Below are 56,831 nucleotides of genomic sequence, written 5' to 3'. Positions count from 1 at the left end.
CCTGTTTGGAAAAGTAACGAGCAGTGTAACGACGTTATATGTTACTTGAAATAAGTGACGTAAGTATGCTATCAATTACTGTTTTGAAAAAGTGACGAGTAACGTAGCCACGTCACCCGTTGCTTGAAATAAGTATGTTACTCGTTACTGTTTTGAAAAAGTCATTAGCAACGTAACTGCTTATATATTGTCAGCATTACCAAACAATATACATTACTAGATCTTTGATAAAATTCTAGAAAAACAAAGTGATATAGAAACACAAGGAGCAACTGGCAGAAGAACGAAAGCATTAATAAGAAATCTAAAGTCATAAAGTAAGAAGAGTAAATCTCGTCTGTAGAAAGAAAATTCCAGTCACTAATTGTCCTTGGAAAAAAATGAAAACAATTAAAATGTAAAGAGGTTTCTGCGAGCAAAGTAGGAAGTCAGTGAATGTGGCTAACGAGGTCTGGTTTGTGCAGTGGTGATAGGGTTTAGATATGCGTTACGAATAATAGAAAGATTATAAAGGGGGTTCGGTGGCGGAGTGGGCTAGCGCACACCAGCTCGGAGCACGTGGAGCGAAAGCTCACGCTGCAGAACCCAGGGGTACTGGGTTCAATCCCCACCCCTGCCCGTTTCGATCTGGATGAGCATCGTACCGGCGTGCGGTCGTGTACCACTACTGCGTGGTGCACGTTAAGGACCCCAGGCTAGCGGTTGTACTGCACTGGCTAAATTGCTCATCTACAGCTGGGAGACTTGTCGCCCCGTGAGGCAGACCAAGTTCTAGGCTGTAGAAGCATACACACAACCCAATATTTTTTTTTAAGATTCTTGCTATTTTCCTTTGTTCCTGTAGCAATGTAATCTTGATTATTTGCATCAGGGAGGAAGGAGAGTTCGGGCGCTTGAATTCACTGTTAATAAATCTTTGAATTTTTTCTAGCATATTTATGTTTTTTTTTGTTTTTTTTTTAGCAACCAAATTCCAAACTATGCTTCCATACTGAAGTTTAGGTCTCACAACCATATTGTAGCCTAATAAATTTATTTTAGTGGGTGTATTCTTTAGCTTTCGCCCATTATAACCAAGTATTCTTACAGCTGCAGATGCAATGTTATCTACGTGTCTGGACCATTTCAAACGCGTATGGTTTTTCAGCCCGAGATAATTGTACCGATCTACCTCAACTACTTTATAATCCTTAAAATGATACTGAAGAAAAAGACGCTTCTTTTTATTCGTGATTCTAAGAGAGGCGGGTTTTTTGACATTCAAAAACATCTTTCAATGGTCGCACCGATCCTGTATGTGGTTTAAACTCGTATATAGTGCAATTTGATTATCTGTACATGTTATATCCTTAAATATTACGCAATCGTCCGCAAAGAGTCGCATGCTTACGCTCGGGAAAACAGTAGAAGTAATATCATTGACGTAGAAAAAAAAACAAAAAAACAATAGCGGCCCAAGGTTAGTCTCTCGATGTACTCAACAAGTCACATCTAGCATCTCTGAACAGCTAGTGCCAACCTCGATATATTGTGTACGGCCATGCAAACATCAGTCGATCTATTTTACTATGGCATTGTAATTTACATAGCAGGCTGCCGATTGGTACTCTATCGAAACCCTTGCTTGAGTCGAGGAATACATCAACCTGGCAGGATTTACTAAGAGGGGTGGCGATTTCATGTGCTGTGGTAACTAGCTCAGTCACTCTCAGTTACCCTTCTCGAAGTCCATGATTAACGCAAACAAGCAATTTAAATACATAATGACAATCATACGCGATGCAAATAAAGTTTGTGGGCACGACACAACAATTAGCGTCTTACTATATTGCTTGGAGTTATGGAGGTTTTTTTTCACCAACCTATATAAAAAGAGTGCAGTCTTAGTTGACATCATGGTCTTGGCGGTTTCGCATAGCACACTCACGAAGAAGTCCTGGACCAGTTCTTTTGTAGTCGTTGCAGCACTTGGCATCATGAATGCAGAGGGCCGCGCCACCGCAACCATAGCCCGAAGAAATGACTGGTCATTCTTACCTGTCGACGTGTCGCTTCCACACATGTTGCAATCGATCGGTGTTCCGAGATACGAAGAAAACCGGGCCGTAAGAAAACAGGAAATTATTAGTTGGCATCATGGTATTGGTGCTTTTGCCTAGCCCACTGACGATGAATTCCTGGATCCGTCCTTTTGTAGTCGTTGCCGCAGTTGACGTCACGAATTTAGAGGGCGTTGCAGCACTTGACGTCACGAATGCAAGGGCTGAGCCTCCGCGACCACAGCCTGAAGAAGTGGCTGGTGATTCTTAGCTGTTCTCGTGTCGCTTCCACACGTGTTGCAGTCGATCAGTGCTCTGAGATAGGAACTAAACGGGGCCGTATAAAACAGACCGTAGCCTTAGCTGAAATCATGGACCTTGCGCTTTCGCCTAGTCCACAGACGATGAATCCCTGGATCAGTCCTTTTGTAGTCGTGGCAGCACTCGACGTCACGAAATCAGAGGGCGTTGCAGCCCTTCTCGTCAAGAATGCAGAGGGCAGTGCCACCGCAACCATAGCCTGAAGAAGTGCCTGGTCATTGTTAGCCGTTGGCATGTCACTTCCACACGTGTTGCAGTCGATCGGTGCTCCGAGATAGGAACAGAAGAAGACCTGTATAAGAAAAAAGAGCGTAGTCTTAGTTAACATCATGGTCTTGTCGCTTACAAAGTTTCACGTAGCTTCGTAAGTCGCCTTCTATTTATTTTAGTCTAACGCTTGTCCGTGTGTTACTCACGTGCTAGTTTTGTAGCATTCTTTTTTAAATGAGTTTCCAGAAATTGTTGATAGCAGAGTTTTGGCACTGTTAGGCATAAAACATTTTTGTAACTCTATTCCTGCGCTGGCTGCCTCGACCACGAATGCACTTTGAATGGGGTATGTCCCAATGTTTCCCAACTAGCTCACCTGTGTTCTTCTTTCATAAGTTTGATCTTTGTCACATGGTACTTTCCATATGATGGGCTGCTTCACCTATCAAATTTGGTGAGACGTCCATATAGGGTAATCTTTCATGTGGGCAGACAGTTTAGTTTTCTGCACCTATCTATAAAATATACATCTTTACTGCAGTTTCCGGGATCGGTAAAGGGGTATGTTTTGGAGATAGCGAAAAACCTGGAAGTAGCATCACATATAAGATTGCCATGTATGTGCCTTATGCATACTTATCTGTAAGGTCCAGATATGGTACTGTAAAACCCTTAATGTTCGCGAGCACTTGGTTTTCGCGAATGTCGCGAATGGAAAAATTCGCGAAATTTAAGGCCACACGAAATTTGGGATCTTTTAGATTACAAATGCAAGCGTCTTAAATTCGAGAAACTTAGTGGTCGCGCTAATGTCCTTTGTGACCGGTTCGCGAAAAATGGGGGCCGCGAAAATGAAGGATTTTACAGTATTATGTATAGAAGTCCAAATAGGGCATGTAAGGAAATGGGTAGATATGGCGAGATATACATGTAACGACCAGATATGTTCCTTATACGTGTATCTGGTCAGATATGCCCCATTCTTTATACATTTATACCTCCACGTTTCAATAGAAATCTATATATAACACTTCTGTAAAGAAAAAATGCAGGAAAATGAGCTTTAACTACGTTTAGAAGAGAAAAAAGCGAAAGTCGTTTTCAACTCTCTGTAACGCCGAACTAGAGCGCAGCTATTGAGGAGGAGGAGGGAAGGGTACTGGGGTGGGGGGGTCAACTGACTGGGGGGGGGGGGGGTCACGTGACGATGACAATGCCGATGTCAACAGTGACGTCACTGATGACGTCATCAGTGACGATGACGAAGTGAATACCGATGACGTCATTAGTGGCGTCACTGATGACGCCACCAGTGATGATGAAGATGACGATGCGAATGCCGGTGACGACATCAGTGACCTCACTGATGACGTCATCAGTGATGTTGACGACGGCGATGCGAATGCCGGTGATGACATCAGTGACGTCACTGATGACGTCATCAGTGATGATGATGATGTCGATGCGGATGCCGGTGACGTCATCAGTACCGTCACTCATGACGAAGACAATGCGGATGCCGGTAACGTCATCAGTGATGATGACGTCATTGGGGAGGGGGTCACGTGACCTCAGGGGAGTCACGTGACCTCACGGGAGTCACGTGACTTCGGGGGGTCACGTGACCTCGGGGGGAAGGGGCTCGCGCGGTGCATTATGGAACATTTAATATAATACACCACGCGGTTACGCCAACAGCGACGCCGACGCTAACGCCGCTGAAGCCGGAAACGGGCGCCTAAGAGCTGCGCTCTAAAACAGAAAATAAGGAAGCATAATGGTATGATAATTCACAAAGTGAGCCCGCTGCTATTCGACAAAGTATGACGGAATGAATACGCGGTGTGCCATATGCCAAAGTAAAGACGAGACACTAAAGCATGGGTACTGACGTGCACAGGGCTTGCCCCACCTTCCCGTTGGGGGCGACGGAATCAGCCGGAGCGCTGGGGTTTGCAGACGAGAATGGAAGAATGATTATTGAGTGCATTTCAATAACAAATAGGAGATTGAAAGACTGGTGGAATTACCTATGGTGATTTTAATGACGTTATACTAACTGATTCAGCTGGAAACAGTTGGGACAGAGGAAAAGCGGAACTCTCTCCCTCATTTCTCCGGCCCAAGATCCCTACCTGTCTCTTAGTGGTCCCGGTGCCGGCGTAACGCTGACAAGGTACGACCACAGGAAAATAGGCGATACCCTCGTCGAGAGAAAGAGACAGGAGTGATGTTTTCGTTTTTTTGCCCGATCCCCCAAAGGTCATCCTGGTGGTATCTTACACCGCCTGGTGATCGTCGCGTAATGGCAGATGGTAAGAAAATTTTCTAAGGGGGGAAAACATACTTTTGGTTCTTAATTTTTAGGCTAAGTGAAGCAAGCTACCACTCATTATAAAGGGTACAGCCATTATCATCTTTCCATTTATGATGTCAAATGTTGTACCGAGTGCAGATGGGAATTTCACCTCTAAGGTGTTGCGTGTTGTAGTAACAGTGAGCATACGTGGTATTGCGGATTGTTTCTAGGTTAGGCTATTTGCGGCATCCATTGGAGGGTGGGGAGTTCATGCTGTGCTGTGAGGTGCAATTACAATGCGAAGAAATACAGCAGACCGGTTTCCGAACGTCTTTTTGACGGAATTAGGTCTGAGCAGTAAAACGCTAAAGGTTGTTCTGTAGCATACCTGACGCGCTGGAAAATAGTTCGCACCGTGCTAGAAAACAAAACCTTTCATACCATACTGCTTCTGAAGTGGCGTCTGTTCCAACGTGTCAGCGGATCGCGAATGCAGCCTCCACGGGTGGTCACCTCGGAGGCGACGCCGGCGGATCAAATATGAACGGCATATCGTCTGAAATAAAGTGCTGGGAATCTTAAAACTTTTTAAGGTCATTGGTTTACTCAGACAAGCTTGATGAATCACCCCACGGACGACCACGGCGTCCTTCTGACTGCTTCAGATACTGGGTGAAACAGGCTCAAACTGCCCATGTGCTGATGTTTTTACGTCTGACGCAAAAACAGAATGGTGGGCCAGTAAATGTGGAGGCTTGTTTCGGCTTCGGTTATATTATTATTCTATGGTTACAAATTAGTTTACAAGTTTTTGCAAAATTCATTTGCTGCTCTAGGCTCACTCTCTTGTGCTTTCGCAGAAAATATGTTTAGTTAAAAACGTTCAAATCGACGCTGGAGCTCCCCTTCAAGTGGCCCAGCTTCACTTGTTCCCCTGTCCACAGACCTGCTAGCGTTTCTCCTCCGTCCGCCTTGGATTGGCACCTGTTTCAGATGCGGCTTACAGTGACAATGGTGTCAACCCAAGTTTCATTGGTGACAACAAACTTAATGAGGAGAAACCTTGTCATGTCAAGCGATGTTTGTCTCATTCTTTTGCTCCAGTCTGAAATTCCGCTCAGGCGTGCCCGGGATGGGCAGCCTTTAAAATGATGGTTTCAGAAGTAAATTTGTCTCTCACACGACTATTCATAGGAAAAACTATTCAGACTCGGTTCGGTGGAACTATAGGTGAACGAGCATGAAGACCATTTAACAATTCACAAATTAAAAAGCTCAGGCGTTAAACATATCCTTCGATACTTTTGAATTTGAAGCCTTCTTTGTATTTACTTTGTCAACAAAAAGTTCTCTTCCTTCCAAATTGACTTGGCGCATTGAAAACGATGCTTACCCCAGAAGATTTATGTCCATCCATTCTCCCATTATGTAAAATGAATATTTTGCAGCTTTTTTTTAAACCGACTGTAAAAAGGAATATATAAATTAACCAAATTTTTCCTATCTTCCTGCATGCCCATAGATAAGACATTCTTGTATTTCAGAATAAAGTATTACTTCATCTGACGTGCACATTTTTTTTTATTACGTGAAACTTCTAATGCACAGCTGCTTCAAGCAGCGTGTGTGCCCATGCATTGTACATATCGTTGCATCGTTTTATTTTGGCGTAGGTGTTACGCACCTCTACTCAATGGTTTTCTGGTTGCCATACCTGATACTTCATAACCCATTTTGAAGGTTGCGGAGCATACAGGGTGACTTATTTTGATCGAACGATTTTTAGAGAACCAAGCAAGTTAGTTCAACGTGAGCGCGTTGGTGAAGTTAAATAAAAACAGAAAGAATAAACATAGGGACAGACAGAACAGCACCTCTTTTGACTTTCAACACGAATAGCTTTATTAGGCACCGGCACCTGGGGCCCAAGAGACCCAGAGACGGAAAGGGGAGCGCGAAAGCGGGAACATGCAAAGGTGAGGGGTGGTAGGGAGGATAAAAGCGACACAGACACGAAAATTACTCGCGGGGAAGAAGAAAGGCCAGAAGAGAAGCCGCAAAGAAGCGAAGCCGCTTGAAATGAAATCACCGGACGGACGGCCTAGGCCTGCGGGGTACTTGTCAAAGCCATTAACTGCGGGCGAAGGTAGGCCGCGTCCTTCGTGGGAAGAGAAAGAGAGGGCGCCGAGATGTTTCGGGATGCGTGCATTATCGCGTAGGACTCGATTATCTCTCGGCCGTAGCGACCTCGGTTAGAACCTAGGATTCTTGCCGAAGAGAATCCGGGGTGACATGAAGAGCAGGCCCTATTGTGGACGGCAATCGGGTGTTGTGAGTCCCCCCCCCATCGACCTCTCTATCATGTTCTCGTAACCTGTCGTTGATGCCGCGCCCTGTCTGGCCGATATACTCCGCGCCGCAAGACAAAGGTATACTGTAAACGCGCCCCGACTCACAGGAAACGAAGCTAGTTCTGTGCTTCTTGGAACATCCGGACTGGGAGGGTGGGGGTTCATTTACGAGACGACACATAGAACCCAGCTTAAACTGGCACGAAAATACGACATCGACTTCGTACCTTCTGGCGACTGCCCTCAGACGGTGTGAGGTGTTGTGGTAATACGGCGTGTCCGAAAACTTTTTTGTGCGGGGTGGCTTTTTGCGGTCGAGTGAAGATTTGGAGATTAAGGCCTTTAAGGTGGTTGCAATGAGGTCACGGGGATAACCGGCTTTTTTGATGCGATGTATTTGGTTAGTTAGGCTTGCTTGGGAAAGGTGGGGGCAAAAGTTTGTGCAGGAAGAGGAGAGAAGGCTATTTACAATGCCCGACTTTACAGTTTTTGAGTGGTGGCTCGCGACGGGGAGTCCCGGCTTCTGGGATCGCTGCTGGAAGCTCCAGCAGAGGCCGCTTGGTGTTAGTTGTAGGGGCAAATCAAGAAACCGCAGGCTATCCGCGGCAGGCTCCTCCTTCGTGAAGATAAGGCCCCGGGAGTGGCGTGAGAACACTTGCTCGATGGAAGCAGGAGAAACGTTCCGGTCGTGAAGCAGGAGGTAATCGTCGACGCATCGGAAGATTTTGGTTCCCGGAGTCACGATACTGAGCTCCCTCTTCCCCCCCACATCCACAGCTGACAAGTATGTCTCTTTGAGAACTGGAGCCAGGCAGGATCCTATGCAGACGCCTGATTTTTGGGTGAAAATCGTCCCTTTGTGTTCAACCAGGGTCGACCTCAGGTATAATCTGATGAGCTGAAGGAACGCGTCGAAGGGGATGCCGGTAGAGTTCTGAAATTTGACAAGTCCGAATTGTGTGACAGCCTGCTCGACGCAGGTTCTAACCGAGGTCGCTACGGCCGAGAGATAATCGAGTCCTACGCGATAATGCACGCATCCCGAAACATCTCGGCGCCCTCTCTTTCTCTTTCCACGAAGGACGCTGCCTACCTTCGCCCGCAGTTGATGGCTTTGACAAGTACCCCGCGGGCCTAGGTCGTCCGTCCGGTGATTTCATTTCAAGCGGCTTCGCTTCTTTGCGGCTTCTCTTCTGGCCTTTCGTCTTCCCCGCGAGTAATTTTCCTGTCTGTGTCGCCTTTATTCTCTCCCTACCACCCCTCACCTTTCCACGTTCCCGCTTTCGCCCTCCCCTTTCCGTCTCTGGGTCTCTTGGGCCCCAGGCGCCGGTGCCTAATGAAGCTATTCGTGTTGAAAGTCAGAAGAGGTGCTGTTCTGTCCGTCCCTATGTTTATTCGTTCTGTTTTTATTTAAAGCAAGTTACTTATAAAACTTATATCATTATCGCTGAGTTGGAAACAAGTAAAATATAAATGTACGAAATGTCCCCAGCCGAGTATCTCAACTGTAAACTGAACTATTTTCATAAATCACATGGCCTCTTTTATTAAAACCTGTTTTGACAAAAAAAAAATATCACACTATATACCCAACACCTCTCAAAATGAACTTCAACATCTTTAGTTTACGGTGCATATGTACCGTGCACCCGATACTGTTTTGAAATCTGTGCACCTCTACTTGGAAGGGCTTGTATGCACCCTTTTGACGGAATGGGTACCCGCATCCCGAAGGTATTCTCGTCCTGGGGCAGGTGCTCAAAACGCCTAAAAGGTGTAAAAAAGTTCAGTGTGAGCTCAAGAAAACAAGTTTTTGTTACTCGTGTCTGATACCCTATTCTGCCGATAGTGCGCAGACTAAATATGCATGAAAGTTTACATTTTACGCGGTGCGGACTCTCTACAGGTCCAGAGGAATTTTGCTTTCAAGCATGAAATGCTTTTCAAAACTGCCATCCAATCCCAAAATTGTTTCCGTCCCTCCGTCCGTCCGTCCTCTCGTGAATTTCAGGCTAAACTTAGCGGGGAAGCTGAAAAGGTGTTTAGGTCACTTAATGTAAACTGGTGCACATGACCTGACGTCACGTGGCCTATGCACCAATCCAGATTTTCCGCTAAATTTAAAGGGAAAAATAAGAGCAGTGGCCTGTCGTCACGTGACTTGTGAACCAATTCACTTTACCCGCTAAATATAGCAGAAACTTCATGTCACGTGACCTGACGACATCTGATATATAAATGATCCCAATTTCCCCGCTAAATCAAAAGGGAAAAATAGACGTCACATGAACTCTACACCAATTTAGTTTCCCCGTTAAATTTAACTGGCAAATTAAAGCGAGGTGCCGCATGCATCCACTTTCCGCGCTCAATGTAATGAGGAAATTTATAACAAGAAAGCTTCCTCACGCCCAAAAAACACTGTTTAATTTCTTCTAAACCATTTCAAACTATCTCACCTTAAATAGCGTATTTCAAGCATTATTAAGCTGCAGGGATGAATAAAGCTTTTAATATTTTTTTTTCGATATCGGTGATTATGACGAAACGTAACGGATTTAGTGATTCAAATAACATGTTAATGATTATCATAATGTGATATAAGCTTCTTTTGAGCTTATGAACCAGGTATTTGTCAAGATGTACAGAGTGGAGGAACATTTTATGTTCGGATTAAGAACTAAGTGTGAACTATGCACACTGTGAGGACTATGCACCGGGCGTGGACTGTTTAAGCGAACTCGTTTCTTTGTTATTCTACATTTGCCCCTGCGGACATATTATAGTGCGAAATATGATATATTCATCAAAGAGTTCAGCGTTAATCTCGCCGCATAATTTTTAATCCCCTTAAATATTTTGACTTTGTTTCGGCGGTCCATCTTGACAGCGTAAGATGAAATCGGGTAGCATTCTATTTTTTCAATGAAGGCTATTTTTCTCTGCTTATATTGCGATGAATCATACATCGAGTAGCTAAGTACGAAATTTTGTCGGCTTCTAGTTTGTTTTCATTTTTCCACGACCTTTCGCCGTACCGGGACGAGCCCGCCTTGCTTCTATTTATCCTAACCAAACGTCGCTTTCTCTTCTCCATAGTTTCTTTGGAGCGTCAAGCACGGTCACACTTTGCCCGTCGCCGCTTCAGCTCAGCTAGATTCCCTTCTGTCCGTTCCTTTCTTTTGCGAGGCATTAAAGAGTTTCAATATTTGTGTAGGAGCAGACGCTGTGCGTTTGCGTAAGCGTTGCGTGCTCCTCGCTGCGCATGCGCGACATCGCCATGCGCCAATCTAAGACCTTAGTTCGGGCTTGCACACGCGCAGTGTGGAACATGCAGTGTTAACACAGACGCACAGTGATTGTGGTCGTTCGTATACGCCATACTAAAACCCAGTATTGTGAAGGTTGCGCCACGTCTCGGCTTCCCTCTCATGCGCGCGATAAGGAGAGGCAAACGACTCATGTGCCTCTCCCCGGCGACCCGCGCATGTGCGCGTAAAGGAGAGGAGGTGGACGGCACGTATATTTCACTCTCCGGCGCATGTGCACGCCTTTCGATGCGACGACCACATTTCTTCAGGGTGGAGACAGAGTGACAAAACAAAAAACGCTTCCGCGTTTAATAATGCAAAGCAAACAGCTTCCTTGATATTTGTGGGTTCTTGGTTCAAGGTCCATAGCATTACGGGAGGATATCTAGTGTCATTGGTGGTAGCTGCCCATGGCCGCTGGTTACTTGCCTAATTCTGTATACATTTCTGAATGAGTGGTTTTATTTGAAAGTAATAAAACCATCTTTCATCTGGTATAACCTACGTGTTATGCTGTTTGCAGAGAATTGTAGAGTCACCAATTGCACAGCGCGAACCCTTTCCGCCTCCGCTAGTTCCCATTTTGCGAAAAGACCATTATCGATTACATTATATTCATATTTTTATTTTGTTCGGAAAATATGAAAGAAGATGTGGAAGAGGGCGTTTTTATTACCCAATATTTCTACAGCTCCCCAAATATGCTCCTAAATCACAAATGTTTAGCACGAATATATACTTGATTACGTCTACCTGAGTTTTAAAATTTACATCACTCTTAGCATTGTCTGTATTTGCGAAAATGTTCATACGCAGGTAGGTATTGATGAATTATTTTATTTCAAACATAGCAATCGTTTTCTAGGTAGCACGCTAGAAAAACTATTAACTTGGCAATAGAGTAGCAAACTTGGGTTTACGTTTTGCTTCAAGGCGCGTGTTAGTGTCGAAGTAGTAGTTTGCCTAACAATAGCCCTCGTTGGGCGATCCTTATGCATGCCAACGTTCGGTTTTTCTCCGTTTCTCCACAGGAGTGCGAAAGTAAGTGCCATAGTCTAGCCATAACTGCCAAAGTCTAATCTAATTTAGGGATTCGGGGGCATGCGAAAATTTGGCGTTTCTATGGTTAGCCACTGGAGTGCCAATTAGGTGCTACAAATTCCAAAGAAACCCAAGTGCCAAGCCGAAATTTCATGTTTCTGTGGTTTGCTGCAAGATTGCCCTTTAATGCGCTCCAGAACGAAAATATATATAAATTAGAGGCTTAAAACACGATGGTCAGACAGCACCATCCCCGTTGATTTCGCCAGATACATAAAACCTAACATCCGAAAGTATTCTCCGCCGCTAGGATTTGATTTCAGGTCCCCCTAAAGTGAGGCGGGCACTGTACCACGGAGCCACGGCCGCTCTTTTTTGCATGTCGCCAGGATTTTACAGTGATCCAACACAATGAAAGACACGCACAAAGCTACGCTCGTTTCTGCAAAAAGTCACCTATTAACGGCATGTGTTAAGAAGACCTGTACGCATCAGTCTCGCGCATCGCTCGCTAGATGGCAGTTGTTGCAGTACCGTCGAATCAGTCTCACAGCGCGTCCGTTAGAGAGCGCGGAATTCTCTAACTAGACATTGGTGTGCCACAAACGCACCAAAGCGCGAGCTCAACAATCCGGCGCATTCTACATTTGCAGAATCACCGCTTTGTGGTCCACCCGCGGGAAACCATTCCGGCCACCTTTTGGGTAAAACAATTACAAGACAAGCAAAATAATATTTTTAAAAAAGTTTCCGTAAAAGGTGAACTGTTTCTTCTAATTTAATTAAATGGATGATGTGTTGAAAATTGGAAGTGCTTAGATGTTTGCACTCGTTACGTCGAGGGAGGATTAATATAGGCAAACGTCATTTTCATTTTTGATATATGATGACCCCATATTAATTAAAACTTACATGGACGTGTGTACAAAACTGCACCCCAAATTTTGTCGGTGTCAATGGCTGACATCCGTAGCTATTGCGTGACGTCACATAACACAAATGATCGTCGGATTGTCGGGATAACAAGCGTTGGTCTATAAAAGTCTTGTAATTTGTTTCGAACTACAGCCTCCTGGGCTGTACCCTACTGAAATACCTTTCTTGTAGGGCAGTTCTCAAGGGTGTGCAAAAGAATGTTCAGCAGAATATTACTTGAAAACAGCCATTACGTTCGCAAAAACGTATGCCGTTTCGTACAAATACAACTACGACAGCCCCCGATCGGACACGGAGCGCTTGCAAAGAGAAGGATGCAGATTTTGCTTCTGCAGCGGCAAATTGGTCCACGAAGCGGCATCTTGGCACACATATTGGCGGATCCACTGGATCGGTGATGCGGCTGGTTGTCGCTCGCTTGGAGGAGATGCCCGCGGGTTGAAGGCAAACGGCGTATTGTTCAAAATGTATGTAACATTTCTAGATCATCACTTGACTCGGAGTGCTAAATATAACATTTCGCATCGTTTCAAGATGGCCTAGCTGTTTGTTTTGGCTTAGCTGCATAATCAAACCGATTGATCCCATTTGGGCGAAAGAGTTGGTGGAGGTGGTAGAATATCGTAAGCACAGCATCACACCTCAAGTTACGAGCCTTCTGTCTTCTTAGAGCTCAGCTCCTTGCTCTCTTCTGAAAACGAACGCTGCATAATCAGGATCTCGATCTTGGCTCGCAGGTGCTGCTCAGTCCTTGTGGCAACTGACCGCGCAAAAAAAATAAGAAATCATAACCGTCCATGAAACAACTCGAGCGCAGGAAAATGACGAGACGGAAATTTTCGCCTGGTGTTATGTAACGTCAGAACTTCAATGTTGCCAACGAAAGCACCGTTTACCCTAGGAGGCGATGGGAGCAGCTTAAAATTCAATTTTCGATGTAGAGGGGCACACAACATTCAGATATTGCACGGACGATGCAAGTCGAGGTATTAAAAATTATATTAAATTTTTTTCTTGAACTCAAAGTTTGACCGGGCAATCTCTTGAGTGGCAGACCACCCGCGCCCTACCAATACTTCATTGGTCCTCCTTGCCCAAACAAAAATGAAGCAATACCAACGTGACACACCCGTATTATCATCATCAGCATCATCATCATCATCATTTATTATTCCTTGAAGGCCCATCGGGCATTATACAAGGGAGTAAACACTTAAAGAAACAAAGAAGTAACAAAACCATTTATCTACAAAAACACGCTGTAATCTAGTTATGGGTTAAAAAAAATAAGCTAATCGCTGCAGAAAATTTCTTAGTATCAGATAAGGAAACAATTACGTCAGGCAGCGAGTTCCAGTCGTCAATGGCCAATGGTAAAGTAGACATTTGCTTAGTGACGGTTGAGGAAGAAATCGGACGGAGTTTACAAGAATGTTCGACCCTAGTAAAAAAAATCATTTGTATGAGAAATTTCTTGTGTCCAATAAACACATATGAATCATACAAGATATATAAGAACATATAAGAACAATATAAGAATTATATGAGAAGTATATAAGAATTATATAAGATATATAAGAACCCCCTAAGAAACTTATAAGAAACTTCCCACTAGTTTCTGATATGGTGCTTGTATGTTCTCATATATCTTATATAGTTCTTATATAGCTCTTATATGGTTCTTATACGGTTCTTATATGTTCTTATATATCTTGTATGATTCATATGTGTTTATTGGACTCAGAAATTTCTCGTACAAATGAGAATTTTCAATAGGGGAGACGAGGGAAAATGCGGTAAGGAGGTGATAACAAACTTTGTCTGAGATGACTGTTATAATAGAAGGTTCGATGAAGAAGAGAAAGACGAGGCACCCTGCGGCGGTGAGAAAGAGTGTCAAGGTTAGCTGATTGGCGAAGTCCTGATATGCTTGCCTAAGGGGAATAGTCGGAACAAATAAAACGGAGGGCCCTGCTTTGAACGGATTCCAGGTTTTAGTTAGGTATGCCTGCCACGGTAACCAGACTTGTACACGTTACTGAAAAATAGTAAGGAATTACTTTTACAATTACTCGAGGCTAAATTGTAATTTATTACAATTACAATTACCCTACCATAAAGGTAACTGACCGTTACCCCAAAAAGTAATCCGTTACTTTCGTGGCGTTACTTTTAACATTATTGTCCTCGAGTAAGAAACAAAGGGAAGAGGGTTATTCAAGTTCCTATTGCTGCCACCTGTTCCATTTAATGACCTTCAGTATTTTGAGCAAAAGATGGCTCTCGCAAGTCTCGTCAGACATTTTGCGCTATTTCTTACTCAATATGTCGACTGCTACGCTGAACACCATTTGAGCTGAGGCACTGGATGGGAGTGCCATATTGTTCCTCATGAATGCTTCATGCTTTGCATTGAGCTTTTTCAGCGAAACAAGGGAAGTACTATTCACCTCGAATGTAGATCAAAGCTTCGGCGTTGCAGCCGTTGCCTGCTATTCGAGAGATTTAGTAGATCCTTCCGGTACCTCCGATGCCCGCGATAACGGTACCCGATAACGATATGATGCATACGCAAAGACGGCGGCGAAGTATTGGATATCGTTATGAGAGTCATCGGACCAATCTACTAAAATTCTCCGTTGTCTAAATCGCGAAGCTGTAGAAGCCATCAATAGCAAAACATAGTTGCAACAGTAAGGTGATAATTAAATAATAAATAAGGTTTGGCTCGATATTCTTCTTCCTTTGGTTCTGAACTGTTCGAGCCTCACTTGAGACGTTGGTTATTAAAAAAAAAGTTTCCAGTATATAAATATAAGTAATAAACGAAAAAGAAGGACACTCATAGCAACAATTAATTAGAACGTCGGTTAAAACAAGGAAATGTAAACGCACGTTTGCCGTGTGTACCTTTCTTGGTGCCGTTCAAAAACGCACGGAGCACGGACCGACTGCAGTTTACTCCGGTGTTCTAAAGATAGACGTCCGCTGATGCCACTGGCAGCAAAGGGTAGAGTACTAGAGTACTAAGTAAGCCGCGCTATGGCCCCACTCAGGAATTTCACTCTCTCCTCAAGCCCAGAATATCAAGCCTACGTCAGCCACCATTATGTTTTATTTGTAAAAATATCTGCTTGAGATAAGATGCGTCCTGCTGGGGAAAACAGGAAGTAGAAGAAAGGAAGACTATTACCATTTTCTAAGTGTTCGCAAAAAGCTGACTCACAAAAAGGGTAGGGTAGACGGAGCGTTGTCTCGTGTTGTGACATTATGAAAATGGTCGTAGTCACTATAACCGAGAAAGACATTGTTAATTATTTTCAGTGCGCTTACCCCCTCGAGCTTCTCGAAGAGGCGCACAATCACTTGGTGTTCTCCTCTTCCCGTCTTCGATCCGAAAGAAAAGCAAAGGGACTAAAAAAAAGCGGAAATAACTAGCCCCCGCCCCCTTTTTTTTTTTTTTTTTTTTTGTAGAATTGTTCATTTGGATTTTTTGACATTGATGTTAGGGACTAAAAAAAGATAGATTCAGGGGATTGGTGTTGCAAAAAAAAAAAGGCTTTGCGGAACTGAAGAGTGCCAAGCAACCCTTTGCGCTGGTCGATTCGAATGACAGTGTCACTGCGCCCGACTTTACAAAGATGAAAAAAAAAAAAAAATTATTTAGAATTGGGGGGGGGGGGAGGGGGGTTGGTTCTGACAAAAAAAAAATGTAACGGATTACAAGGAATCCGTTACGTCAAAAATGTAAGGACATTACTTTAAAATTACTCTAGAAAATATGTAATTATTCCGTTACTAAATTACCGATAAATGTAAGGGATTACAAGTAATTTCGTTACTTGTAACGGATTACGTACAAGTCTGACGGTAACCATATGGAAGAAGTGAATTCTAGTTTAGTTCTGACCAAGGTAGTATAAGAAAGTTGTTTTACGGGGGATGTAGCTTGTCTAAGGTTACGGCGAAGAAATCCGAGAGTGCGGTTAGCATCGGCGATGAGAGTTGTTATATGAGTGGTCCATGATTGACAGGTCATATGTCAGATGAATTCCTAGATATTTATACGATGAACAAGCAGTTACTGGGATGCCAGAAAGGTGGTGAAAGGAGGATATGACCGCGGCAAAAAGATAGCGATTTACATTTATTATAGTTGAAAGCCAATTGCCATTTATGACACCACTGAATTTTAATTTGGAGATCGTTTTGCAAGGTTATCTGATCGTGGCGTGAATGAATGTGTCTATATATGACACTGTCATCGGCGAAGAAACGTACTTCAGAAGTGATGCCATGGTGGAGATCATTAATGTAGATTAAAAAAAGGAAGGGGGCCAAGAACGCTTCCCTGAGGGACGCCAGACGTTACTGCGCTTGTGGTAGATTTTATATTTTTAATAGAAGTGTACTGTGTGCGATTAGTAAGAAATTAAGAAATCCCATTGACTACTGAGGGGTGAAGATTTATATTTCTTAGTTTCATTAAAAAACGTTGCTGAGGGACCCTCTCAAATGCTTTGGAGAAGGCAATGAAGATGGCGTCAGTTTGAACATTGGAATCGAAATTTGAGTAAACGTCAGTTAGAAATGCTGTTAGCTGAGTTTCGCATGAGTAGGACTTGCAAAATCTGTGCTGGTGCTTGAAAAGGAGGCTATGAGAGTCTAGAAAGTTTATTATGTTAGAACAGAGAATGTTGTCCAAGAGTTTGCATGAAACGCTGGTGAGCGAGATGGGACGATAGTTGCTGATTTGTTGGCGATGGCCTGTTTTATGAACGGGTATGACGTTAGCAACTTTCCAGTCTGATGGTACTTCAGAGAGTTTAAGAGATTGAGAGAATATTTTGCAGAGGAAAGTGGAAGAAATGTGTTTAGTGTTTATTAATACCTTAGAGTTAATTTGGTCATCCCCGGAGCTGGAGGACACCTTTAGTTGATCAATAGCCTTAAGTACTGCAGTACGATCAATTACGATAGGATCCATGAGAGGGTGAGTGGATTGGCACGAGTCGGGAATATTTAGTAAGTCCTCCTTAGTAAAGATGGAGCAGAAGAAAATGTTAATATCAAGAGCGCTGTGTTTATCAGAAAGCGGAAGTCCGTCGTCATCTACAAATTGCAAAGGATGTGAAAGTGCCGGATTGATTATTTTCCAAAACTTCTTTGGTTTCGTGGATAGTATGTTGTGGAGGTCGATGCTATAGAATTTGGTTTTGGCGTGATTTATTGCTGATTTATAAGCCATAGCGAATTCGTAGTAAGCGTTCCAAGAAGCCGTAATGTGAGACAGCCTTAGTCCGGTTATAGAGTATTTTCTACTATTGGATTGACTATGAATTGTTTTATTGTACCAAGCGTTAGTCTTATCAGATATAATACGGGACAGTGGAATAAAGCGTTTGATTAGGTAGATCATTTTATCTTTCAATAGAGTCCAGTTTTTATTAACCGTTCTTTCCCATAGTTAACTGAGAAAGTATGATAAAAATCTTCGAGGTTCGAGTTGATTGATGCGTAATCAGCTCTCGCGTAATTGCGAATGAGTTTGCAGCAATGTGATCTACGAGGAGCAGAGAGAGAGAGAGAGTTAAATCGATGACAAGATTGTCACTAATGCCGGGTAAGTATGTGATGTTACTAAAGAGTGAGGGGTCTTGGCTTAAGCATAAGTCGAGTATACTGCTACAGTGATTAGTAATCATAGTAGGAACATCCTTATAGCCTAAGTCTGGAATTTGTTTAAGAATTGAGGCCCAAAGATGCTTGATGCTAAACAGTCTGAAATGCAGCACTCTCAGAAAAAAATAGGGTGTATTCTTACACCCCCTGTCCCATATACGACACTCCAAAACTTCAGTTCGACTTGCAGCGCTCTGACGTTGAACCGACGGTATCACCTTTCACGAGTGGCTTAATAGCCGAGTGATAGAACTTATTAAAATAGCTAATGTGGCTGTTACTCACAAAAAAAAAGTAATCAGGGTATTATCGGCCCTACTGCACGCCCTCAGTGTTTTTTTGTTTTTTTTATGTAGCTTTTGATACGTATTTTAGCTGTTTAATGATGTATATATCACCGTTCTCAAGCCCCTCGTAGACGTAGGGGCCTTCTGTTCGGCGTCAGTGCGCTGCACGTCGAAATGAAGGTTTGGGGTGTCGCATATGGGACAATGGGGTGTAAGATTACGCCCTTCTTTTCTGAGAGTGTAAAAAGAATAATTATGGCACTTGTGTGTCGATTTGAGCGAAAAGATGCCAAATGACAGTCAAACAATCAGTAAAACAAAGCTAAATCTGGAATATGTCTGGCGATTTTTGCACAAAGATGCAAGATGAGAGCCGAATTATCCAGCAGTAATCCGAACTCTGCCACTTGTATGGCGGATTAGGCCTAACAACGAGAGATGACAGCCTAAATATTAGGAAGTGAAGCCTAACTCTCGCACACGTCGCACATGTGTGGCGGTTTAGGCACAAAGGCTCCAAAGGACAGCCAAACTACTAGACAGTAAGCCTAACTCTGGCACTTATTTGGCGATTGGGACCCAGAGATGCCGGATGACAGCCGAACTACCAGGCAGTAACAGTGATCTTTAATATAGGGGGCCGGATGGCGCTGAGCTGCTCCCCCAGCCTGGCGCAAGTGAAGCCACCGGAAGTTCAGTGCTTGTCCCGGAAGTCAGGCGTGCGCTGTTCTTCCTATAGCATTCAGTCGATATGTTGGTCCATGACGCTTTGAGTCTTTGATTGGGTTTTAATACTCCCGTTCTGGATTAACTCTTGAGAATAAGGCATTGGAACGTGGACATACGCAAACTTGATCAACTAGAATCCCAAAATGTTCACATCCAATGGTTTCCCAGGAGACTTCTCGGGTCGCATGCGCTGTCACTATGGTACCTGGAACGCGTCTGCGACTGCTGGGTTTACCGAGTCCAATAAAGAAGTCCCTCGATTTCTTCCTACCCGAAGCAAAAATCCATCAATGTAACCCTGTTTGGCAGTCAGTGTCTTCTAGTGGACCGCTGACTGTGCCTGACTGCACGTCAAGCATGTCTGATTGGCCAACAAGTTAGTCTGACCGACAGGCAAACTCCAGTCAGACTCCGCTTGTCGGCTTTCTGATGGTTTCCTGGTGGCAGTCCGCCGCCGCGAAATGCCATCAAGATGTCTTGGTGGCGATTCTGATTGTACATCGATTGTCTCTGACTGTACGTCAAAAAGTTTTGACGCGCAGACAGACGTACGGTCAAAGGACGTAAAGTTTGTTCGGATACCACTATTTCGACAAATCTATGAATACGAAAAATAATCTATGCACGAGAAAACGATTTCGGGACGTGAGCCCATAAAACCGCTGATGTTGGAGATATGACACGCAACCGACCGACAACCTTGATCAGAAGCCCGCCGAAACGCCGAACACGCCACTTTCGCTTCGCCCTTAGAGGCTTCGCCGAGCTTCCATGAACGATCGCTCTTGACTCGTTTTGTTTGCCCGCTTGCTCCAACCTGTTGATCCTGGCCGGGCTTTACAATGTCTTATGTTTTAGTAGAATTTCTACTCGACAAGACCCAGCCTGTTGTGAGTTCCGACGATGTAAGGGACTTTAGCGGTGTAGTTGAGGACGACAAGGTGTACCAGGTCTACTGGGCCGGAGACGCGCAAACAAAAAGATCGTTCTACGACGCGAAAGTACTCTACATGGCAGGTGAGTAGAACTGAAGTACGACGAGTTATGTACGAGGGCTTTGCATAAAATGCTGAAGGTTTAACTGCATATGCAGCCGAAGCATTCTTTAGACCGATGCGCTCATTGTCGGAATCTCGCGCTGCAATACTAAAATGCTCCTGACTCGGTACGAGAGGAGAGAGACACGGCCTTACCGCCGTGTGGCGCCTCATTATTATTGCTTCATGAAGAGTGCAGACAAAAAGCATCCGCGAGTGTAGTTCAGATATGTCTGCTGCTCGCGTTCTTCCGTGGAAGCCAGGGCTGTCTGTTGTAGCATGCATGCTTGCTCTCTAGCTTCAGCAGAGTCGCATAGGTTTTGTGAATTTAAGTGTATATGGTCGTCCCGAAAGGTTCAGACATCGAGGGCGTTTCTTTGAAACATGCTTACGGTGCACGTGGTGCTGTTTGTAAACGGATGTCTCTTTTGCCCGAAAAACGCAAACTTCAAAAGGGGAAAAAAAAACAAAGGACGGGTACACACTTTTCCTGATTTTTGATGTCATGAATTACATTCATTTTAAGGATTTGTGAACCGTTTCACAGCCATGGAAGATGGGCACCTTGGCTTGTGAACCGTTTCATAGCCATCCAAGATTGCCACCTCGGAATTTGAGCTTTACATAATGAGTAAAGCTATACGCACTCCAGAGCGCACTTCGGACGGAAAGGGCTATACACTCCGCTAAACTCGTATAAAACGAATGGTCAAACCGAGTTTCCTAAGTGATCGCATAGCAAAGGGGTTAAGGTGTCCGCTTTGTACGCAAGTGGACGTGGTTTCGATCCGCGGTGAACCTTTTGTTTTGTCGAAGCATTTGGCACTATTTATGAGTGCGTATATCTTTACTCATATAAATGCTGCCCTTGTGGCAGTGGCAGTCAGACGTTATCTGAAGGACCATCAGGGCACGTTCCACCAAGGCTGCTGACTGGCAGTCAGTGTCCCAAATTACGTATCTTGATGGAATTTTCAATAGGGCAATGATGTCAGGCAAGTGTCATGCTGTCGCCGGTCGCAACCCATGGTGGTGTTCCGGCAGGTGTGGTGGATGCGTCAGACTCCTGTTCTACTCCAGGTCGTTCTTCATTGTGACGCTACAGCAGCCGGAAGTCGGGACGACAGGGACGCCTTGACGACAGCGGCACTCGCGTTCGCTGGTGCTTTTCGCCAGCATTTCTATGTCCAACCCTCGGGAATCGCGACATCCGACAGCATGACGCATCGGCGTCTGTGACGTCATTTGTTGCCACTTCGAGACCACTTTTGATGTATGGGCGAGATATGACGCTAAACACACCAATCGAAGGCTCGCTCTAGGCACCAGACTTACTCCGCAACAAGCAGACTCTCTTGAGATGACAAAAAAAAAAAAAAACACCTAGCGCCTTTAACGCTGTTTGAACCAGCACTCGGAACAGTGAATAAGCCTGTCAAGCGCTCACTTCTGGGACAAGCCTCTTACTTCCGGTGGCTTCATACATGTTTGCTTAACGCGCCATCAAGCCCCCAGTAGTGGAGATCAGTGAGCAGTAAGCATAACTCGGGGAATTTTGTTTTGGCAAATGAAAGCCAAGATGCTTACACCTTTGCCAAAGGTGGCAAGATGTGGCTTGACTTTGACTTCTTCGTGCTTCTCAAAGCCCCAAACTACCAGATAATTGTCAAATGTTTTTCCGGACCTCTGTACTAGCTCAGTTATGTTTTAGATAATTGGAGCTATCATTTTGGTTAACGCGCGATTGAACTACAGTAAAATATTTGATAAGACGTAATCCCTTGAGATACGCAAGAAAGTTGACGAACGATTGTGTTAATTCTCGAAGTATTCATGCTGTAGTAGGCTACGAAAGTTTACAGTTTTTGATGCATCTGCATTATGGACATACACAATTAATGAAATCTAGTGAAGCGGCTTAAATTACATAAACGTGTATTACTAAATATTAGATTGTTCTCATGATTGACATCGTTTCCTTATTTAAATAGAGCGTAGAAAATTTTAAAAACAATATAGGTCCAAAATGCATCTTCCGGAACGCTGATTCTCGATGAAGTGCGTGAGCATTTTGCGCAGTGGTTATCCACAACAATTCATGATGAATGCAGCCTCTGAGCACTGTTCCGCGAGGGAAATGTTCCCGAAATCCCTCTTTTTACTGATGCATGCAGATCAGGTCACCGAGCACGCGCATGAAGGACGGTGGCCGTACAGGATTGACTGGTTGTAGAGAGCGATGGCGTGACGTAGCACCTAGCTACCGAGGTGCAGTGGGGGACAGGGGAGGCTAGGGCGTACTTGGGCCGACGGTGGGGCACCGCGTGGCGACAAGTATGAGTGGCCCGAGGTGGGTTAATATTTTGTTATCAGCTGCCGCTGGGAAGCGGCGCGAGTGGAGGGGGGGGGGGGGGGGGTTAACACGCACTTTAGTGGTACACCCGCCGCCCCCTAACTGCGCCGTGCCTAAGTTTGCGAAGGGGGACGTCGCCGGCAATCTTTGGTTGCTAGGTGGTACGTCACGGCGTCGCTCCCTAATACCAGCCAATACAGTGCGGCCTCCGTTGCTATCCGTCTTATCGCCCAGCCTCTCAAAATATGCACCCCGCCGCCATCTGTCGGCGCTTGCAGAAGGTGTTTCCTATATGGTTTCAACAGCCAGTCGGGCTGTGGCGCCATCCTGTGGCGATGTTGCAAACTTTATATACGTGTGCTCCAAACCTTTCCATGGTCAGCGCAAGCACCAGGGCACTAATTTTAAGGAATTAAAATCTGGTTTGTTGCTTTTCTGTGTCACCATGTGGGAGGACGAAAATCTGCAGATTTTTTGTGTTTAGTAAATCATCGCGGCCGGCGTTGATGTCTCTATCATCATCATTGTCAATTTGTCTCCTTTACAAGCCCAAAAAGTTTGCATGGTTTGAGAAATTAAACTTTAAGGTAGTGCGTTTGATTAATCAATTGAATGTATTAGTGTTAGCATTTATTAGTATTAGTAGAACTGGTCTCTGAAAGAGAAAAAGAACAGACGATTTTTGAGCTTATCAAAAAATACAAGGGTGTCAAGCTACTTTGCTAACAATCAAGATTATGAAACGGTTGTGGGAGCGGTGCGTACAAGCAGATGGCACGAGAGGCATTAAGGGCACTCATCGCTTCGCCGGCTTCTTTTCCTGGGAGTAGCAGCGGATATCCATTTAGCCAAACCACCAACTGAGCAAACTCGGCGAATGGGCTTTTTACATAGATTTGGTATGGTAGGCAAGGAAGAGAGGTGTGGTGATCGTTTGCTTCTCCTAGTGCCCGAGAATGGTCGCTCGCTTCATGCCTCACCTGCCACTAGAGATGTAAAATTTCCGGAAATTTTGAAGGCCGGAAAAAAACAACGAAAAAAACAAGTTTTTTTCCGGAAATTTTGGAAACATTCGAAAAATATTCTCAACAGCTATAATTCAGTAATGATTCGAAATATATCGACAGAGGTCAACAACCGCAAGATATTTCCGCCAGTTTTACGGTGAACTATTATATTATATCACCTTTTTTAACGTTTACGAAAAATTTTGTCAATTTAGCTGAGCTTTGACTACTCATCTGGCAACAACCAATAGCACCTACGCAGTTCTTCGTTCCCGCCGGCAGGGTTGCCACTGGTGGCTACTTTTTGCCACATTGGCTACTTTTGGGGGCGCTTGGCTAACAAAAATTACGCTTGGCGATCTGGCGAATTTTTGGCTACTTTCGGCGGCTCGTTGCGGCTCTCAGCAGTATCGCACAGACACGTTTCCAGGCCAAAGCATGCTCGTTCTGCAAATTTTAAACGCTGTAAACGGGCAGGCTGGCGGAAGTAATAAAGAAACATGGAGCATTCACCTGGTCAAAGGCGGATCCAGAACACCGTTTTTTCTTTTTTTTTTTTGGGGGGGGGCGGAAAATTTTTAAGGATACTATGGGAGGGAGGGGGGTCAACTTTGCTTGGGGGAAGGGCGGCCGCCCTCGTCGCTCCCCCCCCCCCCCCCTCCCTTGAATCCCCCACTGCCTGGATTCTGCACAAGCTGACCACGGGGAAGCCTTTCCAGAACTGTTTGCTACTAGCGGACTGCCTCCCCAAAAGCAACTTTGCATTCGAGAACGATGCTTTGGTTTTAAATAAAATGGCTAGTCAACTGCAAACGCGCAATCTTAACACAACATTTGCACTCTACAGGCTTCAACCAATGAGCCCGGAGGTTGAAATGGGGCTCAATGTTTGCTGGGAAATTTTCAGTTTGCCTTCTCGCCTTTTCAGCACCTTTAGGAATGAGCTAGAAGCGGAGATCCGACTACTGTGGTCTGCTTTTGCCACAAACGAGACGAGCCCTGTGTTAAGCTTTTGGTATCAAGCACTGGTTTTCACGGATGCTGCCGCTATATGCCCGTTCCCAGGAGTAACCGCAGGCGCCGCAAAGATCCTGACGCTTCCAGTCTCAAATGCCGAAGCAGAGAGAGTTTTCTCCCAGCGCTGACTAAAACGGAACTTCGCAATGAGATGAAGCTTTAACTTCTGGAGTCCATCCTAAGAATTAGGTGTGGCCACCGACTGCAGCAGAAGACATCATCTACATACATGATCCCAGATAAAATGCTCCAGAAAATGACTGCAAATCATTCTGGGGCCAGCAGCATCTACTAGCACTTTGATGCAGTGCTTGATATTAGTTTGAAGTGCTTCACCCTCACGCTTGTAAACTTCTGTACGGCCGGCACGAGTGTGCAGTAAACTCGACTCCTAGTTATTAACCTTTAATATAGTGTTCGCTACTTCTCTTTTTTTTATACCTTTTTATTGTACATATTTGGTGTGGCGACATTTTTGGCGAAATCTCAAATAGAATGGCTATTTTTGGCTACTTTCTGCACGTGATTTGGCTACTTTGACCCCAAACCCAGTGGCAACCCTGCCCGCCGGTGCCGTTCGCGCTCTCGACGGGCAGTCGGAGGAGCCATATCACTTTAGCTTTCCCAGCCCCTTAGTGAAAGTTCTGAGCATCTTACTCTGGTGTGGACACTTGCCGTGGACCGTGGAGCTGTCAAAACTGTGTGCTGTGCGCCGTGGAGAGGTCAGCCAGGGCAGCTATAACGCTTTAGCTTGAACAGCGCCGTTTCCGAAACCTCGCGCGCATCGTTCTCGGGTATGGACTTTCGCCGTGGATCCGTGAAAACTGTGCGCTGTTCGCTATGGTGAGGCCGCGCTCCAACGTTTGGAGGAACTTTGACGTGCTAAACAGTGGTAAGGGGCCAGCGGTGTGCAGATTTTGCTGTGCCAAATACGAATTTCCCAACGCAACTCGCTTGCGGCAGCACATCGAAAGGTGCTCGAAGTGCCCCCCGGACATCAGGTCTGCAGCATCGGACGACCCGACAAGATCAGAGTCTGGGGCATGTCGGTCCAGGAGCCCATCTGTGGAAGTTTTACGGTCAGAGCGTGCACCTCTGGAGAATGAAAGCACAAGCTCTCAAAATGAGGCCGACAGGTATGTCAAGCAGCGAACTTCTATAGAAGCGTTCGTTGACAAAATGACGCAAGGGTGTCAAAGCAAGCTTGATGAGGCGCTGGCTCGAGCGATATATGCCAGTGGAACGCCTTTATCAGTTACGGAAAACAGATACTGGCGAGAAGCGTTCAAGCTCCTCAGGCCCGCATTCGTGCCGCCTTCCAGGCATTCTTTAGGTGAACGACTCTTGGAGGCCGAGTATGCCCGAGTGATGACGCAGGTGGAAGAGAAAGTCAACGCCGCTTTGTGCGTCACTGTACTCACGGACAGCTGGACCAATGTACGGGGCGAGAGCATCTTGAACTTTGTGTTGGCTACACCGAAGCCTATTTTCTACAGCGCCGTGGAGATGGAAGATCACAGGCACACAGGAGACTACATCGCGGGAGAGATTGTGAAGGTTGTGGAGAAAATTGGAACCGACAAGGTTTTCGCTCTTGTTACCGACAATGCAAGCAACATAAAGGCCGCGTGGACAATCGTCAGTCTGCGCTACCCTAGCATCACTACTCTTGGATGCTGTGCTCATGAACTAAACTTGTTGCTGTCGGACATGCTCAAACTGGTGACATTGCAAGAAGTTTGCAAGAGGTCCAAGACTGTAATCAAGTATGTCAGAAACTCTCACGTATTTGCGGCTCACTTCGCTAAGAGGCAAGAAGAGTGCTATGCTGGAAACCAGACCACATTAAAACTACCAGCTGAAACTCGCTGGGCGGGCATTTTGATGTCACTAGAAGGCTTACTGAAGAACAAAGAAGCTTTACAGAAAACTGTGATCGCTGCGGAGCTTCAAGTGAGCAGGGAAATAAGATCACCGATATTAGATGAAGACTACTTTTGGCGAGATGTGCAAAGCACCTTCCACGTGTTGCAGCCAGTTGCCCGTGCTATTTCCGAGGCTGAGTCAGACACTGCTGTCCTCTCATACGTCCATGAGATCCTGTTCAAAGTAACAAGACAAGTCGAAGAGGCCCTTCCAAACTCTGCCTTGACAACGGGCGAAAAGGAAAGAGTAGCAGAAATCCTGCGTGAGCGACGCAACTTTATTTGCCGTCCAGCACATGCTGCCGCAAATTTGCTCGACCCGAAGTTCAAAGGGCGGTGCTTAAGTGACGAAGAGGTATGCCACGCAATGGACTACATCACAGAGACAGCAGAAAGGATGTGTCTCGATGTGGGAAAAGTGTTGTCAAATCTCGCCGAATACCGGGTCCAGTCAGGTGCTTGGTCGAGGAAGGCATTGGAGGACTCGGGGAAGCATATTCCACCGTCCACGTGGTGGCAAGGGCTGTGTGCCTCTGAACCCCTGGCACCAATTGCTTGTCGCCTTCTCCAAGTCCCGCCCTCCTCCGCTGCGTGCGAACGAAACTGGTCGAAGTTCAGCGGTGTCCACACCAAAAGTAGGAACCGACTCAAAGGACACAGAGTGCAGAAGTTGGTGTTTGTTCGCTCCAATCTCGAGCTCAGGAGCCCTGATATGAAATACCACGACGGAGATGACTCAAGCGTGGAGTCAGAGTAGCCCTAACTAACACACTGCTTTGGAACATCCGTCTTAATTTACAAAAGATATCTAGTCAACGCGTGCATATCTACCTCATCCAATGTTGGTTTTGAAGTTTGATCCTGTACTCTTTAATGCAGAACTAGTTGTACCCTTAGAAGGGAAAAGGGTCATGACAAAATACATCAATGTTGTTAAACTTCACTCCCCTTTGAATATGATTATTTAACGTGGCATTAAAACATGGCACTACCTTCATGATAGTACATAAAGCAATTATTTCTTCAATGGTTGACATATGCGACTATATTTCGTCACTCTGCTGTTATGTCATTTAAAGCTATGTTCATGCTGGTGCGGTAGTGGAGATCCAGCTGTAAATTAAGAGTCTCGTATATTAATTTATTGACCGAGAAAAACGCCATAGAGGACTTAGAAACACGGCTTCATCACATGCGTACACACTACCAACAAGCCTCATACAGCACTGTCATTTCTCCTCCGTATAAGGCGTTCACACTGAACAGTAAAGCAACGGTCATTCGGGATGGTTGCTGCATAGTTTTTAGACAAGGCAAACGGTGCAACGACGGGGCGAGGCGGCAGACAACCCGAGGTGATTGTGTTTCCTCACTTGCCCCGCCGTCGCGCTGTTTTGTTTTCTTAGGGGCTGAAAGATGTATTATGTTGTATTATGTATTATGTATTATGTTAAAGGTGTATTAAAGCCTCTACTGCTGTTCAAACATTTTTCTACGTTTAGTATAGCGTGATTAAGTTTCCGCCTGCTTTGCCGGCAAAACTCAATTCAGAGGAGCGTGATGGCCATTTTCCCTTTCGATGAGGTCAGCGATATCTATTATAATGTTCGTTGCAAAAATTTGCTCAATAGATTTGTTAATACTTCAAAAACTTGGGTTTCGGTTGTTTTCCCGAATACTATGTCGGAGAAAAAACCAGAAAAAACAGTTTTTTTTCCAAAATTTCCGGTTTTTTTCCGAGCCCTCGCATCACTACCTGCCACTCTCACCACGATACCAAGTGACAGCAACGTAGATACAATTCATTTCTTTATTATCAAACGCTGTTGTCAGTTGCTGGATCCCGTAGTAGCTCATATTGTTAACCTGTCCTTGCGTGCCAGTGTATTTCCTGCTATCTGGAATGGAGCTATTTTCGTGTCCATGCGTAAATATGGTGATTCCTGTATTGTATAGAACTACCGTCTTCTGTGACTGTGAGCGTGGGGTTATAAAATATTTGAAACATTTATGCGAAAGTATTTCTTCTCTCTCATGTATCAGAGTACGTGACGCAGCAAGAACGTAATTTTTCGAGGATGCTGACTTGAAACTATTTTTTATTAGATCAGGGAGCTCCGGTTATTCAAAATTGGGGTCAAGTTGGCTCGATGCATTTCGGTATTTTAACGGCTTTCAAGAGGGTTAATACCTCTTGAAAGCCGTTGAACCCTTGTACAGGGTGCAGCAGTAAGAACTAACACATTTGGCACGCCTTGAAAAATTCGAATTTCAAACGTGCATTCCTGCAAATGCGCACCAGTATGTGGTTTCGTCACAAGTTCTTTATCTATTTTGTAGAGCTCATTTCTGAGGAAATAAAACATTTTTTTAAGAAATCGGAGGCCGTGTATTTACTACATTTTACAACAGCCAATTTGTCGTCTGGACATTGGTTTACGATCTTGCTTCTTGGTGGCTTTCTGAACGACAGAACCCTAAAAGCCAAAAGCAGAGGTTGGCGATGTGTAAAATAATCGCGATATCTATGATGCTCCTAGCATATATAAACAATGATTACTTGGGGGTAAGCTCACAAACCAATGTGCAGACAAACAACATCCGGTATAAGGCATAAAAAAGCGCGGGCTCCATATGTAGTTTTCTATTTTTAATTTTTTCCAGCATCTAAATTGAACTCTGAAAACAATATTCATAAAACCTCTGAAACTACATGCGCACGCGCACTTTCAGGGATGTGCGTTTGAAATTTAAAATTGGCAAGGCGTGCTAAATGTGTTAGTCTTTATTGCCGCACCCTGTACATAAATTATAACAATTTGGCATCACTCCTAAGCTCTGTGAATGTGTTTATAGTTATTTGGAATTTAGTAGAAACTATGCTTTCGCTGGCTTAAAATATTTTATGAAATACTGTTTCTCTAACTTCAGGAGTTCCCCAGGGGGCAGTATTGAGTTCATTGTTGTTCCTGGTATAACACACGCGTTTGGTTCGCATAGCTTATGACTGGGATTTTCACACGATACATTATTTAGAATATAATGTTTTTGTTAAGGTTCTTAATCTGGGGCATTTGAAGTGACCGTACGCATTGACAAGAAATAGTGTTTCTACCGAAGCTCATTCAAGGACATATTGATGTTCCTCATAGTTTGGGGAATATAAAGTTACGTGTACAACCTAAATTGACGCGACGTCGCGACATATTTTATTTCGACAGTCAAAGTCTAATTGAAGGATCACTGATACCTCAAATTCAGATATTTTGCAATAGCTTGTTCAGCGCATTTTCCCTTGCACGCCATATTTTACCTTTAAATAGACTATAGTGTCTTAATATGATTTCTATTTAATACATTATTTGATGTGGTACTTGTTTATCTCATGTGTTTACATGTTTTGTCTATGTAATGTTGCAAAAATGAGATTGCTATTTTTTTTTTTTTTGGCGGGGGGTTAAATAATTTTAGGAGCCTAATATATTTGAAAACTCGACGCTCGACCTTACTTCGAACTTTTTACTCAAAATATCTGATCCAAGAGCAGTGAACATAAACTTGAACTCAAAGTTTATTGCGGCATACAAATAAGTCTAACGCGTGAATAGAGGTCCAGGCATAGCGGTATGTTTTTTGTCGTAAATATTCTCCAGTAGGTATAAAACATTCTAATAGCAGTTAGGTTTACACTTTGGTTTTGGTCCTGCTCTTTCAGGTTTATTCAGTTGTTGCTGTTTGTGTTGTTTTGCTTTCGAAGACAGTGTTAAGCTCTGCTTGTTAAGATATATATCCCTTAGAATCTTCGTAGATACCTTCTTTTTCCTCTGTAGTTCCGTAACATTCGAGTCCACGTTGCCTGTAATGGAATATATTTTCATGTAATGTAGTAATATGAGTTCTACACTATCATGACATGTGGAAAATTTAGGAAGTCAAATCAAGTTCCGATACTTATTCAGTGTATTCAAAATACCTTACTTTCTAGAGAGCAAACATTCCCACATTACTACGTTTGCATGAGTATTGCCGTGCTTGTGTTATTTGGCTATCCTTCTGAAGACTAGGACGGTCATACTAGACTATCTGTTGCAATTTTGTTTCAATTGCTTGCAGCCACTGGCGATATATTATTCTTCATACGTAGTAAAGCTTTACAAGAGCATAATCTTCCCAATACAAAACAGGCGTGAGATAATATGGCCATTAAGTAAACAATGTGCAAAATCATTTTATACCATATTTAAATTGTTCTAGTTGTAAAGTGGAGCCCATTTTAAATTTCATCAAAGTTTATGCTGCTTTCACCAGTTCAACATAAGTGGGACGCCTGTGCTTTTTTAAACTACCCGCAATGGATATATTTTGTGAATCACCTGCCTTTACCATTTCTGGTATGCTATCTAAAATCGCGAAATTCAATATAGAGTTTTTAAAATCGACAAATGAAAATGATGTCAGAACCAAGATTCAAATGTACCCGCACTTTTCAGTGCCGTGACGTCAGTGGCAGGCAGGCTTGCAGGTCGAGCAGGCAGTCTAAAATTGTGACTATGCCGAGCATTCATTTCTGTTACTACACGGGTGCTTCAGTGAGCTACCAAATTATTTATTGGAAACCATAAAACGGCCTGTCATCACTTTTCAACAAATTTTAGAGTCCAACGTTAAACCCTTTCTGCCGTTGGCGTTACTTATTTATTTTTGTAAAAAAAAAAGTATTTCAGTTCCAAAAACACGCTGAGGACCATGATTTTAAATTATTTAATAACTTAGTGAAAAAATATTTTGACTAATATTTGGGTAACTATTTCACCGACGTTTCTTCGTCTGTTTATCAGAATTTCAGGTAAATCGGGGGCCATGCAGAACAAGCCGGAGTGTTGAAGTTGGACGAAAGATTTGCGGTTGCCCTTATTTAATATAGTTGGAACCCATCCGGATAAGTGCGGGCCGTATAAGACCACTCTTTCCACGTTTTACTTAGGCCTCGGGTGTTCCCAACTCACTCCCACGTCTCAAACAAGAGTGTACAAATAAAACACTGACCTGTAGCCTAGATATAGGTCCTACGTTAGAAAAATGGAGCAACTTATATCTAGCATGCTCAACCCAGACAAGACCCGTTTGTAAAAAAAAGAAACGCTACACTACATGTCGACAATTTAAATAAGCTCGCCTACCAGCACAGTCTACTCACTGGTCGCGCCCTGCAGAATGTAAGAGTATGCCCCAACCTATCCTGCGAAGTCCGTTTACTCCTTGAAAAATCCAGGCGCACCCGTTATGAGAAGCAAAAAGGAAAGCTAATCCAAAATTTCCAGCCTTAGCTTTGATGTGACACCGATGTCGGTAAATCGTAAATTGCCGATCCCTAGCGTTCTTTGCAAAACCGCAGTTCTGGCTCAAGTGGGTTTGGGATAGGCACCAATCAATCTCTCATTATGTCAACGCATCGAATGGAGCCGTATGCATCTGTTTGACCAGGGGTTGTTAATATTCTTAAAAGGCGCTCAGACTATAATATGTCTTCCTTGGCGTTGCAGTTATCGACCACGGCGGACATCAGCTAGAAGCCGTAAAGCAATGCTTATCAAACTAGTTACCTGAAGCCTAGTAATCCATTTCTGAAATACTCACCCTAGCTGGCGCTTTGAAATAGACTATTCGTCGAATTACCGAAGCATCAAAAAGGATGCCGGGTACGTACATAGACGCGCTGCGCGTGCAGGCGTCTTCAAATCTAACGGGGTGGTTTCATCTCAAATCGGGCAGGCTAATTTTTAATTTTGACGAAAAAAAATAATATATCAAGGGAACGTTTCAAATGAAGGAATGTGCAAACCGCACGTTCCCCAGATTTTTTAGTTATTGAGTTACGAAGCGTAGAAGCCGCAGTGACAGAAGCTAGTATTTTTGATGCCGTCGCAGGTCGCGTAATTGACACCGTCTGCTGGCGCTAGTTTTTTTCCCTCCACGCTCTTAATTGCTCCCCTTCATTTAATAGGTACTACAACGATACCTTGATGCATTCAAATAATTTTAGGCATTTAATTTGTTCAAAAAAATGTCAAACTCGTCCTTGCCCAAGTAGCACGCCAGAGGAATGCCCAACTTGGGCAAAGGTCTGGCAAACATAAGGGCCCAACTTTGGCGCAGTTAGGTTTTTGCACCATGGCACTCATCAGTGCCAAAGTACGGTGCCTAACTATAGCCTTAGTTGGGCGATCCTAGGGCATGCCAAAGTTTGGCTCTTCTCTGGTGCGCCAGAGGAGTGCCGAAGTTGGTGCCATACTTGAGCCATAACTGCCATAGTAAATCCTAATCTGGGAATGCGGGGCATGCCAAGGTTTGGCGTTTCTCTGGTCCGCCAGAGGAGCGCCAAAGTTGGTGCCATACTTCAGCCATAGCTGCCAGAGTAACGCCTAATTTCGGTATTTGGGACGTGCCAAAGTTTGGCTTTTCTCGGGTCCGCCAGAGGAGCGCCAAAGTTGGTGCCATACTTCAGCCATAACTGCCAGAGCAACGCCTAATTTCGGTATTTGGGACGTGCCAAGGTTTGGCGTTTCTCTGGTCCGCCAGAGGAGCGCCCAAGTTGGTGCCATACTTCAGCCATAGCTGCCAGAGTAACGCCTAATTTCGGTATTTGGGACGTGCCAAAGTTTGGCTTTTCTCGGGTCCGCCAGAGGAGCGCCAAAGTTGGTGCCAGACTTGAGCCATAACTGCCAGAGAAACGCCTAATTTCGGTATTTGGGACGTGCCAAGGTTTGGCGTTTCTCTGGTCCGCCAGAGGAGCGCCAAAGTTGGTGCCATACTTCAGCCATAGCTGCCAGAGTAACGCCTAATTTCGGTATTCGGGACGTGCCAAAGTTTGGCTTTTCTCGGGTCCGCCAGAGGAGCGCCAAAGTTGGTGCCATACTTCAGCCATAGCTGCCAGAGCAACGCCTAATTTCGGTATTTGGGACGTGCCAAGGTTTGGCGTTTCTCTGGTCCGCCAGAGGAGCGCCAAAGTTGGTGCCATACTTCAGCCATAACTGCCGCAGTAAATCTTAATTTGTCGATTCGGGGCATGCCGAAGTTTGGCTTTTCTCTGGCTACTCACTGAAGTGCCAAATAAGTTCCAAAAGTGGCAAAGAAAACCGAGAGGCCAGCCCAAGTTTCGAATATCTCTGGTGTGTCACAGAAGTGCTCTTTCACGCGTCCCAGAAGAGAAATAAATTAAACAAGCGTTGGAAACACGATGGTAAGATGTCATCACCTCCGTTCCCAAGCAGCACGGCAATACTTTGCAGTATCGTGCCAGTGCCGGCCGAAAGTCGGTTCCAATATCGCTCAACTGTCCAGTTTTGTACCACCGTTTGATACCCGGCAGGTATTGCCGTACAGCTGTTTCGCCCCGGCCTAGCGTTCGCGCAATATTGCGCGAAAACTCTACGATGCGTCTGCTTCGTATTGGCCGAACGTCGTGCAAGTATGTGTACGTTGCATGTCATTTGTTGCATATCCAATCACTTATACGGACAAACAAATATTTTTTTGATCGCTCCCAGAAGTTTATTAAACAACTATCATTGCACAAAGTGTATGCTCAACATATTTACAAAGGTCACACTTCTCTGTAAAACGAAAAACAAATTATAAAATACAATTAACACTGTCCTGATGCCAAGCAAAACTCATCACACAAAAACCGCGGAGATTGAGAGGAAAGCAGGACGACTATCAGAATCATGCTTGCAGTGCACTTACTAATAAAAGAGCGACATCATGTAATCCTTGATAGATGCATAATCCAACTCAGGCACCCCACAAACACATTCGAGGATTCGAGGACTGACGTCTCGTCGTCGGCGAAGAGCAGTTTTTGTCGAAGCGTATCTAACAAACACATCACAAGTATTCCACGAACTCCGGTGCAAAAAATGGCTGTTACCGAAAAATTGGCATGGACGTATTCCGACCGTTTACGACGAAAAAACACAGCCGCGTCTGCAGCGCACGAAAGCAACAGAACACTGAAGAGCAGTTCGAAAACCGGACCTACGTGGCCCGCTTATTTCTATAACTAGGCAAACGGCGAAAACGACAGCCCCAGAGATCTCATCAGCGTGACAGAGAAAGTCACGTGAAAAGTTTCGTCCAAACGTTTTTGTCCTCCGCGTCCTACGTAGAGAGGTCACGCTGGGTCACGCGTTTCGCTTCACCCTTTTGATTTGCTTAAAGCGGGTGTCGCGCTCGCTGACAGCCACACGAAGACACAAAAGCAGGTGGGGGGGATTTGCAAAAGGCGAGGTCGAAGGGGAATCAACAACGCATAAAAGGAAAGGCCGCTTCTGCCGGTGACCTTGTCGCCTTGCCTAGTCTGTCAGCGTTCGGTTTCCATTGAGGGCCTCAGAAATCTCCTTTCTTGAGAGCGAAATGGACGGGGTGGTTATGTTTTTCGGGCTTGTCGCCATCCGATAAGCCTCAATTATTTCTGTCCCCACTCGCTCGCAGTGGCCTCCCATGGCTGTCGTACCGGTGAAATTAGGAGCGCAAAAATACTCCAGAAGCCGGGCGAAGACATGATAAATGTAATAACAAAAACGGCTTGACATCACAAAAATAACAATTTAGGTGAACGTTTCGCCTCCCATCCGGGAGGCAGCTTCAGTAGAGCGCAGAGCGAGTGAGAGTCGCACAAAACAGTTCGGCTATTTAGGCATAAAGTTTGTGCACACGTCCGGCAGGGGGCCACGGTTCTTGTTTACCAGCGATGAATCACTTCCACGTTTGTCGTTCTGGATGAATTAATATTCCAGCAGCTTCCTCAGTCCCCACCTTTTGTCCCTCGCCTTGTCAAAGTCAAATTGGTGTCCTGACGTCCATGCATGGTCGGCGAGTTCGGACTTGAAGCCTGTGGCGTTCGTGGAATTGGCGACATCCCGTGCGTGTTCTTTTAGTCTTGTTTTTCTTTTTCGTTCCGTCTCTCCAATGTAGGAAGCGTCACATTCCTTGCACTGCACCTGGTAGATCACGACCCTTTCTGCCTCTGGCGGGGTCGGGTCTTTTGGCTTGGAGATAACATTGGCAATTGTTCTGTAGGGTTTGTATACAGTTCGTACCCCCGACGGCCTAAGGGCGCGTCCCAATGCCTCAAAAACCCCCTTAACGTACGAGATGCACACGACGTCACGTGTTCGTTCGGCTCTATCCGGGCGCCGAAGGGACATTTGTTCCTTAACGCGAATGATAAACCGGTCGGGGTAGTTACGTTTCTTCAAAGCCTCCCGCACATGGCTAAGTTCCTGATCGCTAAGTGTTGAGTAAGATGGGACTGTTTCTGAACCATGAAGGCAACGACCTTACAACTGAGCTTTTGTGTTGAGTAGGGTGATGAGAGTGGTAGTCAAGAAAGTTTTGTCGGTCACATGGTTTACCATATACGGATGTCTCCATCTTAAAGAAAGATTCACTAGTTCTATGGACACGTACATATAAAAACGGCAAGGTACTATCGGTTTCATGTTCGCAGGTGAACTGAATTGAGGAGTGGACACTATTCAAATTGCGGTGAAAATCGGTTAGGTTCTCTCTGTTAACTATTACAAAAGTGTCATCAACATAGCGACGGTAGAACTTCACGGGGAAATCAATGCCAGACATTATCTTTTCCTCAACATATTCCATGACGAGATTCGAGACGGTTACGGAAACTGGACTCCCCATAGGGCATCCGCTGACCTAATGATATATGTCCCCATTAAAACTAAAATTACACTGGTTGAGACAAAAACGCAAAAGGAGTATAGCGTCATCAACAAGGAGGGTTGTGCGAGTGGACAACGACTGGCCTGCCAACAACCGGTCACGGGCGACATCAACCGCCAGGGCGTTGGGGACATTCGTAAATAATGAAATCACATCAAAGGATACCATAGCCTCGTGCGGTAGCAGGGTCTGAGCGCGTATAAGTTCAACAAAGTCACGGGAATTCCGGACGCTAAACTCATTGTTTCCCGTAAGAGGGCTCAGAATCATAACCAGATATTTGGAAAGGCTGTAAGTGGATGAACCAATAACATATACAATCGGGCGTAGGGGGCAACCCGGTTTGTGAATTTTGGGGAGTCCATACATCTTGGGTGTCGCGGCGCCAAAGGAGAAGAGACGACGGTATAGGTCGTCACTGATGCGTCCTTTCGTTTTCAGCTCTCGAAGGTGGTCAGCTAACTCTCTTTCGGACTTAGCAGCGGGATCTCTTGATAGCCTCACGAAATAGCGACTGTCATTTATAACTTCATACATCTTCTTCATGTAGTCATCCCTATCAAGCACAACGGTTCCTTTTCCTTTGTCGGCCTTTAAAGTCATGATGGAGCTGTCTGACTTCAACTCATTAAGAGCAATGCGTTCTCGTTGATCTAAATTTGACCCGGCCGGTTTCACATTGTTCGAAACACTGACAACGCGGCTTCTCGCGAAATTTACCCCTGTGACACCGTGCACATGTCTGAGTTTCTCTTCAATTTTAATACTGAAGTCACGTTTTGGAACGTACCGTGGAGCAACGGCTTAGTCCAGTCCTTTGGATAGCAGAAATTGCAAGCCAGGGTTGGTAATAGTAACATAGGGTACGTACGGCAGAATTCCCTGCCATAAAAAAAATGATTTGGCTAACGCCAATTTAACGCGAAATAGGTGCAAAGAGTTTTGCGATAGGAAGCGTAAACCAAAAAAAAAAGGAAAAAAAAAAAAGACTGAAGGAAAGGAGAAATAAAAAAAAATCTGGTGACGTGGCCAAAAAAAAAATCTGTTTATGTGATTTTTCTTGTTACGTGACCAAACAAAAAAAAAATAAAAAAAAAATAAACGAAATAAAAAAAGGAACACGAGAAAAAAAACCAGCCCGGTTTCGAAGCTAGGCCCGCTTGACCGTGAAACTAGCGCGCTGTCCGTTGCGCCAACATAACTTTTTTTGTCTTTCTTTATTGCAAGTTGCGCCAACATAACTCTGCCTGTAATGCTCACGCATTCTCCCATCATAGGAGAAAGCTTTGTTGCCTTCGTAATTTTTCATGCATGTGTTATTTTTATTTGTGGCAAGAGTTCACGTCCAGAATGCTTTCAGAGTTTCCGAGCAAAACGAGTTTTCTTCATCCGAGTCACCTTCTAGAACCAGTAGACCGCACTGGGTCGTCCGGCTAATCAAGCAGCTTTTTTCAAATTCTCTAACGTGCCCGTCCTCGGATCCGAGGTCGCCGTTTGACAAGCTTAAAGGTGCCCTCCGGAGCTTTCTGCGATCGTCTGTTTATGTTGTTATATTGCGTAGTAGGTGCAAGTTAATATGTATACAAAGTTTTAGAGTACAAAACCGTTTATTAAGTAAATGGCAGTAGAAATATATCGTTACTATTTTCTCTTGAAAGACAATCGCCCATTCCCTGGCCATCGCTAAAACTTGACCAATGGAAATGCTGCATCTCGCGGTGAATGCGAACGTTATTATTGCAATACTTTTTAAGCTTGTTGTAAATTAGAGTTTGAGAAAAACGTAAACTGATTGTGGTGCGGGAAACATAGTTTGCAATTATCGTTCCAAAGCCAGCGAACTATGTTTTCTCCCCGCAAGCTTGTTGCTAGGGGGTGATGCGTCGGCGCGTCGGGTCGTCTGCTTCCCGGGGCGTGTGCAAGCGTGCGTTTGCGACACACGTGTTCCTTCTTCCCGTGGATCCCGACTCCGAAGCCAGCTTTGCGATCCTTCCACGTGAATGAGTCAAACTTTTCCTTGTCATCTGTGGAATGCGACTGCGTATTGCAGTAGTTTCTTTTATCCTTTGAGTGAGCGATTTCCCTGAAATGCCGAACGTTTGTTTCGTCAAGACGTGCCGCCATCAAACTGGGAAGAACGTTCGCAAGGGCTTGCGATTCTTCTCTTTGCCGGAGAAAGAACCACGAAGGACTGCGTGGTTACGCTGCGCCGGGCGAGGGCACGACATCGAGAACCTGCCTCTCATTCCCCGTTTTTGTGCCGAACATTTCGAGCCGACTGCTTTCCGAAAGGACGACCTGCGTCGTTCCCGTCTTCGATCAGATGCTGTGCCGACGCTTCTGCTTCCCGTCGCCGATGAGACCGACGATCCTCCCCCAAAGCGCCAAAAAGTCGTGGTGAGTTTTTCGATGGCTCAAATATTTTTGGGAGTGTCACGAACATGGCATTCTGCGTTGCGCAGTGCGGCTGCTTCTGGTATCTATATTCTGAACTAAGAACTGAGGAGGCATTTGTGTAACCTGGGAATCCACATGGCATTCGTCAAGTCGATCAGTGGTGCCTAATGTTCCGGACTAGCGGTTCGAGAGCTTATCGCGCGAATGGTGCGGTGCATGGGGTTTTCATTTTCGGGTTTTATAATTTTCAAAAATCGGGGGGGTAAAAATCGGGCGCTATTTTTCCGGGCGATAATCGGGAAGAAATCGGGTTTTTCCAGAAACCATTCCGAAATTCGGATTTTTTTTCGGGATTTCTTTATCAATTACAAATACGTGCAATGTGTTATTTACAGGAACAAAAGTAAACAAAATATATTATATAGGCATAGGATATGTTTCTACCTTCTGATCGGCGCTGAAGTGAATCTTTGCGGAGGTCACGCAAATCGAAGAAAATTGTAACCATCAACTGATGACCAAGGAATTAAACAGATCCAGAATGGTTCATATTTTCTATCAAGTCAGGTGATTTCAACACTGCTTTTCGGGGAGAAATCGGGTTTAACCCGATTTTCATCAGAACTATTCGGGGGAGAAAAATTAGGTATTATCGGGTTTTACCCGAAAACGAAGAACCCTATCAGCATGCACCATCTGCAGGATCGAACTCATTTGTAAAAAGAAAACACGAACAAATAAGATAAAAGGACAGAGTCATAAATCGCCTCTAATGGTACCACCATCACCACCCCCCTCTGCTATTGACCCACCCAAAGTCAATACATGTTTTCCCAGCTTGTTTACAGACAGGAACCCTTTCGTATCAGCTTAGCAAAGTTCCAAGTGTCCGTGACTACTAACAAGCAGGTTTTCTTTTATATCTACTCTTGTGAGCAAACTCAGTTTTTTTTTTCTTCTCACAATCCTGCACCCACGATTGCGTGCAAACCCGCGTTTGCAAATTCGTATGCACATAGCAAATGCACGCCATGATTTTGTTGCTTGGTGGCACTTCTGGACACTGAGAACTCATGGCAGTTGCTGTATGTTTCCCACTTGCGGCTATAAGTGCTTGTTGGTTGCATTTCCTTCAGTGGTTGGTAAATACATGTCAAGCTGCAGCTTTACGTATGTATGTAATGTGACATCATATCGCGACATGAACATTTATTGTTGCTGAGCTAGAGACTGAAAATATAGATGGTAATGTAAGTTATAAAAACAAATATAAAGAGTGAGGCATCCCTTAGATTTGTATTACAGTGAGAGCTTTGGTTGAGTGCATGAAATTCTAAGCTATGGAAAGGCTACAAAACAATTCATGGATGTTTGCCATCAGCTAAAAAACTAGGCATCAAGGATGTTTGCCGCGGTGACGGCATTGTGTGGAGTGCTCGAGTTGCACCCTTTAATTTTAAAAATATGAAATGTGTAATAAACAGTGCCCTTTGCAGACTCAGGCCTCGGCAACTGGACTGCCTGCACCCTGCGAGGCAGAAATGACCCTCAGGGACTGTACTGCTGAAACAAACATCCCTGCAGTGGTGCCACCTGTCCCTGTCGCAGACGTGCCTGCACAGTCGCATCCACCCGAGTCTGCCTTCTCCACTTGTAGCAGTGGGGTGCCATATGAATGCACATCTCCTGTTCCCAGCAACATGCCAGACTCTGACGCAACCTACTCTCCGTCTCACAGCGAGGATTACGAGAGGTAAGTTGTGCATATAAACACATAGAATCTGTAAAGAATGCTTCACATGATCCCATTTCAGAATCGAGCATGGTGCATTAGCTCCACCACCACCACCAGAAGAAGAGCGCCAGTTTCTGGTGTTCGAGAGCTGCCTAAGGGAGCTTTTCAAGACGTGCCAAGAGTGCTCAAGACTGTGCCAAACAACGATCGAAACTACCGGCACACTGATCACAGTCTACAGCATCTGCCCTGTGGAGCACGTGCGCACATGGAAAAGCCAGCCCATCGTCAACGGCAGACCAGCAGGGAACATACTGCTGACCAGCCACCTGGTCTTCTCTGGAGTGAAGATTGCCCCTACGCTGCGGATGCTACGCCATATGAACGTGCAGGTTATCTCCGACTCGAGCTTCTACGAGCATCGGAAGGCCTTCGCTTTACCTGCAATCCACAAGGTGAGCAATATTCCGGGACACTGCAACTGCATTTTTTTCCCATATACCCAATTTTCCAATGAGGTACAAAACTGGAGCCCCAGTCACACTTCGGTTAAATGAATAAATATCTTCTTGTAGTATGCCACTTCAATGGTATAGTGCTAAGAGATAAAATTTTATACATCATGTTACATATGTGCCATGGGCTACTAAATCCACGATACTTTAATTTATTTCTGCTATGTGTAGTATCCTGGGGCAGTTCCCTGTCTGGCATTGGGTTGAGTGAGTCAGGTTCCCCGTGAGAGTCAAGAGACAGAGGGTGGTTGTCAGAATGGAAAAGGGTAGGGCAGCTTCGAGGTAACGGGCGGCCTGCTGCCTCTTTTATGAAATACACAAACATAAAAACACAAATCACAACCTAGCACAATCTAAGTCACATTCAAACTCGCTGCATTGTGCTTTCCTTTTTCTTTCACTCAGTCATTCATTCTACAACACTACACTATGCATACATAAACAGATGGGACTATTGTAGTATGCTCCATGCCTTTCTAAAGCAATATTTATCTGCATGAACAGGTCTGGCTGCAAGAGCAACAAGAACTTCTCAACGAGTTGCAGAACAAAGAGGTGGACATCTCTGCTGACGGGAGATTTGACTCCCCTGGGTTCTGTGCCAAGTACCTGACGTACACAGTCCACGTCGAGCAAATCAACAAGATTCTACACTCTGTCCAGGTCCAGCTAAAAGAGGCAAGTAGTCGAATTTACGTGAACCAGTTGCAACAATCTCATAATCTTTCTCTTGTGTTATGTCATCAGTTACTTCACTGCTATGCACTATTTTGGTAAAATATTCATTTCACACCTTTTTTTAGTCTGAACAGGCCATGGCCAGTGTCAACATGGAGAAGGAGGGCCTCCTCAAGCAGCTGCAATTCTTCAAGGAGAAAGGTATGTTCATGCTTAGTTCATGTATATCACTACTCGGCGGCCTTTCAGGCACTCTGTTCAAATTGGCATAATCACTTATTCTTTTGCTATCTTCGGAAACCTAATGGTGCAGGTATCAAGATCCGATCGTTGGTGACTGACCGTCACCCTGCCACACGAAAGCACATGAAGACGCACGAACCCGGGATTGACCACTTCTTTGACATATGGCACATCTCCAAAAGTAAGCAATCCTAACAGGCCATTCGTGTAGCCTTTATTTTCCAGCGATCACGCTGCAGGTTTCCCTGACACGACTCTGAATTTTAGGTGTGAAAAAGAAGCTGACAGCAGCAAGCAAACGGGCTGGATGCCAAGACCTGCAAATCTGGATCCAGACAGCTACAAACCATATGTACTGGTCAGCAAGGGCTGCAGGAGGCGACGAGAAGCTGCTCATCGACATCTGGCTCAGCATGCACAACCATGTCATCAACAAACACTCGGGGCACGAAGGAACCTATGGAAGGTGCCTCCATGGTGACATGCCAGAGCCAACACGACCATGGATGGATCCCAGTATGTTTTTGTTCTTCCAAATGAAGGTGGTTTTTCTAAAACTTGTATCATCCTCAGACTCGCAGGCCTACAACCAATTCAAGAGCATCACTGGCAACAAACTGCTCCTGAAGGACCTTGCACAGATGTCTCCACATGGCCAGACATATGCTTTGGAGGCGTTCCACAGCGTCCTGATAGACTTCGCCCCGAAGTCCCAGGCTTTCAGCCCAGAAGGCATGCTTACAAAGTAAGTCAACCAATTTACAATCACATTTCCTTTGTTTGGACACTTTCATCCAGTCCATTGGTTACAATGCGACAAACCTGACAGTCTCTTCCTAATGATCAGATAATGGAATTGGATTGATGCCAGAATAACCACTCTTTGTAAGTGGCACACTTTACCATCACTGAAATGTAACCATCTTGCAGGACTCGACTTGCAATCCTCCATTTCAACGAAAACTCAAACCGCTGCCAAGCCGTCACACGAGAGGGCAAGCCACGTTGGTCGGTCGTAACATCAAAAGCACGAAAGGGCCACCACACAGCACGACCAGAGATTACGGATCCCACTTACAGTGAGTATAACACTAACTGCAGTGTGAATGCCTTGTCCAGAGAGCCTAGGAATGTTATCATGCAAAGGTTTGAATTCTAGAGTATGTTGGAAAGCTCATCAAGGAGGCCATGGAGAGCAGCAAACAGTGGCGGTCCCTGGCTGCTGCATCGAGGGCCAACACCGTCGTCTTCCCGGCACCGATGACTGCAGCCTACACAAGGCCTCCAAAAGAGGAACTCGTGGCAGCACGAATGTCCAGGTTCGGCCACAGTCCCCAGTAACGGCATCAAATCCCTGGTCGGGACTTCCATGCTGCCGCAGGTAAGCACACAGGACCTTGGTCCTAATCAGGGTGCAGGATAAGCAGGTGGGGAAACGGCCCATAGAAGCCTACCGCAGCGCCGTGACCGGATTGTGTACTCGTCTGCTTGCGGGTACCCCCGATTTGCAACAGATGGCGCTGCGGCGAGAGGAAAAAAATCGGAATCGGATTTGCATGGAACTTTATGGGAGAGTGCGCAAAATAAACAGAGAGCACGACAGTCTTTATTGAAAATCCACGAGAAACCATCTCCGTCAGTTTAGCCAGTCGCCCACCTGGAGTGAGAGTTTGCGGTGCTCCACATCGATGGCGCCACAGAAAAAAAGAAAACCGAGGGGTACACAATCCGGTCGCTCATTTGGCTCTCATTTCCCCACCTGTCTATCTTACACCCTGGTCCTAATACAGCCTTGCATGGTAAGCAACCGCTTTGTTTTGCAGGACGTACGGCGAATGCAAGCAGACAGACCCAAGAGAAAACAGCCGAGCTGCAAAATGGTTCACCATTTTCCATTAGGACACCCTGACCGACAGTAAGGAGGAAGTTAGATCTGTCTGCAATCATTTTTCACAGAAATGCAGATCTCTCCTCATGAGAATGTTCCATTTTAGGGCCTAATCAAGCTGGTCATGGCATGCCTATCTCGAAACAGGGCAAGGAACTTTAGCCGGTGGCAATGTCGGAGTCACAGAAAAGTCACCAAACAGCGAGACTCAAGGCTACAGCTCAACTTGCGGTGAGGACGACACTAACTTCAGTGTGAACGCCCATCTAGCCCAACTTGGAATGTCTAGGAATGTAATTATGCAACCGTCTGAATTGTCACTGTAGGTTGGAAAGTCTGTCAACGAGGCGGACAGCAGCAGGCAGCAAAGACCTGGTTGGATCTTTCATGCTGCCAGTGGTAAGCACACAGGAGCCTCGTCCTAATGAAAACTACCATGGTAGGCAATAACCGCTTTGTTTTGCAGAACATACGGCGAATGCAAGCAGACAGACCCAGGAGAAAACAGCCGAGCTGCAAAATGGATCATCGTTTTCCGTTAGGACACCCTGACCGACAGTAAGGAGGACATTAGATCTGTCCGCAATCATTTTTCACAGAAATACAGATCTCTCCTCATGAGAATGTTCCATTTTAGGGTCTAATCAAGCTGGTCATGGCATGCCTATCTCAAAAGAGGGCAAGTAACTTTAGCCGGTGGCAATGTCGAAGTCACAGAAAAGTCACAAAACAGCGAGATTCAAGGCTACAGCTCAACTTGCGGTGAGGACGACACTAACTTCAGTGTGAACGCCCATCTAGCCCAACGTGGAATGTCTAGGAATGTAATTATGCAACAGTCTGAATTTTCACTGTAGGTTGGAAAGTCTGTCAACGAGGCGGACAGCAGCAGGGAGCAAAGACCTGGTTGGATCTTTCATGCTGCCAGTGGTAAGCACACAGGAGCCTCGTCCTAATGAAAACTACCATGGTAGGCAATAACCGCTTTGTTTTGCAGAACGTACGGCGAATGCAAGCAGACAGACCCAAGAGAAAACAGCCGAGCTGCAAAATGGATCATCGTTTTCCGTTAGGACACCCTGACCGACAGTAAGGAGGACATTAGATCTGTCCGCAATCATTTTTCACAGAAATACAGATCTCTCCTCATGAGAATGTTCCATTTTAGGGCCTAATCAAGCTGGTCATGGCATGCCTATCTCAAAAGAGGGCAAGTAACTTTAGCCGGTGGCAATGTCGAAGTACAGAAAAGTCACAAAACAGCGAGATTCAAGGCTACAGCTCAACTTGCGGTGAGGACGACACTAACTTCAGTGTGAACGCCCATCTAGCCCAACTTGGAATGTCTAGGAATGTAATTATGCAACAGTCTGAATTTTCACTGTAGGTTGGAAAGTCTGTCAACGAGGCGGACAGTAGCAGGGAGCAAAGACCTGGTTGGATCTTTCATGCTGCCAGTGGTAAGCACACAGGAGCCTCGTCCTAATGAAAACTACCATGGTAGGCAATAACCGCTTTGTTTTGCAGAACGTACGGCGAATGCAAGCAGACAGACCCAAGAGAAAACAGCCGAGCTGCAAAATGGATCATCGTTTTCCGTTAGGACACCCTGACCGACAGTAAGGAGGACATTAGATATGTCTGCAATCATTTTTCACAGAAATACAGATCTCTCCTCATGAGAATGTTCCATTTTAGGGCCTAATCAAGCTGGTCATGGCATGCCTATCTCAAAAGAGGGCAAGGAACTTTAGCCGGTGGCAATGTCGGACTCACAGAAAAGTCACCAAACAGCGAGACTCAAGGCTACAGCTCAACTTGCGGTGAGGACGACACTAACTTCAGTGTGAACGCCCATCTAGCCCAACTTGGAATGTCTAGGAATGTAATTATGCAACAGTCTGAATTTTCACTGTAGGTTGGAAAGTCTGTCAACGAGGCGGACAGCAGCAGGGAGCAAAGACCTGGTTCTATCTTTCATGCTGCCAGTGGTAAGCACACAGGAGCCTCGTCCTAATGAAAACTACCATGGTAGGCAATAACCGCTTTGTTTTGCAGAACGTACGGCGAATGCAAGCAGACAGACCCAAGAGAAAACAGCCGAGCTGCAAAATAGATCATTGTTTTCCGTTAGGACACCCTGACCGACAGTAAGGAGGACATTAGATCTGTCTGCAATCATTTTTCACAGAAATGCGGATCTCCTCTATTGATAATGCTTGATTTTAGGGCCACGATCAAGCGTAATGGAGAGATGCAAGCATTGGCACCTGCCCTCTCAAGCCGGATTTTTCAAGCCCAGCATGGTGCACCTCTATTGTTGGCACATCAGTGCCAACAGTAGAGGAATTAGGAGATGAGGACAGGCCAGTGCTATAATTCTTCCCAGTCCATTAGCTGTAATTAGGGTTCTGCGTTCTCAGATAAACCTGATAAACTCCAAAAAACACTAGCCGTTAAAATTTTGCTGATTCAGATTCATTTGAAAAACTCAATTTTTCGGTCCCCCACCAGTCTTTATATTTCCCGGAATCTTCGAACAATTTTTGCAATTCTCCTCTTATTGCAGTGTCAACTTCCGTTGCCATGTAGCCCCTTATAATAAAAATGAGGTAGGCCCTCTACGACAGTAGATGAATACGGCGCTCTCATATGAAAATACTGCTTTACTAAATTCACAAAGTGCTGTTTTCTACCTTTCATTTGCCTCATCGAAAATGCCGAAAGACTCCGAACTTTGCGTACATAAATGGAAGCTCCAAATTGATGGTTCAAAAAAACAAAACAAAAAAAAAACACCCTCTAATTTTGCTAAAAAAAAAATTAAATTCAAGAACGCAGGATCCTAGCTATAATTTGTGCAAGCTTTCAAGATCGAGGAAATCGGTGACCGTATTGTCATATTCATTGTGGGCACACCACAATGAAGGCGGATCAAGTGCTATTTTGAATAGCATGTAGTTCTGCACCAGAGATCCCATCCCCAGTTCACAAGCTTAGCCCATCGCAGCAGTTTTAGAAAATTGAAGTATTTTCGGAACCCAACCGACACTTTTCTGAAGACTGTAACACAATGCCTTATCCATCTTTCTTTTCATGTGCTGATGAGCGGACATGCTGTGGAGACTGCACCGAGGCGGGGCAGCCCGCCCGTGTTTCCAATAAATGGGGTTTTCATCCAGGAGGTAGGCTGGTAATGCAGCAATAACATAAGTGGGGTGGTTGCATATAACACTGGAAATATTAACAGAAGTTTTTTATGGCAATTTAAAAACAGTGCTGCATTTTCCAGTCTACACCACGGTTTTCCCCCCGTCTGCAACATTTGTCTTCTGTCATTATTGACCTGCTTGCAAATAAGTGAGGCACATTCGCTAACCTTACGATTGAAATAAACTGCATTAATTTTCCAACAACTTGACTTCTCGGTACCAGAACCTGGAAGGTGTAGAAATTTGCATGACCAAAAGGAAATAATTTCATAATTGAAAACAAGTGATGCCGATGGTAGTACTAATTTTGTGATCCCCTGGATGATTTCTGCATTGTGAGGTCAATACATGGGTCGATGTAACTAGAATACTGCACTATGCCTAACTAAAAACCCGACCGAAATTGTGCCATTTCCTCAAAGTATTTGCATGATGTGAGGGTATACTTGCCAATTATAACGACAATATAAACTAACAATCGTAGTATTCACTGAAATATATAAGCAGATCCTATTTACCACCGGGAGGAAAAATCCAGGGTAACTGGGCTGTGGAGGCATAGAATATTCCATGCAGGGGATCTATTGTGCATGCTCAAAAAGCATTCCACAGCCAAGTAAAAAAAGGATTTCGCAGAAGGCTTGGACTGGAAAAGTCTATACTAGAGCACATGTTGAGAGTACAGTAATGAAATGTAGGTTGGCAATGAATTCTAAATAAAAAAAGTAATACAATTTACAGCATGCCTATAGTCGGTGACAGGTCAAGAACGAAGTGGAAGCTCCTCCCACCTCTTTCCACTTTAGTAGAGCGAATGCTGGAGAGGAGGCGACCTCCTCTCCGTCGTTCGCTGCATTGAAGTGGACTATAGTCACCCAAGCAGAACGTCATTTGTTTGTCATGCTAGCCACGTCGTCATCCAGACCCTCGGAACAATCGACCACGTCCCTCTGAAAACTGCAGCAATCGCAATTCGCCTTTCTTCGCCTCATCGCACCGGCACGCTCAGACGGCTGATGTAGGGAAGCATCTTGTAGCTTCATGCAGTCAGATTTTTCCATGTTATATGCAGTTTTTCCATTTGAAAGAACAGATCCAGAAGAAAGTAGAAGTACACTGCACAACACTGTTAGTGCGAACATGACATCGGTGCTTTTTCTATCTTTACTTTAAAATGGTATTAGTGGGTGCCAAATTTTACTGCTTAGGTTAGTGTTCCAAATGAGCACTTCCCACGCCCTAGTAGTTTTGATGACAGCCTTTGGATTCTAGGAGGAAAATGAAGCAATCCGGTCGTGCGACTCAAATCAAATTTGGGGGTTTTACGTGCCAAACCAACGACGGGCATCTGGCACGCCCCAGCGGAGGACCGAGGATTAATTTCGACCACCTGGGGATCTTTTGACGTGCAATCGAAAGCTCGATTACCAAGCTGCCTTCTCCGCAATATACCTCCATCAGATTGCAGGCACCTCGGCCGGGATTCGAACCCGCCACATGGGGATCCGTAGGCCGGCACTCTCGCCTCGGAGCCACCGAGGCGGCTTCGTCGTGTGACTGAATGTGACGTAGGTGCACTGGCTTTGGTTTGACTACGATCATGTGATCATAGTTATGGTCACGTGATATCGTAGATAATAGGTCACGTGATTTAGAGGATTCCGTTCATGGCTACGAGCGACTTCACACACATGCAGGGAGGGTGAAGAGACAAGGGAAGGGGGTTGCGTGGTCTCTAGGTCAACGCAATTTATTCTGCATCCTTGTAGCCCGCATACACGTCAGCAGGGTACCTGCCCCTAATTGTCTTGACCACACAGGATGGCAGGGGCCGCCCATTCTTCTTTCCCAAGCGGCTCCACAGCCACAGGGCACACTGCCTGTAGGCTGCAAATCTGTAGTGCCTGGAACAATGACAGAGATTGGATGTAAGAAGCAAAGCCTATCACTCTGTTGGCAAATTCTACACTTGTTTTCATTTCTCTAGGCATGTAATCATACTCTGCTTTTCTGTTACGTCCACTCCAGCTATCACATACCAGAATCCCTATTTGGCAGTCCATGTCGGATGGGCTAGACATGGAAGCCAAATTGAAGTGAACTGCTGTAGATTCATTCTAAATGCTCCAGAGTTTAAAAAAAAAAAAAAAAACTATAGGCCTTGGTTCTCCTAACGCACCTCCAACTCCAATCGACACAACAACCAGTTATACACCGGAATTAACAAGGAAGGAATATCTGTTGCGTGGTCATGATACATAAAAGAAGTTCACAGGGTCCCAGTTCACAATTGTAGATAATATCTGTCATTGGTGTTGGTGACGACTATTGCATCGCTGTGTTTTGGGAAGGACACATGAAAATTATGTGCACTGGCCAGAGGGAATGGGAGCCATTCATCCAGAACAGTGGAAAGCTCCCCATTGATGTTGTTTAATTTGGGACAAAACAGTGCAGTTCGTAAGCCTGTAAAGCAGTGGTGTGCAAATATTGGTTTGAATCAAATAGTGCACTGTCGTTTCTAGCATCAACAGCGCAAAAAGAGCCGGTTGCATCGGCTTCCCTTTGCAGCGCAAAGGTTATGGCAAACATACTATTCAATTTGAACCAATATTCGCACACACCTACTGCAAAGGTTTCCTGCACACAAGTGCCAGGGAATGTGAACTCATCAGAGAACGTCCCAATTTAACATTGTCTAAAGTGCTGCTGGCACTGCCGAAGCTTGGCATTGGTACTGGTGATTAGGGATTTGAGAATAGCAGCCTGGCCATGAGTGTTCTATGAAGCTCGCACAGAACAGTTTTGGTGTAAACATACGAGCTGAAGTGCTCATGCAATACTGGAGTGGCTCCAGCAGTTGTGATTTCATGTCTCTCCGACACAATCCGTGTCAATATCCGAACATGTCATTCTGACAGCTTCCATTTGCCATGACAGCTGCTACCACCCCCATGTGTTTATTGGTCCTGAATACCTTAGGGCTCAGGGCACCGCAATCATTTGCTATTTGGTCATATACGCATCTGCAAGACACATATATCAACATTTTTTCCCGTTTTAGACTGCGATATGTCTTCCATTATGCTGTGTTGATTTAGAGGTGACACTACTATCATCAGAGTAGTGGGGATACATATGAGCACGCCCAGGCCTCCCCATTCTTGCACGAGAAACTTTGAATTTCAGTGTTTATTTCAATGAATAGTGTTGTTAGAAAAATATTTTAACGAAAAATGATGCGATACTGTTTGGTGACCTATTCCAATCTCGAATCCTTTCTGTCATACTCACCCATGTGGGCACTGCAACATCATCCGTTAAAAAAAAAGCATGGATCTCGACGACGACAGCCTGCTTCTGAATAAGCTGTCCAGACATGGCACTCCTAAAAAACTATCCCAGCATAGCGTGCAAAGAATGCCACACCAGCGGTGCAAGTGTTGCTGGCACCACAAGGAACATGTCGAGATGATCATCCACCGGCTTCAGGGTGTCTGGTATCTGCATCCAAAAATAGTGTAAATCAAGACCCAGACACCCAATAATTATCACCCCACCTTGAGATTTTGGCTTTTCAACTAGATCAGGGGATTAAGGGATCGAAGCTAGGAAGGATTGGAGGGCAGGACGCCTTGACATGTCTCTGACTGGGGTGTTTACTGCCCTATATACCTCCCATGGACCAAAAGCCGTCCCAAAGTGGCAACAAAATATGTTACGGGAGCCAAAGTGTCATGCTGTCAGATGCCGGCAAAGTTACGACAGAGAAAACGAGCAGATGCAAGTGTGGCTGTTGTGGCGTCCCCCCTTGTGACAATCAAGTGAGCACAAACTATTGTGCAGCTCTTGGCACAGCAAATTAGGCAGCTGCCATACGCACATGGACTCTTCTGGCACCGCCAAAATTCTTGACGTGGCAGATTTTTATAAAAAAAGTAAGCAAACGTAAAACAACGCATTGCAAGCGTCCCGGCTGGTGCCTTTGTTGCAATGATGTTCACATGCACGTAAGGGCAACTTCGGCAGGCTTGCAGTTACACGTGCTTCGTCGCGCGGGCGGAGACAACGGCTGTTCGACCGAAACCGAAACCATGCCACTCCGCGCTCCGTCGCCAACTGCATGGTTCCCAAAATAGTATGCAAAATGTAACTGTCCAGCATACGACAATAAACAGTCCAGCGACTTGTGCTTGCCAGGCCGGCAGGCGAGGTACAGGCTAAACACACAGAAAAAAAGAACCTGAGCGTATCGATGCAAGACACTGCGTATCAAGGTCAAAAAAGTTCTTGGAGCGCTTCGTGCAACGACTGAACTCGAGACAAACAAGCACGCTGTGCGGGTTCAGCGTGCAGACATTGCCTTCTTTGCTTTAGCTCACTTCTCTTCACCAACTTTCTTTTGCGGCAGATTTTTCACGTACCGGGGTCCCTCTCGAAAGAAAGCCCACCAGGAAAAACCTAAGTAATCAAAACTTTGCCAAGCAGTCATTGAGTTAGAGAGGGATTTTTATAGCAGCGTATGATTTAAACAAGAGCAGGAATGTCGATGCGTTTCAGTTTAGTAAGCGCCATATCTGCAGCGACGTGGGGACGGCAACACACGACGTCGCGCGAGCGCTTCAGCTCAAAAAGTAACTCCCGCCGCGCAAAAACGTGGTTTTGTCTCACAGCATGACGGCATGTTTGGCACCCGATACACTAACGTCTGAGAGTCCGCACACGCCCGTGTCTACCGCTAAAAAAAAAAAAAGACGCGAGACGAGATTCCTGAGACGACGAGTGCACGAAACGCGAGACGTGGGGAAAAATCATGCAAGACCAAATAGACGATTAATACAGGGTACTTTGTGTCGGGTGGCGTCTTGTGCGACCTAGCTTACGCATGCTCAATTACGGTTCTCAGTTTCGTTTCGTTTATGAAAGGCGACCAAAATTGCTTCTTTGGCGCAGGCTTGGCACGGATTAGCCATATTTCGGTGAAATGTAGCAGGATGTAGCAAAGTTAGCCCCTTGGTGCAGTTTGGCGCAATTGGCGCAGCAATCACATTCCTGCACTGTTTATAAGTGTGTCTCAGCCACGCCTGGACAGATGCCTCCGAGTCATCAATGTCCGCAAAGACATCCTCGCGTGGCTTTCTGAATACGGAGGGCATTATGCTCATTGACTGCATGTAACCGGCCACCACCATCAACATCGCCCCGTATGTGGCTACCCTCAGGTGATTGCGCGATTCACGAGAAGCTGCCAGGGAAAGGGGCGGCAGGTACGCTCTTGCAGCATGACAATGCCCATCCCTACATTCACCGTACTCCCTCAACCTAGCCCGCAGTGACCATCAGCCATTCAGCACCATGAAAAAAACCACCTATGAGGACCCTATTTCATGGACACTGGTGAACTCGAAGCGGCTGTCCAGGCGTGGGTGCGAAGCACTCCCAAAGAGTGGTCTCGGAACGGAAAGGCTGCCACACTACTAGAACCAGTGCGTTCGTCTCCAGGGGGACTACGTTGAGGAGGTCGACACACCTACCGACCCCTAAGTGGACAATATCTGCGGAAAAATAAATCGTAAATCAGTATGGTACGCCCCCCATATGGCTGCACTGCCTTGACAATTATAGTATGGGAAGGAGGAAATTTTTTTTTTTTTTTGAGTGCATGGCCTGCAGTGGCATAGCCAGAAATTTGTTTCAGGGGGGTGTTTTACATTGCTGGTGTGTGTGTGTGGGGGGGGGGGAGGGGGGATACTTTGCATCGCTGGGCGAATGGAAGGTTTCTAGTTCGCATTGCCATTGCATTGTAAACGGTGCACGAACCAGAGCAATGAGCCTTCAATGACTGTTTTTTTGTGTAGTTTCTTGACCAAAAAGCATGCAAACACCGTCTAAAGCCCCTTCTGACAATTTGGATACTGGAGTAAAGAATATGACTTTTGCCGATAGGGTTGGAATATAAGTCTCCACTTGCCTTCTAGAGGAAAGATGTAGTGGCATCCATGGACTCAACAGCAATCTGTGCCTATGTCATCGTTCTCAAGTTTTTGATTGTTTTGACCAGAGAACATTGCACTCGCTTGGGACACCCAAAAATTGAAAGGATGCATTATCGAAATGCTGAAAGAACAAACCGCCGAAATCTCTATTAGCCGAATCACCCGGTACCAGAGACCAAACAATTCCAAAATATTATGTTCAACACGAACCTACAGGGTTCTAGATTGAGAAAGTGGAAGAAACATTTGTTCTGCCAGAGGAATTCTTTGTTTGTTGAATATGATCTAATAGTTTGTGTGTATTTCCCAAAGAAAGCTAAGGATGTTGAGCTTGTCCCAGTTGCCCAAAGCGGCTGTCAGGCTCTCTTCTCGCATGCTTTGCTTCTTGTGTGGTAGATGGCGAGGTTCTAATCTGATTTCTGCCTCGATATCGTCTTCGAGCGCAGCTTGCACATTTTTCATGCTCCTAATTTTGCAGAAGACACTTCCATGATTCCAACACACTGGTGCAGCTAGCATCCGCCAATACCGTACCAAATATGGCGATCAGATATGTACGCATTCTCACCTTTCGGCGTTTTGCTGTTCGGCATTTTATTTTTCGACGTTTCAATGTTTGGCCTTTACATTTTGATTTTCGTCATTTTGATATCGGCCCCTGTTTTGATGGGCTTGAAGGTCACACGCAGAGACTAGACCAGGTAAAAAAACGAGGATGTCTGAGCTGAAGGTGCCAACTGTACTGTCGACGTTGACAGTGCACTTGAAGCAGTTGGTGTTTGTTTCTTCTCAAAAAGATTGCCCAGCATCAACTTAGCTGGCATAGCTAAGCTCATTTTTAAGATAGCAACAAGGCATTGGTGCATGCAAGATAAAGTAGGTGTATGCAGTTTTCTGAACTCTTAGCTCTGAGAAACAAAGTGACTGGAGCATCCTTCCCCAACACGGTTGCGAATTACTGCGTCAATATGATAACTTCGTGCTTATTTATTTGTTGCTTCAAAAGTGTTGTTCTGTAGCATAGTGCTGGTCCAGTCCATGAAGCTAGCAGGAAAGAATCTGGAAACAGTAATTCTTCGTTTTTCCGAACTTGGGAAAATGCAAAAGCTACGGCATCAGCAAGCCAATCGGGGCGTGTAAGAACAATGCATGTGACAACGTAATGTCTTCAAGTACTCCTCCTGTGGAATTTTGGCACGTGCTTAGCTCCGTCGCTCAGACTGGCCCACAAGGGCAGTAGCTTTCACCCTTTGTTGAGTTATGTTAAGACAGAAAAGCAAGGAAACTGCATGAGACGAATACAATCTCGGGAGTGAGTTAATCTTCGCCTCTCGTTGACAAAGTAGGACTTTCAAGCCTTTGCGGCCACCTGCTCTCTGCGAGCTTGTAGAGGGGCTTCAGGCGCTAATTCGGCTCTGTTCAGAGACACCATTTGAGCAAGCTGCAAGCCAGACTTGGGTTTCTGACACGGACTGCGTTATCTTTGTCGTTTGCGCCAAAGCCAAACGTGTGGGATATCCACTGCTCTCTTGAGAGACAGAGAAAGAGAGAGAGAGGGAACCTTTATTAGTTACACCATAGTCCGGTGCTTGATTGGGGCCACCAGTGCTCACCCGGTACAGCATGGACATGCTGTACCAGTAGGAGCAGTAGTGTATCAACGAGTTGAAGCTGGGGGGGGGGGGGGGGGGGGTGAGCCAGCCTGCCTAGTCAGAGGGTCGAGAAGGGTGAAAAAGAGGGAGGTAAGGGAGCATTGGGCATGGGGACAACGCCAAAGCATATGTACATCCAAGGTGTCGCCTTCTATTGCTCTCGACGAGACGAGGCCGTCTCGACTAGAGACGAGGCCATGTGACTGTCATATATTTCATAGTGCTATTGTTGCATAACATTGCATCTAAACAGAGCAAGAAAATGACATATCTAAACTGATAACCGTAAATGCAAGGAAAAATAGCTCTCCATGATCTGGCCTAACGGGAAGAAGTGTAACGCTCGAAAAGGGCGGTCTCGTCAGAACAGTTCGTTTAGAACATATAAGAATATGTGTAGTTTATAGTGGGACAGCAGTTGGAAGTGTCCGTGTTTCTGTATTGAACAAATGACTGGGTGGTAACTAGGCAGGCTGCTTCTCATTTAGTCTCTTGAAAGCCTCCCTGGAGCGCTATATTGCGCCTGGACAGTGGGGGTTATGATTAATTTCACTATCGGCAACACAAACAATTCATCGACCGCTTCCCAGGATGGTGCTAAACGTTCATCTAGCCTAACAACAAGTTATTACAAGTACGTATGTACGCTGTGAATCGGACAGTGAACGTAGTTGCCGAGGGCACGGTCCTCACCGAGACATGGTGAGTTTGCTCACGCGCAAAGCATGACATCGTACTCACTCGCTGGCACTTGCGCCCATCCCTTGCTGCCCGTAGTGCCGCATGTTGAGGTAGGCCAACCTCAACACCTCAGGGTTGAGGCACAGGGCCTCGAAGTCCGGGTGGCCCGTTACGCAGCCCTGCCGGCCCTGCTGCTTCCGTGCGACGGCCGGGTATTCGCGGCAGCAGACGCACTCGACGACGGTCTCCATCGGCGCGCAGGAACCACATAGACACCTTCGCAGAAAACACGCATCAATTACCCATTAAAGCGGGGTATAATGGAGCGCACCACGTACCAGTCCGTGTTCCCAAGCCGCCCGGTTCCATCGTCGGGTGCGTCTTCCAGCTCTTGCGGACTCGCTTCACCGCGGCGCGGCCGTTCGTCGTTGCCACAGTCGGTGCCCGCGGCGCTGCGTTCGTCGACGTCGCGCATCGGGGTCGAATCGTAGGATATGGCACCCATGTCAGCTGTCCGTTCCAGGATTTCGAGCTCTAGAGACGTTAGGTCCGAAAGGTCCATAGCGCGACCGTGGGATGCGACGAACGACGAATGCTGAGCACAAAGTCCGGGCAACTTTGGTCCGGGCCCCTTGACGACGGTCCGCGCGTTGGAGAGATTCCTCCGCGGGTCGGCGGTCGGTGACGCGCAGTGACACTGGAATCCTTCGATTGCCATTGGCTGATGCGTAAAGAGATGCCCCTCCCGTTTTCCGGGGTCATCTCAGAAAGGGGGGCGTGCCGGGGACTTTGATAGCAATTTTAATAGGGAAATCCGCCGCGCATGACTGTAATTTTACGATTTTTAGGATCCTTAGGACCCATAGATTGAGTTACCGCCATATATAGACCATCGCAGAACGCTCCGGAGGGCCCCTTTAACTTTCTTCCACCTTTTAGCCGGAACCGCCACGGCAGCTTTGTTCCGTCCCCACTCCCTCTCGAGAGGATGGCTCGCCCCGAGGCTAATCCCATTCTCTAGACGCTCTTTCCACCCAACGATGGCCCTTTCCCTCCCCGTCCCCTAGCTTCGGGAGAGAAGGTTCTTCTCTGTAGAACGTCCCGTTTGTACAGCGGCCTTTAAAGTTCAGATTGTCCTGTCTGTATCGTCCCTTTTGTGTCTCCACTTTTAATGTTTAAAAAGTATCAACACGCTAAAATAGTACAATTTCCAGGATTTTATTTTCATTCCCCAAGTGTGATGCGGGAGCCGCGCCACGGAGCCCCGGTCGTTTCAGCTCTTTGTTATCGCTAGGATTTGACAGTGCTCAATCACAATGCAAGACACGCACAGAGCCACGCTCGCTTTTGCAATGCGCCGCCTAATAATGATATCTCTTGTGGAAACGTGCGTACATCCGTCTTGCGCAGTGTTAGCTCAATGACAGCACTTTCTCTAAAGGCGGATTCACACCGGGGATGTAAGCAGTCGCGCGATCTAACTAAATCGCATCGCAAAAAAAAAATAAATAAATAAAGTAATTAGTTGGTCAATTTGGCGTG

The 56,831-nt window shown here is 45.5% G+C and overlaps 1 protein-coding gene and 2 long non-coding RNA genes across 3 annotated transcripts; 2 read left to right on the top strand and 1 right to left on the bottom strand.

Moving 5' to 3' along the window:
* Window positions 1–38,241: 38,241 nt before the first annotated feature.
* On the top strand, window positions 38,242–42,609 carry LOC120850579. Its single transcript, XM_042293597.1, has 8 exons — window positions 38,242–38,689; window positions 40,186–40,442; window positions 40,504–40,879; window positions 41,444–41,617; window positions 41,743–41,818; window positions 41,931–42,041; window positions 42,128–42,376; window positions 42,434–42,609. Exons 1-8 carry the CDS (start codon window positions 38,381–38,383, stop codon window positions 42,607–42,609), a joined length of 1,728 nt encoding a protein of 575 aa, XP_042149531.1. The 5' UTR covers window positions 38,242–38,380.
* A 3,229-nt stretch (window positions 42,610–45,838) lies between these two features.
* On the top strand, window positions 45,839–47,070 carry LOC115313319. The gene is made up of 2 exons (XR_005718176.3): window positions 45,839–45,898; window positions 45,978–47,070. It is a non-coding gene; the product is annotated as an uncharacterized LOC115313319 (long non-coding RNA).
* A 1,475-nt stretch (window positions 47,071–48,545) lies between these two features.
* On the bottom strand, window positions 48,546–55,405 carry LOC115321639. Its single transcript, XR_006078224.1, has 3 exons — window positions 55,350–55,405; window positions 50,255–50,464; window positions 48,546–48,864 (listed from the first exon to the last, which is right to left on the bottom strand). It is a non-coding gene; the product is annotated as an uncharacterized LOC115321639 (long non-coding RNA).
* Window positions 55,406–56,831: the final 1,426 nt, after the last annotated feature.

Source organism: Ixodes scapularis, unplaced genomic scaffold, assembly GCF_016920785.2.
Source record: "Ixodes scapularis isolate PalLabHiFi unplaced genomic scaffold, ASM1692078v2 PGA_scaffold4__175_contigs__length_147842914, whole genome shotgun sequence".
NCBI classification, from domain to species: Eukaryota; Metazoa; Arthropoda; class Arachnida; order Ixodida; family Ixodidae; genus Ixodes; species Ixodes scapularis.
Note: the sequence above shows the minus strand (reverse complement) of the source record. Positions and strands in the feature narration are given on the sequence as shown.

Excerpts from the sequence above, each read along its gene's own strand:
- LOC120850579 (XM_042293597.1), top strand. The coding sequence starts at position 38,381 with ATGCCGAACGTTTGTTTCGTCAAGACGTGCCGCCATCAAACTGGGAAG. Across the intron at positions 40,880-41,443 it reads CTTTACCTGCAATCCACAAG|GTCTGGCTGCAAGAGCAACA; the intron begins GTGAGCAATATT and ends CTGCATGAACAG. Across the intron at positions 42,042-42,127 it reads CATATGGCACATCTCCAAAA|GTGTGAAAAAGAAGCTGACA; the intron begins GTAAGCAATCCT and ends TCTGAATTTTAG.